The sequence below is a fragment of the Prionailurus bengalensis genome, chromosome X (genome assembly GCF_016509475.1).
Source record: "Prionailurus bengalensis isolate Pbe53 chromosome X, Fcat_Pben_1.1_paternal_pri, whole genome shotgun sequence".
In the NCBI taxonomy this organism is placed as follows: Eukaryota; Metazoa; Chordata; class Mammalia; order Carnivora; family Felidae; genus Prionailurus; species Prionailurus bengalensis.
Genome location: NC_057361.1, coordinates 81,802,218 through 81,874,306, shown reverse-complemented (window position 1 = coordinate 81,874,306; position 72,089 = coordinate 81,802,218). Strand labels below are relative to the sequence as shown.

Genomic DNA, 72,089 nt, shown 5'->3' with positions numbered 1-72,089 from the left:
TTCTTGGTTAACAGATTTTTATTTTAGCACTTTAAATACATCATTTCACTGACTTCCAGCCTGCAAGGTTTCCAATGAGAAATTAGCTATTAATCTTACTGGGGAATCCCTTGTATGTGTTGTGTCACTTCTTTCTTGCTGCTTTTAAGAGTCTCTCTTTGCCTTTGACTTTCAATAGTTTGACACATTATGGGACTCATTATGTCTCAGTGTGGATCTCTTTGAGTATCATATTTGGAGCTCACTGGGCTTCTTGAGTGTGTAGGTTCATGTCTTTTCATCAAATGTTGGAAATTTTTAGCAATTATTTCTGCAAATATTCTATCTGCACCTATCTCTCTCTCTTCTCCTTCTGGGACTTCTGTAATGCTCATATTAGTCCATTTTATGGTGTCCCATGGATCTCCTAGGCTCTGTTCACCATTCTTCATTCTTTTTTTCTTTCTACTCCTCACACTTGATAACTTTGATGGTCCTATTTTCAAGTTAATTAATTCTTCTGCCTCCTCAAATTTGCTATTGAACCCCTCAAGTAATTTTTTTATTTCAGCTATTGTACTTTTCAGCTCTAGAATTTCTACTTGATTCTATTTATTATTTCTGTATCTTTATTAATATTCTCATCTTTTTCATACATTGTTTTCCAGGTTTTCTTTAGTTCTTTGTCCATAGTTTCCTTTCTGTCTTTGAGCATATTTAAGATAGTTAATTTAAAATATTTGTCTAATGAGTCTCATGTCTGGGCTTTCTCAGGGATGGTTTCTATCAGTTTATTTTTTTTCCTGTGAATTAACTATACCTTCCTGTTTCTTTGTATGCCTCGTGTTTTTTTCACTGAAAACTAGATATTTAAATATAATGTGGTAATGTGGTAACTCTGGAAATCATATTCCCTCTTTCACAGATTTCTCTGTTGTTTTATTGTTGAGGGCTGTGGTCATCTGTTTGTTTAGTGATGTTTTCAAACTATTTTTACAAAAACTATATTCAGTGTTATATGTTGTCACTGAAGTCCTGGTTTTTAGCTTGTATTCAACTAGTTTTGAAGAGATTTCTTTGAACACAAGGAACTAAAAGAAACAAAAGAAAAAACTCGCTTCTTCCAGTCTTTGCACACTGGCTCTGTATTGGGGGACTACTTCAATTCTTATCTGGGCTGTTTACACCTCTGCCTTAGCCTTCCCTTCCTGCTTGCACTGAACCTAGAGATGAGCCAGACGACCAAGGCTGGGGTCTTCTCAGGTCTTTTCTGAGCATACATTTTACCCTGGATCTGCATGTAGCTTTCTAAATCCCCCAGAATACAGAGAGACTTTTGAATGCTTGAATTTCTCAAAGGAACTTTCTTCCTGGCTTTTTCTCGCAGGCTTTAGGAGGTATATTGGTGGTATAGCTCAATGATAATCTTCGCCTCAGGCAGCTGCAGGATTTTGTTTACCTTACAATATTCTTGAGAAATGCCCATCACTTTTCTGCCCTGAAGGAATTCTGATTTAGGGGAAACAAAGACTAGAACCTGTATCAGTGCTTCAGGTAGCCCCCAGATGGGTTAGAACAGATACACACAATCATTTGTAAGGTCTGCTCTGCCATCTCTGGAATCAGGGACCAGAGTCCCACACTGGGAATGCAGGCTGCCATCTTCAAGACCACCACTGAGCTGGGAAAGGGGTGAGGCAAGGGTGGGTAAATATACCACAAAGCTTTATTGCCATTTTTAAATTTCCTTTTTTTTTTTAAGTCAGTGTTAACTTTGTTACTTGTAAACCTTTGATTTTTTTTCCAGTGTTTTGACAAAATTGATTCTGACAGTTAATGCTTGTTTTTCAGTGTTTCTGTGGTCGGATGGGAGTTTGGAGCTCTCTATTCTGCCATTAGCTGATGTCATTCCCTTACATACTGTAGTATTGCCCATTTGAGAAAACTTGATATGTTAGTATCTCTTTTAATTTACAAGTTGACCCTTCATTCCTTTCTTTTGTCATTTGTTTTCTTTTTAAAAATTTTCATATTTTAAAAAAGACTTTTTATTTTTTATTTAAAAATTTTTTTAATGTTTATTTAATTTTTGAAGGAGAGACAGAGCATGAGTGGTGGAGAGGCAGAGAGAGAGCGAGACACAGAATCCGAAGCAGGCTCCAGGCTCTGAGCTGTCAGCACAGAGCCCGACTCGGGGCTCGAACTCACAGACCATGAGATCATGACCTGAGCTTAAGTTGGACACTTAACTGACTGAGCCACCCAGGCACCCCTAAAATAGGGTTTTAAAAACACATCTATCCATACAGTTTTGACACAAATAGATTCATGTATCCACCACCATAATCTATATATAAAACAGTTGCATCATCCCCCAAAAACTCCCTCTTGCTATTTCTTTATAGTTAACCCTCAACTCTCCGACCTATACACTCTTAACTTCTGGCAGTTTATCATTATAATTTCATCATCTTGAGAATGTTATATAAATTGAATCATACAGTATATAACCTTTTGTAAAGTTGTGGTTGTTTGTTTTGTTTTTTAGGGAGTAAGAGAACATGAATATGGGAGAGGGACAGGAGGAGAGAGAGAAAGAGAGAGAGAGAGAGAGAGAGAGAGAGAGAGGGAGGGAGGGAGAGAATATCCCAAGGAAGCTCTACATTCAGTGCTGAGCCCAATACAGGGCTTGATACCACGACCCTAAGGTCATGGTGTGGGCCAAAATCAAAAGTTGGACACCCAACCAACTGAGTCACCAGGTGCCCCAGTATATAACCTTTTGAAACTGGCTTTTTAGCCTCAGTCTAATGGCTTTGAAATTCATCCAAGTTGTTGTGTGTATAAATAGTTGGTTTATTTTTACTGCTGAGTAATATTCCATCGTATGGATGTACTACAGTGTATTTCTTTGGTCCTTGGAAGGACATTTGGATTCTTTCCAATTTTTGACAGTTATGAATGGAGCTAGAATAAGCATCCATATTCAGGATTTTTTGTTTTTGCCTTTTCTACTTTTTATTTTGAAATAATTATAGATTTACAGAAAGTTGTAAAAATAGTACAAGGAAGTTCTGTGTACTTTTCACCTGGTGTTCCCTATTAATGGTAATACCTTATATAGCTATCGTACAATATTAGAACCATGAAACCAACATTAATAAAATGTACAAACTGTACTCAGGTTTCACCAGTTTTACATGCACTCATTTGTGTACAGGTCTATGAATTTTTTTCAAATAACAGCTTTATTGAGACATGATGCACAAACCAGACAATTATCCCACTTAAAATCTGCAATTCAGTGGTTATTATGTTCAAAGAGTTGTGCATCCATTACTGCAATCAATTTTAGAACATTTTTGCTTCAGCCTGTAAGTTTTGGCATGTTGTATTTCCATTTTCATTTGTCTCAAGGTATCTTTTGATTTCTTCTTTGACCCACTTGTTCAGTAGTATGATGTTTAATCTCCACCTATTTGTGAATTTTCCAGTTTTTTTTTTTCTGGTAGTTGATTTCTAGTTTTATACCATTGTGTTTGGAAAAGATGGTTGATATGATTTCAGTTTTCTTAAATTTATTAAGACTTGTTTTGTAGCCTAACATATGATACATCCTGGAGAATGTTCCATGTGCACTTGAGAAGAATGTGTATTCTGTTGCTTTTGGATGGAATGTTCTCTATGTCTGTTGAGTCCATCTGGTTTAACATGTCCTTTAAAGCCAGTGTTTCCTGTATGGATGATCTATCCATTAGTGAAACTGAGATACTAAAGTCCCCTACTGTTATTGTGTTGTCTGTTTCTCACTTCAGGTCTGTTAATATTTGCTTTATATATTTAGATGTTCTTATGTTGGTTGCATAAGTAATTTACAAATGTTATACCCTCTTGTTGGACTGATGCCTTTATCATTATTTAATGACCTTCTTTGTCTCTTATTACAGTGTTTGTCTTAAAGTCTATATTGTCTAAGTATATCTACCCCAGCTTTCTTTTGGTTGCCATTTGTATGGAACATCTTTTTCAATCCCTTTACTTTCAGTCTCTGCATGTCCTCACATCTAAAGTGAGTCTCTTTTGCCAGCATATAGACTTTTTTTCCCCATTCAGCCTCTCTGTCTTTTGAGCATTTTGTCTTTTTACATTTAAAGAAATTATTGATAGATATATACTTATTGCCACTGTGTTCATTGTTTTCTGGTTCATTTGTAGTTCCTCTGTTCCTTTCTTCTCTTGCTCTCTTCCTTTGTGATTTAGATGGCTCTCTGTAGTGGTATGCTTAGATTTCCTTCACTTTATCTTTTGTGTATCTTCTATACGTTTTTACTTTGTGGTTATCATGAAGCTTACATAAAACAACATATTATCATAACAGTCTGTTTTAAGTTGATAACAACTTAACTTTGAACACATTTTAAAGCCCTACATTTTTACTCCCCTTCAATATGTTTTTGATATCACAATTTACATATTTTTATCTTGTGTATCCATTAACAAATTATTTTTTCTACTTAGTTATTTTTATACTTCTTTTAACCTTCATATTAGCTTTATAAGTGATTAACCCACCAATTTTACATTAGATTACTCTAAATTTCACTATGTATTTACCATTACCAGTGAGATTTGTACTTCCTTTTTAAAAAAAATATTTATTTTTGAGAGAGAGAGCAAGAGAGGGGAAGAGAGAAAGGGGGACAGAGGAAATGATGTGGGCTCTGTGCTGAGAGCAGAGAGCCCAGTGTGGGGCCCAAACTCACAAACCATGAGGTCATAACCTGAGCCAAAATGGGATGCTTAACCAACTGAGCCACCCAGATACCCCAAGATTTGTACTTTCATATGTTTTCGTTTCAGCTTAAAGAAATCCCTTTAATATTTCTTGTAAGACTCATCTAGTGGTGATGAACTCCTTTAGCTCTTGCTTCACTGGAAATCTCTCCTTTAATTCTGAATAATAACTTTGCTGGGTAGGGTATTCTTGGATGAAAGTCACTTGCCTTTTCTTCCAAACCCAACCTTAGGTAACCACTAGTTTACTCTAGTAATTTCCTAATCTAGACATTTCATATAAGTGAAATCACATAATACACAATCTTTAGTGTTAGGCTTCTTTTTGTTTTTCGGTTTTTTTTATATGAAATTTATTGTCAAATTGGTTTCCATACAACACCCAGTGCTCAACCCAAAAGGTGCCCTCCTCAAACCCATCACCCACCCTCCCCTCCCTCCCACCCCCCACCAACCCTCAGTTTGTTCTCAGTTTTTAAGAGTCTCTTATGCTTTGGCTCTCTCCCACTCTAACCTCTTTTTTTATTCCTTCCCCTCCCCCATGGGTTTCTGTTAAGTTTCTCAGGATCCACATAAGAGTGAAAACATATGGTATCTGTCTTTCTCTGGATGGCTTATTTCACTTAGCATCACACTCTCCAGTTCCATCCACGTTGCTACAAAGGGCCATATTTCGTTCTTTCTCATTGCCATGTAGTACTCCATTGTGTATATAAACCACAATTTCTGTATCCATTTATCAGTTGATGCACATTTAGGCTCTTTCCATAATTTGGCTATTGTTGAAAGTGCTGCTATAAACATTGGGGTACAAGTGGCCCTATGCATCAGTACTCCTGTATCCCTTGGGTAAATTCCTAGCAGTGCTATTGCTGGGTCATAGGGTAGGTCTATTTTTAATTTTCTGAGGAACCTCCACTCTGTTTTCCAGACTGGCTGTACCAGTCTGCATTCCCACCAACAGTGCAAGAGGGTTCCCGTTTCTCCACATCCTCTCCAGCATCTATAGTCTCCTGACTTGTTCATTTTGGCCACTCTGGCTTTAGGTGATATCTGAGTGTGGTTTTGATTTGTATCTCCCTGATAAGGAGCGACGTTGAGCATCTTTTCATGTGCCTGTTGGCCATCCGGATGTCTTCTTTAGAGAAGTGTCTATTCATGTTTTCTGCCCATTTCTTCACTGGGTTATTTGTTTTTCGGGTGTGGAGTTTGGTGAGCTCTTTATAGATTTTGGATACTAGCCCTTTGTCTGATATGTCATTTGCAAATATCTTTTCCCATTCCGTTGGTTGCCTTTTAGTTTTGTTGGTTGTTTCCTTTGCTGTGCAGAAGCTTTTTATCTTCATAAGGTCCCAGTAATTCATTTTTGCTTTTAATTCCCTTGCCTTTGGGGATGTGTCGAGTAAGAGATTGCTATGGCTGAGGTCATAGAGGTCTTTTCCTGCTTTCTCCTCTAGGGTTTTGATGGTTTCCTGTCTCACATTCAGGTCCTTTATCCATTTTGAGTTTATTTTTGTGAATGGTGTGAGAAAGTGGTCTAGTTTCAACCTTCTGCATGTTGCTGTCCAGTTCTCCCAGCACCATTTGTTAAAGAGACTGTCTTTTTTCCATTGGATGTTCTTTCCTGCTTTGTCAAAGATGAGTTGGCCATACGTTTGTGGGTCTAGTTCTGGGGTTGCTATTCTATTCCATTGGTCTATGTGTCTGTTTTTGTGCCAATACCATGCTGTCTTGATGATGACAGCTTTGTAGTAGAGGCTAAAGTCTGGGATTGTGATGCCTCCTGCTTTGGTCTTCTTCTTCAAAATTACTTTGGCTATTCCGGGCCTTTTGTGTTTCCATATGAATTTTAGGATTGCTTGTTATAGTTTCGAGAAGAATGCTGGTGCAATTTTGATTGGGATTGCATTGAATGTGTAGATAGCTTTGGGTAGTATTGACATTTTGACAATATTTATTCTTCCAATCCATGAGCAGGGAATGTCTTTCCATTTCTTTATATCTTCTTCAATTACCTTCATAAGCTTTCTATAGTTTTCAGCATACAGATCTTTTACATCTTTGGTTAGATTTATTCCTAGGTATTTTATGCTTCTTGGTGCAATTGTGAATGGGATCAGTTTCTTTATTTGTCTTTCTGTTGCTTCATTGTTAGTGTATAAGAATGCAACTGATTTCTGTACATTGATTTTGTATCCTGCAACTTTGCTGAATTCATGTATCAGTTCTAGCAGACTTTTGGTGGAGTCTATCGGATTTTCCATGTATAATATCATGTCATCTGCAAAAAGCGAAAGCTTGACTTCATCTTTGCCAATTTGGATGCCTTTGATTTCCTTTTGTTGTCTGATTGCTGATGCTAGAACTTCTAACACTATGTTAAACAACAGCGGTGAGAGTGGGCATCCCTGTCGTGTTCCTGATCTCAGGGAGAAAGCTTTCAGTTTTTCCCCATTGAGGATGATGTTAGCTGCGGGCTTTTCATACATGGCTTTTATGATGTTTAAGTATGTTCCTTCTATCCCGACTTTCTCAAGGGTTTTTTTCAAGAAAAGGTGCTGGATTTTGTCAAAGGCCTTTTCTGCATCGATTGACAGGATCATATGGTTCTTCTCTTTTCTTTTATTAATGTGATGTATCACGTTGATTGATTTGCGAATGTTGAACCAGCCCTGCATCCCAGGAATGAATCCCACTTGATCATGCTTGATCTTTTTATATGCTGTTGAATTCGATTTGCTAGTATCTTATTGAGAATTTTTGCATCCATATTCATCAGGGATATTGGCCTGTAGTTCTCTTTTTTTACTGGGTCTCTGTCTGGTTTAGGAATCAAAGTAATACTGGCTTCATAGAATGAGTCTGGAAGTTTTCCTTCCCTTTCTATTTCTTGGAATAGCTTGAGAAGGATAGGTATTATCTCTGCTTTAAACATCTGGTAGAACTCCCCTGGGAAGCCATCTGGTCCTGGACTCTTATTTGTTGGGAGATTTTTGATAACCGATTCCATTTCTTCGCTGGTTATGGGTCTGTTCAAGATTTCTATTTCCTCCTGATTGAGTTTTGGAAGCGTGTGGGTGTTTAGGAATTTGTCCATTTCTTCCAGGTTGTCCAATTTGTTGGCATGTAATTTTTCATAGTATTCCCTGATAATTGTTTGTATCTCTGAGGGATTGGTTGTAATAATTCCATTTTCATTCATGATTTTATCTATTTGGGTCATCTCCCTTTTCTTTTTGAGAAGCCTGGCTAGAGGTTTGTCAATTTTGTTTATTTTTTCAAATAACCAACTCTTGGTTTCGTTGATCTGCTCTACATTTTTTTTAGATTCTATATTGTTTATTTCTGCTCTGATCTTTATTATTTCTCTTCTTCTGCTGGGTTTAGGCTGCCTTTGCTGTTCTGCTTCTATTTCCTTTAGGTGTGCTGTTAGATTTTGTATTTGGGATTTTTCTTGTTTCTTGAGATAGGCCTGGATTGCAATGTATTTTCCTCTCAGGACTGCCTTTGCTGCGTCCCAAAGCGTTTGGATTGTTGTATTTTCATTTTCGTTTGTTTCCATATATTTTTAAATTTCTTCTCTAATTGCCTGGTTGACCCACTCATTCGTTAGTAGGGTGTTCTTTAACCTCCATGCTTTTGGAGGTTTTCCAGACTTTTTCCTGTGGTTGATTTCAAGCTTCATAGCATTGTGGTCTGAAAGTATGCATGGTATAATTTCAATTCTTGTATACTTATGAAGGGCTGTTTTGTGACCCAGTATATGATCTATCTTGGATCTATGTTCCATGTGCTCGAGAAGAAAGTATATTCTGTTGCTTTGGGATGCAGAGTTGTAAATATATCTGTCAAGTCCATCTGATCCAATGTCTCATTCAGGGCCCTTGTTTCTTTATTGACCGTGTGTCTAGATGATCTATCCATTTCTGTAAGTGGGGTGTTAAAGTCCCCTGCAATGACCACATTCTTATCAATAAGGTTGCTTATGTTTGTGAGTAATTGTTTTATATATTTGTGGGCTCTGGTATTCGGCGCATAGACATTTATAATTGTTAGCTCTTCCTGATGGATAGACCCTGTAATTATTATATAATGCCCTTCTTCATCTCTTGTTCCAGCCTTTAATTTAAAGTCAGTTTGTCTGATATAAGTATGGCTACTCCAGCTTTCTTTTGGCTTCCAGTAGCATGATAAATAGTTCTCCATCCCCTCACTCTCAATCTAAAGGTGTCCTCAGGTCTAAAATGAGTCTCTTGTAGACAGCAAATAGATGGGTCTTGTTTTTTTTATCCATTCTGATACCCTATGTCTTTTGGTAGGCGCATTTAATCCATTTACATTCAGTGTTATTATAGAAAGATACAGGTTTAGAGTCATTGTGATGTCTGTATGTTTTATGCTTGTAGTGATGTCTCTGGGACTTTGTCTCACAGGGTCCCCCTTAGGATCTCTTGTAGGGCTGGTTTAGTGGTGACAAATTCCTTCAGTTTTTGTTTGTTTGGGAAGACCTTTATCTCTCCTTCTATTCTAAATGACAGACTTGCTGGATAAAGGATTCTTGGCTGCATATTTTTTCTGTTCAACACATTGAAGATCTCGTGCCAATCCTTTCTGGCCTGCCAAGTTTCAAAAGAGAGATCAGTCAAGAGTCTTATAGGTCTCCCTTTATACGTTAGGGCACGTTTATCCCTTGCTGCTTTCAGAATTTTCTCTTTATCCTTGTATTTTGCCAGTTTCACTATGATATGTCATGCAGAAGATCGATTCAAGTTACGTCTGAAGGGAGTTCTCTGTGCCTCTTGGATTTCAATGCCTTTTTCCTTCCCCAGTTCAGGGAAGTTCTCAGCTATTATTTCTTCAAGTACCCCTTCAGCACCTTTCCCTCTCTGTTCCTCCTCTGCAATACCAATTATGCATATATTATTTCTTTTTAGTGTATCACTTAGTTCTCTAATTTTCCCCTCATACTCCTGGATTTTTTTATCTCTCTTTTTCTCAGCTTCCTCTTTTTCCATAACTTTATCTTCTAGTTCACCTATTCTCTCCTCTGCCTCTTCAATCCGAGCCGTCGTCGTTTCCATTTTATTTTGCATTTCGTTTAAAGCGTTTTTCAGCTCCTCCTGACTGTTCCTTAGTCCCTTGATCTCTGTAGCAAGAGTTTCTCTGCTGTCCTCTATACTGTTTTCAAGCCCAGCGATTAATTTTATGACTATTATTCTAAATTCACTTTCTGTTATATTATTTAAATCCTTTTTGATCAGTTCATTGGCTGTTGTTATTTCCTGGAGATTCTTTTGAGGGGAATTCTTCCGTTTGGTCATTTTGGATAGTCCCTGGGGTGGTGCAGACCTGCAGGGCACTTCCCCTGTGCTGTGGTGTATAACTGGAGTTGGTGGGCCGAGTCGCAGTCAGACCTGACGTCTGCCCCCAGCCCACCGCTGGGGTCACAGTCAGACTGGTGTGTGCCTTCTCTTCCCCTCTCCTAGGGGCAGGATTCACTGTGGGGTGTGGCCGGTCTGGGCTACTTGCACACTGCCAGGCTTGTGGTGCTGGGGATGTGGCTATTAGCTGGAGTGGGTAGGCAAGGTGCACGGGGGGCAGGAGGGGCAGGCTTAGCTCATTTCTCCTTAGGTGATACACTTCAGGAGGGGCCCTGTGGCAGCGGGAGGGAGTCAGACCCGATGCTGGAGGGGTGGCTCCGCAGAAGCACAGCCTTGGGTGTTTGCGCCGAGCAAGCAAGTTCCCTGGCAGGAACTGGTTCCCTTTGGGATTTTGCCTGGGGGATGGGTGAGGGAGATGGCGCTGGTGAGCGCCTTTGTTCCCTGCCAAACTGAGCTCTGTCTTCCCGGGGCTCAGCAACTCTCCCTCCCTTTGTCCTCCAGCCTTCCCGCTTTCCGAGCAGAGCTGTTAACTTATGACCTCCCGGGTGCTATGTTGCGCTTGCTGTCAGAACACACTCCCTCCAGCCCCTCCGCTTTTGCCAGCCAGACTTGGGGGATCTGCTTGGCCGGCGGGCTGCCCCTCCACCCCGGCTCCCTCCTGCCAGTCCGTGCAGCGCGCACCGCCTCTCCGCCCTTCCTACCCTCTTCCGTGGGCCTCTCGTCTGTGCTTGGTCTGGAGACTCCATTATGCTAATCCTCTGGTGGTTTTCTGGGTTATTTAGGCAGGTGTAGGTGGAATCCAAGTGATCAGCAGGATGCGCAGTGAGCCCAGCATCCTCCTAAGCCACCGTCTTCCTAATGTTTCCTGTGTTAGGCTTCTTTAACTTAGCATAATATTTTGAAGATTCATTCATGTTGTAACATGTATCAGTACTTTATTATATTTTTTGTATGTAATTTATTGTCAAATTGGTTTCCATGCAACACCCAATGCTCATTCCATCAGGTGCCCTCCTCAATGCCCACCACCCACTTTCCCCTTTCCATACTTTATTTTTTAGTGCTAAATAGTATTTCAATTTTTGGATACACCACATTTTGTTTATCCTTTCACCAGTTGATGGACATTTGGATGGTTTTTATTTTTTGGATATTAAGAATAATGCTGTGATGGACATTATGTACAAATTTGTGGGGGGGGCATATCTTTTTATTTCTCTTGATTATGTACCTAGGTTTGGATAATATGGTAACTCCTATGGTAACTGAGTCATATGGAACTCCAATGCTCAACTTTTTGAGGAACTTCCAGATTGTTTTTTAAGCAGCCACACTTTCCAATCCTACCATCCTACCATCAGTGGAGGGAGGTTCCAATTTTGCCACATCCTTGCCAACCGTTTTTTATGTCCTTCTGATTATAGCCATTCTAGTAGGTGTGAAAAGGTATCTCATTGTGATTTTGATTTGCATTTCCCTGATGTCTAATGATGTTGGGGATATTTTCATGTGCTTTTTGGCCATTTGTGTATCTTCTTTGGAGAGTATCTATTCACATCTTTTGTTCATTAAAGAAAATTGGTTATTGGTCTTTTTATTATTTGGTTTTAAGAGTTACTTATATATTCTGGATTCAAGTCTTTTATTAGATATATGATTTACAAAAAATTTCTCCTGTCATATGGGTTGCATTTTCACTTTTTTTAAATCTTTATTTAAATTCCGGTTAGTTAACATGCATGTAATATTAGTTTCAGGTGTACAACACAGCAACCCAAAACTTCCATATATCACCCAGTGCTCATCACAGCAAGTGCACTCCTTAATCCCCATCACATTTTGAACCTATTTTTCCACCCACCTTGCCTCTGGTAACCATCAGTTTATTATTCTATAGCTAAGAGTCAGTTTCTTGGCTTGTCTCTCTGTCTCTCTCTTTTTCCACTATTCATTTGTTTTGTTTCTTAAATTCCACATATGAGTGAAGTCATATGGTATCTGTCTTTCTCTGCCTGATTTATTTTGCTTAGCAGAATACTCTCTAGTTCCATCCATGTCCTTGCAAATGGCAAGATTTCATTCTTTTTTATGGCTGAGTAATAACCTCTTCACTTTCTTAATGGCGTTCTTTATAGCACAAATTTTAAATGTGATGAAGTCACACGGATCCTGAGAAACTTAGCAGAAGACCATGAGGGAGGGGAAGGGGAAAAAAAAGTTACAGAGAGGGAGGGAGGCAAACCATAAGAGACTCTTAAATACTGAGAACAAACTGAGAGTGGATGGGGGGTGGGGGAGAGGGGAAAGTGGGTGATGGGCCTTGAGGAGGGCACCTGTTGGGATGAGCACTGGGTGTTGTATGGAAACTAATTTGACAATAAATTATATTTAATAAAAAATGAAAAAAAAATGTAATGAAGTCCAATTTATCTGTTTTTCCTTTTGTTGCTTGGGCTTTTGATATCACATCTAAGAAACCACTGCCTAATCTAAGTTCATAAATATTTATGCCTGTTTTCTTCTAAGAATTTTAAACTTTTTCCCTTATATTTAGGTCTTTCATCCATTTTAAATTATTTTTTGTTTTGTTTTTATTTAAGTAAATTCTATACCCAACATGGGGCTTGAACTTATGACCCCAAGATCAAGAGTTGCATGCTCTACCAACTGGGCCAGACACCCCTAAATTAATTTTTACATTATGGTATGAGATAGGGTTCCAACTGTATTTGTTTTCAGGTGGATATGCAGTTGTCCCAAAATTCTGTGCAATTTTAACATATGCATAGATTCACATAACTACCATCATAATAAAGACTTAGAACTGTTCTGTAACCAAGGTGCCTGGTTGGCTCAAGCATCCAACTCTTGACCCCTCTCCTTGATGTTTTTCTAATAGTTCTAGCAATTGTTGAGAAAGGGATGTTGAAGTTTCTAAGTATAATTGTGGATTTATTTGTCTTTTCATTTCTATTAGTTTTAGCTTAATGTATTTTGCAGCTGTGTTGTTTGGTGCCTACACATTTAGATTTGCTATGTCTTCTTGTGGAATTGACTCTTTAATCACCATGTCATGTCTTCCTCTGTCTCTGATAATTTTCTTTAGATAAGTCTACCTTATCCTTTCACTCTTTTTATATGATACATCTTTTTACATTCTCTTATTTTCAATCTATCTATATCATTATGTTTCAAGTGGATATCTCATAGAAACTATATTTGGGTCATGTTTTTTAAAGCATTCTGCCAGTCAGGGCACCTGGGTGGCTCATTCGGTTAAGCATCCGACTCTTGGTTTCAGCTTGGGTCATGATCTCGTGGTTCATGAGTTTGAACCCTGCATTGAGCTCTGTGTTGGCAGTATGGAGCCTGTTTGGTATTCTCTCTCTCCCTCTCTCTGCCCCTCCCCCACCCACACTGTGTCAGTCTCTCTCAAAATAAAGAAATAAGTGTAAAAAAATCATTCTGCCAATCTTGTTTTTTAACTGGTTTTCTTAGGCCATTTATATTTCATGTAATTGTTGATACGTTAAAGCTTAAGTTTGCTGTTTTATTTTTTGTTTTCTGTTTGTTCTCTCTGTTTTGTGTTCCCTCTCTTCATTTTTCCTGCCTTGCTTTGTGGTACTTGAACCTTTTTTAAGAATTCCATTTTGGTTAATCTATATATTTTTGTGTAGATTATTTTAGTGGTTGTTCTAATTATTACATTATATATAAGTAACTTATCACAGTCCACTATTGCCAACATTTTAGCCTTTGGAAGGCTTTCAGCCATTATTTCTTCAAATACTTTTTCAGCCCCATAGTCTTTCTTCTCTTTTTCTAAGATTCCCATAATATGAATGTTCTGTCCTTTTTTCCATTTTCTCACAAGTCCTCATGCTTGGTTCATTTCTTTCTAGTTACTGCTGGGAGGGGTTAGGAGTTCAGCACCCTGCTAGGTCCCTCCAACATCAGGTGGGAAAATGGGCGATGGAGGTTCGACTCTTATCAACTCATTGCTGCCAGGTGGGGGTGACTCTATTTGCTACCATGGACACTACAGGGAAGGGGCAGTTTTTCCTCTGGTGTTTGGCTAGAGTAGGGTGGTTATTATCAAAAAGGTTTTCTGTTCTGCTAGGTCTCCCTTTCCCTGATTATTTAACTGAGGGAAGCAAACTTGTCTTAGGGCCTTTTTATTGGCCCCCAATAAAAAGGTTTATTGGCAGTTTCAGGTTGAAGGCTTCTCCAGTGCCCCATCTGCAATATATAGGAGGCAAAAAGAGCCCCCCCAGACAACTTACTATTGTAGTGTTCCTTACATCCTAAATTCCCTAGAAAGTCCACTTTCTCCTTTCTACTTTTCAGGTTCTTCCTGTGCTTGATTGTTATTTTATCCAGGATTTGTCGTTGTTGTTGTTGTTGTTGTTGTAGGAGGGAGGACTGTTGAAAAATGGACCATTAATTTTGAAAAAAAATATTTATTCTTTCCTTCTGCCCTCCTTGGGTATATTTAGTTGTTATTTATCTGTATTCTTTTTTTTTTTATAATTTTTTTTTTTTTAGCGTTTATTTATTTTTGAGACAGAGAGAGACAAAGCATGAACGGGGGAGGGTCAGAGAGAGGGAGACACAGAATCTGAAACAGGCTCCAGGCTCTGAGCTGTCAGCACAGAGCCCGACGCGGGGCTCAAACTCACGGACCGCGAGATCATGACCTGGGCCGAAGTCGGCCACTTAACCGACTGAGCCACCCAGGCGCCCCTATTTATCTGTATTCTTGAGTTGACTATTTAGTTCATTTATTGTCAGCTGAAATAGTTCATATTATCAGTTGAAATATATTTGACTATATTGGAATAAAAAAATGAATTTAATGCTACCACTTTCTTATAAGTACCACTTTAGCTGCATATCATGGGTTATGATGGGTGTTGATTTTCCTGTAATCATTTATGAACAGTTTATAATTTCTGTTTTGGTTCTCTGTTTAACCCAAGGGTTACTTAGAAGAGTGTTTTTATTTTATCTTATTTTTTATTATTAAAAAAAAATTATGTTTATTTATTTTTGAGAGAGAGAGAGAGAGACAGAGTGTGAATGGGGAAGGGCAGAGAGAGAGGGAGGCACAGAATCTGAAGCAGGCTCCAGGCTCTGAGCTGTCAGCACAGAGCCCAAGGCAAGGCTTGAACTCACAGACCATGAGATCATGACCTGAGCCGAAGTCAGACCCTTAACCGACTGAGCCACCCAGGCTCCCCTAGAAGAGTGGTTTTAAAATGCCAAGTGGATAGATGGGAGGCAGAGCTGTCCTTTATGCCTGCATATGTCTACACAAGGCCAGGCAAGTCCTCAGAGAGTCAGACTTTTTCTGAGACACTCTAATGGAAAAATGAGATTTGAAATTTGGTCCCCCGCTGTTCTTTCCTAGTTCTTCATTCTTTACATGTTTATTCTGTACTTATATTCAATAAATCTCAATATGCTTGGTCTTGACAAATAGAAGAAAATAAAGTTAAGATGTAGTTCCTGACTTCAAGAAGTATAGTATCTAGTGGGGGTGTTGGTATGTATACCCAGATCAGTTAAATACAGTGCCTCACAGTAGTGATTAATTTACTGGTAATGGGGGTTCAGAGGAAAGGGAAATCAGTGTAGGCTAAAGTAGTTGAGGGAAGACCTTTTAGAGGAGGGGGTATTTGAGTTAGACCTTAAAGGAGAGGGACAATTTAAGTATGCAGAGAGGAAATGGAAACATGTTTCATGCTGAGAGATTGACATATCACAGGCTACAATTCATGGAAATGAGAAAGTTGAGTTGTGGTGGTAGAGGAAGATGAATTCACTTTTAGATATGTTGAGTTTTGGATGATTATAGGATATCCAAGAGGGAAATATCCTGGAAGTTATTGATCCTCATTCAGTTATAAACTAATTGAGTTTAGCTTTGTCTAAAACAGTAGTCTATTCTCTTGGCTTGGTCAGAGGAATACAGTGTTCTGGTTTGGATAGAATTTTGGTTGAGTATATGTGTTATAGATAGTATACCAGTTATGTTCTGCTTATCCCTCCAGATCCACTCTGCACCTGCTCTTTGCCCTGCGAGACTAACCTATATGGATTATATTAATGAGTTTCCATCCCTGCTTGGCTTCTGGTAGGGTTTAGGCAGTGGAGATCCCTGGCCTGACATCAAAGGGAGGGAAGAAACTAAGGTTAGGGTGTTTATTTCTGGCTTCTGCCTTGTAGGATTGCTGTAGGCTGGCTGCTGTCTCTTAACTAAAGCTCACAGCTTCTCTAAAGGGGACCCTTTCTGTGCAACATTCTCCTTTTTTCTGGTATCTGTTCCCTCCCCTAATCCTTTTGGGCATATGGGTGGTAACAGCCCCAAGGCTGTATCCCTCTTGGTTTTTCTATACCCTGCCCATACCTTTGTAGATAGTCTTTTTGTTAAAATTTCCATAATTATGCTAATTTAGAGTGTGCCATCTGTTTCCTGCTGGGACCCTGACTGATACAGATGAAGTCTCAATTTTCAAAGACTTAGAATACAATAAAATAAGCCTAACGTAAAATATGACTAAATATGATTCAATCTGTCTTTCTCTGATTAATCTAGGCTCTTGCAGTGCTTCCAGATAATCATTATAAACCCATAGTCTGCAGAGTATCATTGGTGTGTAAAAATACCAGTTCATGGAATATTAACAATAGCTAGCATTTTTTAATTTTTTCCATTCTTTCTTATTCTTTCCATACATTGTGGCTAAACATGTTTTACATGCATTATTTCATTTAACCTCCTCAGCAACCCTGTGAAGTAGATAATGCTTTTTAAAAAATGTTTTCATAGGCGAAGAAACAAAAGCACAGAGAGATTGAATAGCTTGTCAGAGATTTCACAGCTAAGAAAGCAGATCTGGGCTATAACATCAGGTCTGTGTGACTTCATAGTTCATGTTCTAAACTCAAAGTGTGGTCCTCAGATCAGCAGCATCTGAGAGCTTGTTAGAAATGCAGAATCTCAGGCTTCACCTCATGACTCTTGAATCATAATTTGCATTTTAACAAAACCTCCAGAGGATTCACATGCACATGAAAGTTTGAGAAATGGCCTTCTAAACCATGTCACTCTGCAGTCTGACTACCGTAGAAAGTTGTATTTGACTGGTGCCAGGTAAAAAGAACATTTACCCCAAAAAAGTAACTATATGCAGTGATAGATATGTTAATTATCTTAGTTGTAGTGATCATTTCACAATATATATGTATATCAAAACATCAGGATATACACCTTAAATACATATAATTTAATTTTGTCAAACATGCTTCAATAAAGATGGAGAAAAAAGAATGTTTACCATTCTGTCCTCTTTAACATTGGCATCATATGACCTTCTGGCTGGAATCTGCAAAGCCAGTGCTATCATTTCTGAGACAAGAGCACTGAGAGTCAATTAGGAACCTAACCTACTGAGAGATGCCAGGAAGCCACTGGAACTGTTGCTGTTATAGAAAGGAGAGCTTGGACACAGGTTGCTGCCAGGATTTTTTTTAATGTTTATTTATTTTTGAAAGAGAGAGAAAAAGAGACAGCGCAAGCAGGGGAGGGCCAGAGAGAGAGGGAGGCACAGAATCCAAAGCAGGCTCCAGGTTCTGAGCTGTCAGCACAGAGCCCAACTCAGGGCTCAAAGTCACGAACTGTGAGATCATAACCTGAGCTAAAGTCAGTCACTTAACCAACTGAGCCACCCAGGCATCCCTGCCAGGATTTTTAAAATATTTATTTATTTATTTTGAGAGCGGGTGGGGGGAGAGGCAGAGAGAGAGAGAGAGAGAGAGAGAGAGAGAGAGAGAGAGAGAGAATCCCAAGCAGGCTTTGAGATGTCAGCACAGAGCCTGACTTGGGGCTCAATCTCATGACTGTGAGATCGGGACCTGAGCCGAAATCAAGAGTTGGACACTTAACTGAGCCACTCCGGTGCCCCACTGCCAGGATTTTTTAATGGTTAGATTTCAAACATGTTGTATGTACATTTTTACGTGCACCTTTACAGCACCTGTAGCTGCTGCTCTTAAGACACTCTCAAATTTGTGTATACCGGCTAGTCCTCAGAAAAACAGGTCCGCTCAGAAAGTTTGATTTAATGCCCTTAGGGCCTCCTTTCCACAGTGTTTGCTTCCCACCCCCATCCCTTAGGTACTCTATGTCCTTCTTCTTATCCCTTTCTTGTCCCTGTCAATATCTGCTTTAAGAAAGTATATCAGGGGGCACCTTGGTGACTCAGTCAGTTAAGCATCCAACTCTTGGTTTCGTCCAGGGTCATGATTTCATGGTTCATGGGTTTGAGCCCTGCATTGGGCTGTGTACTGGCAGTGCGGAGCCTGTTTAGGATTCTCTCTCTTTCCCACTCTGTCTGCTCCTTCCCTGCTTTCTCTTTCTCCCAAAATAAATAAGTAAACTTATGAAAGATTATTAAATGTTTTTCAAATATTTTATTTTAAAAATCTTTACCATCATTTAAAAAAATCTAGATACATTTCAAAACATTTTCTAATGTTTATTTATTTGGAGAGAAAGAGAGAAAGAACATGCACCTGAGTTGGGGAGGGGCAGGGAGAGATGGAGAAAGAGAATCCCAAGCAGTCTCCATGCTCAGCGTGAAGCCCAAAGTGGGGCTTAATCCCATGACCCTGGGATTATGACTTGAGCCAAAATCAAGAGTCTGATGCTCAACCAACTGAGCCACCCAGGCACCCTTCAAAACTTTTTTTAATTGCAGTAACTAAAGAAAGGATTTTACCATTTGTCTTAGTACTGATACAGACTGTCAGCAACAAAAGTCCTGTGGTTCACACATGGATTTTTAATCACAAGAAACTCTCCCACGTGTGCACATGCATATACAGATGTCCCTTGAAGAATTTTATTTGTGATAGTAAAAAATGGAAAACTAAGTGACCATCAACAGAATGAATATATAAATTATGGTGCATTCATCTAATGGAATTCCATAAAGCAGTTAAAATGAATTATAAATATAGGTAGCAACATAGAACTTGAGCAAAATGTATTGAAAACATACTGTTGAGGAAAAATTTGCATAAAATTCCACATAATTATATTTATATACAATATAAGAACACAAAACAATATCCTATAGTGTTTATGGTACATACAGAGATAATAAAAGGAAAAAAAGTTTTCACTGAATATTTGCATGTGTACCCCCCCCCCCCCACACACACACACTCACATAGAGCCAGTTAGTTGTAGAAGCCAGGACCAGAAGCCAGTATTCCTTCTTGTTTTTTTTTTTTATTAAGACTTTATTTTTTAGAGTAGTTTAAAGTTCACAGTAAAATAAAGGGAAGATACAGAGATATACCATATTCCTTATTCTTTCTTCACCTAAGTAATGGAGGCCTCAAACTCCAAAGGATCTGTACAATCATTAACCAAGCTCCCTGTCTCCAGTAGCTAAGCTTTGTGTACCTGAGAATACATTATGGGAGCCTGGTGAGTTTGGGAGATCAACAGGGTTGATGGTCTCTTAACCATGAAGTCAGGTGGCTAGGTTTCTATAAGCTTTTTCTTCTACATCTTCACCCTGTGTCTACTGGCCAGGAATGCTGCTTAAGTGTATCAGTAAACAATGTAATGTGAAACACTAATAAGCAGGTGACTGTTCCAACCTCAAGCCAAACTCCTCCAGCACTTCACTGTCTTATTTGACTAGTTCTGGCAGCAGCTACTGTACACAAAGCCCAGCCTAGAGAACAGAAAAGCTATAAATGCTCTCCAGTATAATTAAAATAGACTATTGGCAGAATACTCAAAACAAAATTGTAAGTCCTGAACAACACAGATTTTAATGTTAAGGGCCTACAGGGTATTTAGGAGAAAACAGAATTTTTGAAAGCAAAAGGCAGTACCTGGTCCCTGCTCTCCCTGACCTACTATGGTTACTTTTTTCTCGATTACTTAGTAACTGGCTTTAAATTCCCCAGGCTGTTAAGACCTCGACAATCTACCAGAGTGGCATGTGACACAGAATAAAATAAAGCTTTAGAAAGGCAGGCAAAAAAGAAAAGAGGAGACTCTTGAATGGGTTACTTCTGTTTTTCGATGTTGGAATTGATGGTCTTCCTCTTTGATCTTTGATTTAATAATGACTTTTTTTTTAAAAAAATGTTTATTTATTTTGAGAGAGAGAGAGAGAGAGAAAGAGAGAGAGAGCAGGGGAGGGGCAGAGAGAGGCAGAGAGAATCCCAAGCAGGGATCCATCTCACAAATTGTGAGATCATTACCTGAGCCAAAATCAAGAGGTGGACACTTAATCGACTGAGCCACCCAGGGACCCCTACTGATGATCCTTAAGAAGAGCCTTAAAAGAGATGTTTGGGTTCTGTTCTGAGCACCACCACTTACTAGCTTTGTGTCCTTGAGCAAATTAATATTCTTCAAACTTCAGATACCTCATCTATAAAATGGCAATTTTAATACTATTTACTTAATGTGGTTGTTGAAGTATATAAAGTACTTAGTATGGCAAATGGTAAGAGCTCAATAAATTAATGATGATCATTCCTGTTATTACAATGTCATGGAAGCAAAGGAGGAGAGCATTTCTAGTAGGAGAGGGAAATCTGCTCTATGTAATGCCAAATGTAGCAGAGAGGTCAACGAGAAAGAGAATTGAGAAAAGCCAAGAATTTTGAAACTCGATTAGAAATACAGAATGATATTTACATTTGAGACTTAACTCCTGAGCTCCATTTACTGGAAATGGGAATCAGTTTAAAGGGAAAAATCTATCACTTTTTGTGGTCAGGATACATACTTACTTTAGCTTTAGAGTATGTAAAAAGGCAGCCATGACAGCAATAAACTGACTCTTGCCATGCTGTCCATTAGAACTTTCTGTGATGTGGAAATGTTTTCTGTGGCTATTGAGCACTTGAAATGTGGCAAGTATGACTGAGGAACCAAAATTTTAATTTTATTTAATCTTAATTAGTTTAAATAGGCACATGTAGGTAGTGGCAGCCATCAGTCTAGTTGAGGAAGCAAGGCATATACTCTTGAAACCAGTTAAATGCCAAAAGGATTGGGGTCAGACAGTAGAGACTTAATTGTTCAGAAAAAGAATGATGCCTTTATGGGATGGATAATTTAAGGAGAGACGTGTAGAGCAGGTGAAACTTGGGCTTCACCTTGAAGGATATAGAGTGTTTGAATAGTAGGATAGAAGGCAGAAGGTCATTGCAGATGGGTTGGAGGTGGTAGGCAAAGATTTAGAATTAGAAATACCTCCTATATGAGAAGTTTGAGGACAATAGGCATTCTAGAATAGAGCATTTATATTAGCATTTAGGTGGTTTTGGGTCAGGTCATGGACAACCTTGAATGCTAGAACAAAATATTTGGGCTTTGTCCACATAAGCCAGTGTTTTTGCAAGGCTTGCTTAAAACACAGATTCCCAGGACCCACCCTGACCTACTAAATCAAATTTTGGGGGTTGCAGCTTAGGAAATCAGTATTTTAAGCAAACTCCTCAGGTGTGTATGATGCACATTCAGGTCTGAGATATATTAGATAGGCAGAAGGGAGCCCTTGGAAGCTTTAGGTCAAAGGAGTGACATGATGATAGAGGTATCACAGGAAGCTAGATAATGTGGGAAAGTGTAGCATATAGAAACTAGGTGAAGAAACCAGCCAGGTGACTGTTAAAACAGTTCAGATATGAATTTCACAAATGCAGGTCTTATTTCTGGCTGGTGTCCTTCAAATTGTCAAAATGATTCCTAATATTTCCTATATTTCAATTTATCACACAATTTTTTCTGCTGTTTGAAATGACTAGGGCCCAGGCACTAGAGTCTGCTTCCTGGGTTCAAACCCTAGCCCGACGATCTAAACTGTTTTAGCTTAGAGAAGCCACTTAACTTTTCTGTGCTCCAGTGTCCTTATTCATAAGCTGGAGATGATCCTAGCTCCTATCTCCTAAGGACATTGTGAGTATTAAATGAGATCATAAGCAGCTTACAACTGTACTTGGCATATAGTAGACACTCAGTGTTGTTGTTAATATTATTTAAACTAAAAAGCTCTTTTAGTTTATTCTAACTTGTATAATAAAGTTGAGCAGTTGCATTTCAAAAAAAGTGTTAAAATTTCCCACTTACAATATTAAAACCAGGCCCTAGACTTTTTGCTTATTGAGTTATATTTCAAAGCTTAATTCTTCACTTAATTTAACGTATGGGTATCCTTCATAAATTAAATCTCGATAGAGGACAGATTGTTCTTCTCACTGAATGTATTAACCTATGGTTAAGTTACTGGCTATGAATTTCATCTTTTTAAACTTTGTATTTTTTATACTGTTACTAACTTTCAATGAATGCTGTTTATGATATTTATTTGAGAAACAAGAATGACTTCTTTTTGTTCTTCTAGGGGACTGATAATTAAAATTGAATTCAGTTTCTCGTCTGGGTATTGGTATGGTATATGTCCTGCTATTAGTGACTCCATGATATACCATGGCATCAGCCACAGCTTTTTCAAGGAATGAGAAACTCCTGTGTACCTCACTTGGGAGTTTGTGAACTCCTGGTCACTGTGAACTTCTGTCTTCACTCTTCTTTCCAGGCCTCACCCAAACAGAACCTTCTCCTAGCCTCTCCAGTTTCCTTTGTCAGTTAGCTGCCTGAAGCAACTCTCAAGATACACCTTCAAGCCTTGAGGGCAGAGAACGAGGGAAATAGCTAGAGACCTGGGATGGCCACATACATACTTCTGAGATAGGCTGAGCAAGAACATTGCCTTAGACTCTTCTTTCAACTTCCAAAAACAAAATCACTCCTAACTTTGTTCACTTAAATTCTATTAGATAGTTGAAAAAGATGGATCTGTTACATGGTTGGTTAAAGTTCTTCTTAAATTTTCTTTTAATGTTTACTTATTTTTGAGAGAGAGAGAGCGAGCATGAGCAGGGGCGGGTGCGGGGGTCAAAGAGAGGGAGATACAGAATCTGAAGCAGGCTCCAGGCTCTGAGCTGTCAGCACAGAGCCCGATATAGGTCTCCAACTCACGAACTGTGAGATCATGACCTGAGCCAAAGTCAGATGCTTAACCAGCAGAGCCACCCAGGCACCCCAGGTTAAGGTTCTGTTTTGAACAGATGAATACCTATTTTCCCTGCTGTCTCTCTAGTTGTCCATTTCCCTTCCCTGGAGTCAGTCACTGTTAACCAGTTTTTGTGCGTGTGTGTATCCTCCCAGAGATACTGTCTGTATATTTGTATATATACACCCTTTTTATACAAATTGTGGCATACCATAAATACTATTCTGCACCTTGCTTTTTTTTCACTTAATCTATAGACTACTGTTTCATATCAGTACTTAAAGATACTTGGCGTATCTTTATGGCTGCATGGCTGCACAGTATTGCATTCTTCTTGTAGATGAGCAGAATGTATTTAAGCAGTCCTTTGTTGGTGGATATTTAGCTTTCATCCAGTCTTTGGCTATTATAAACATGTTTATATATATTATATTTCACATGTGACAATATATCTCTAGGACTCTAGGAGAAATTGGTAAGGGCTCTTTGGTCATTGGCTTGTTTTTGGTTGCTTGATGGCTATAAAACCACAGTATTATGCATGAAATCAGAGATTCTAGGATGTCTAGCCATACCTAACTACACAGATGTCACAGGATATTAGGCTAGAAGGCATCTTAGAGATTCCAGAGAGGGCCAAGGACACACAGAGGTTTAGAAGCAGATCCAGATTTAAAACCCGCAGTTTTTTACTCCAGTCCATAATGCGACTCTTTTTACTACACACTGCTACGTCAGAGAGATTTGGCACAGCCTGATTTCTGTCCTGATAGGCATGACTGTGTATTATCTGGCCCACTGTGATCTCACTAGCCTGTGTTTACCTGATTTCTCTTTCCAGGGTCTGACGTTTCCAACCTAATTTACCCTACTTTTCCTGCTGCTCTGACTTCTCCCAGTAATAAAAACTCCATCTTTAATTTTTTTTTAATTAGAGCTGAAGTTTTTTTATGGTTTGGGGACCCTTTAGTAGTGAAGACAAGTAGGAGAGGCAGGAGTACCAGGCAGATAATTTGGTAATGGCACAAGATTCATGATCTTAACTGTTGCTTTCTACTCTTAACTCATTGATTGACTCATCATGTACTCTAGGGGGAGTCTCTTTCTCCTCTTGGCCCTGCTGGAATATCTCCTTTCCTTGGCAATAAGGTTGAATACCTCAAGGTCCAATGAGTGCATAATGTGCCCAATAAGAAAGAATATGAAAGTGTATGCATACAGTTTAATTCTTACTGAATTATACTAGGGAGCAAAATACAGGTGACTTTTTGTTTACATGTAGTTATCATATGATCCAGCATTTTATCTGTAGATATGTACCTATGTGAATTGAAAACATGTTTATGCAAAAAGGTGTATATGAATATTCCTAAGTGTACTATTCATACTAGCCAAAAAAGTGAAAATGACCCTATGATGGTTAATTTTATGTGTCAACTTGGCTAGGTCTTGGTGCCCAGTTGTTTGGTCAAACAGCAGTCTAGATGTACTGTGAAAGAATTTTTTTTGGATGTGATCAACATCTAAATCAGTAGACCTTGAGTAAAATCTCTTATCCTCCATAATGTGCCTGGACCTCATCCAATCAGTTGAAGATCTTAGGAGTCTGTCTTCAGACTGCAACACAGAAATTCTGCCTGTTTCTTTGAATGACACACTGGACCTGATGTATTGAAGAGATATATTCAGAACATTCTATCTTAATACAGCAGAATACATATTCTTTTCAAATGCACATGGAACATTTTCCAGAACATACCACGTTAGCCATAAAACAAACCTCAATAAATATTGTATATATGTATTATATGTACAATGGAATATTATACAGCCATAAAAAATAATGGAATCTTACCATTTGCAACAACATGGATGGAGCTAGAGAGTATAATGCTAAGCAAAATAAATTAGAGAAAGACAAATACCATATGATTTCACTCATATGTGGAACTTAAGAAACAAAACAAATGAACATAGGGAGAAAAAAAAAAGAGAGGCAAACCAAGAAACAGACCCTTTTTTATCTAAATTTTAGTTAGTGTACAGTGCAATATTGGTTTCAGGAGTAGAATTCAGTGATTCATCACTTAACATACAATACCCAGTGCCCATCACACGTGCCCTTAATACTCATCACCCATCTAGCCCATCTTCCACCCACCTCCTTCCATCAACCCTCACTTTGTTCTCTATCTTTAAGAGTCTCTGTGGTTTGTTTCCCTCTCTTCTTATTTTCCTCCCCTTCCCATATGTTCACATCTGTTTACGAAACAGACTCTTAACAATAGAGAACAAACTGATAGTTACCAGAGGGCAGGTGGGTGGGGCAGAATGGGTGAAATAGGTGAAGGGAATTAAGGAGTGTACATTTGTCCTGATGAGTGCTGAGTAATGTATGGAATTGTTGAATCACTATATCATACACCTGAAACTAATATAACACTGTATGTTAATAATACTGGAATTTAAATTAAAAGCTTAATTAAAAAAAGTTCTGTTTGCAGCCTTTGTACTCAAGACTGCAACATCAACTCTTTCCTGAATTTGCATCCTGCTTGCCTGCCCTGCAAAGCAGCCCTCATAATGGTGTGAGCCAATTCTTTAAACTATCTCCCTGCCCTGCCCTACCCTCCTGTTCTGTTTCTCTGGAAAACCCTAATACAAACCCTGATGTCCATAAACTTATAAATGGATAAACAAAATGTGATATATTCATACAATGGAATATTATTCACCATAAAAAGAAATGAAATGCTAACACATTCTACAACGTGGATGAATTTTGATAACATTATGCTAAGTGAAAGAAGCCAGACACACAAAAGGCCGTATATTGTATGACTCAATTTATTTGAAATGTCCAGAATAGATAAATCCATAGAGATGGAAAGTAGATTACTGGTTGTCTAGGGCTGGGTGGGGGAGTGGAATGGGTAGCAAGGGCTTAATGGGTATGGGGTTTCTTTTGGGGGTAATGAAAATGTTCTGGAATTAGGTAATGGTAATGGCTGCACAACTTCGTACTAAATCCATTGAATATTACCCTTTAAATGGGTGAATTGTATGGTATGTGAATTAGATCTCAGTATACCCATTATTAAAAAAAAAAAAACAGGGGCGCCTGGGTGGCGCAGTCGGTTAAGCGTCCGACTTCAGCCAGGTCACGATCTTGCAGTCTGTGAGTTCTAGCCCCGCGTCGGGCTCTGGGCTGATGGCTCAGAGCCTGGAGCCTGCTTCCGATTCTGTGTCTCCCTCTCTCTCTGCCCCTCCCCTGTTCATGCTCTGTCTCTCTCTGTCCCAAAAATAAATAAAAAACGTTGAAAAAAAAATTAAAAAAAAAAAAAAAACAAGACTTAAAAAATAAATACTATCTATCACACTCCTCTGTCCTGTCCTTCCCATCTACTAGGCAATGTATGTAGAGCTTGCCATCTGCCTGGCAACACCCATTGTCCCCAAATTCCATGCTACATTTTGCAATAGCAGTTCTTTCCTGACAATGCTAATTTAGATGGTAATTTTAACCAGATTTTTATTAAAAATTTTAAAGTTTATTTATTTATTTTGTGAAAGAGCAAGTGGGGTATGGGCAGAGACAGAAGGGAGAGAGAATCTCCCTCAGGCTCCGCACTAACAGTGCGGAGCCTGATGCAGGGCTCGAACCCACAAACTGTGAGATCATGACCTGAGATGAAATCAAGAGTCATGCTTAACTTAGCCACCCAGATGCCCTTTTTTTAAAAAAATTTTTTTAACGTTTATTTATTTTTTGAGAGACAGAGCCAGAGCATGAGCTGGGAAGGGTACAGAGAGCGGGGGGGGGGGGGGGGGGGGGGAATCACAGATTCTGAAGCAGGCTCCAGGCTCCAGGCTCCAAGCTGTCAGCACAGAGCCTGATGCGGGGCTCAAACCCATGAACCGTGAGATCATGACCTGAGCCGAAGTTGGCCGACTAACCAACTGAGCAACCCAGGCACCCCCACCCAGATGCCCTTTAACCAGATTTTAAAAAACAAAAATGCTAGGGAGAAGGGCTTCAGGGAACTCCCTTGTGTTTTAACTCCAGGCCCAGATCTCACCTATGGATGATACTGATGAAGGAGTGGCTCTGAAAAGGATAGGAATATTCTCTGTCCTTAAGGAGCTTACAGTGAAAAGAGAAGGTCCAGAGGCTATGTAACTGATTTTGCATTATATATCTTTTAAATATTCTAACAGTTCTGGCGCCTGGGTGGCTCAGTCAGTTAAGCGTCCAACTTCAGCTCAGGTCATGATCTCACAGTCCGTGTGTTTGAGCCCCGTGTCTGGCTCTATGCTGACAGCTCAGAGCCTGGAGCCTGCTTCAGATTCTGTGTCTCCCTCTCTCTGCTCCTCCTCTGCTCGCACTCTGTCTCTCTCTCTCAGAAAAAAATAAACATTAAAAAATTATTATGATTCTAACAGTTCAAACTGAGCTTTCTATAGAAGGAAACCATTGTTCCATCCTAGCTACCAGATTCTCTGGGCCTTGCACATCATCTCCCACCAGCTAGTATTCTATGACAACTATCAGCCACTTGTACATTTCACTCCTTCCTCTCCTCTTTAAATTTTTTGCAGTGTTTATTTACTTTTGAGAAAGAGTGAGAGAGACAGAGTGTGAACGGGGAAGGGGCAGAGAGAGAGAGGGAGACACAGAATCTGAAGCAGGCTCCAGGCTTTGAACTGTCAGCACAGAGCCTGACGCGGGGCCCAAACTCACGAACCAGGAGATTATGACCTAAGCTGAAGTCAGACGCTTAACTGACTGAGCCACCCGGGCACCTGTCCTTTCCTCTTCTTTCCTGCATGCCAGCTACCTCTTACAAGTCAGCCCTGCCCTCAGTGGCTTTGAAAGCTTAAACCTATCCCAGAGTCTTGTATGGTTCAGAGGGGTTCTGAATGCTAATAAAGATGCCAAGAGCTTTTAGACTCTTCCTGCTGAGTTGGGGTTGGAAGTGTTTCAAGGGAAAGTAAAATCTTGGGTCTCCCTTGCCTGCAGAACTTTGGTTCTGCAAGAAGAGGAAATTGACCATGAACACTAGCAATTATTCAGGGGGCTGCCTAGGGATATCACCTCAGATGACCAGTTTTTGGGAGATGAGTGGTCTTAATTTTGATGGTGTTCCCAGGGCCTCAGTAGTCTCATGACTGTCAACATTTCCAGTGTCTCTACTCCTAAGAAGAATAAAGGACTGGAGAGATTGCCTATAAGGAAAGAGAGTTGGACAGAAAGAGGGCAAATTCTCAGTTTCTCCCAGCAAGGCAAAAGGAACAAAGAAATGAGACCAGAGGATTTAGTGACCTAAAGAGAGTCCTAGAGCTGAAAATAGAGTAGCTGGTGAGTGAGGAGTATCAGATGGCAGGAAACTTACAGGTCTATATCACCCATGGGGGAATCCAAAAAAAAGTGTAACAGTAGAGGCTCTGCCTTTAAGGAGCTTATGGCAAAATGTAGTTGTGGAATAAAAATTAATATACTTGAAATAATTTGTAATTTGGTAGTAAACCATGGTGTTGACAAAAAAAAAGTGCTGTAGGAACTCGAAGAAGGGACATATCATGTGGGCTGGCATCCTCTTGTGAGCTGAATGGCTGAGGCAGTAGGTGTCCCAAAGGACTTTATGCCCCAGCTACAGTGGCTACAGCTTTTAGAAAGGAGTGTGCCTGAGTCTTGCATGGTTTCCTGGAGGAAGTGTGGGAGAGGAAGATTCATCATCATCACCATTTTTTAAAATTCTTTAAAAAATTTTTTAAACAATTTTTTAAAAAATTGTTTATTGTTGAGAGAGAGAGAGAGAGAGAGAGAGAGAGAGAGAGAGAGACTGAGCAGGGGAGGGGCAGAGAGAGAGGGAGACACAGAATCTGAAGCAGGCTTCAGGTTCTGAGCTGTCAGCACAGAGCACAATGCAGGGCTCGAGCACACAAACCAGGAGATCATGACCTGAGCAGAATTCAGACACTTAACTGACTGAGCCACCCAGGCCCCCCTCATCATCACCATTTTTAAAGTATTATTGTCATCAACAAGAACCATAATAAACATTAATTGAGCATCCCCCCCTCCGTCTAAACTTCTGTTGGGTAGGCAGGGCAAACACAGAAACAGTTGAAGGCCTAGTGCAAGAAAGCTTGTGCCAGGAGCACAAAAAGAGAAAAGTGAGGGTTGGGGAGGAGAAAGGTTTCCTGGAGGAGGTAGTCGTTGAGCTGGCCCTTGAAAGAAGTTTAGGGTTTGGATAAATGGAGAAAAGAGTGAAGGAGCCTGTAAATGACCTCAAGACACAGAGGTGGGAGTGAGCAAGACAAGTATAATTAAATGAGAAAATTTGCTGGACTGGAGCAAAGAATGTGTGGTAGGGTAATGTGGACAATGAAGTTGGAGAGGTAAGCAGCATGGTGATAACAGAAAGCCTTTAATATCATACAAAAGGAGTTGTTTAGGAACAAAGTAGGAAGGCCTTTTAGATTTGTGTATTTGGGGAGTGGTGAGGGCACAGGGAAGGAAGAAAGGCTAAAAGAAAAACTTTGGTCTCCCGTGCTAGCTTAACCAATTTATCCCATCTCAGCAAATTGAGATGAGATTGTCACCCTACTTGAGATCCATCTGAGGAATAGGTTCCTAAGAAGCCCCCCAGAAGCTCTTCCCCCTGTACTGTTGGTGGAGAACCCAGTTGGAAAGGTCAAGCCAATTAACACCCTATGTGAAGTGTTCTGCATGTTGGCCTGCCTTGTGAAAAGGAAAGGAGGAAGGATCGCTGTTAACCCAGCTGCTAGCACAGGTGCAGACCAAGATAGTGTGCCTGCTTCAAAGGCAACAACATTTAGACATTGATTTGTCCCCGAATCAGCCCTGGGGAAAGGGAACAGCAATTGCAGAAATCTTCAAATTCAACACCACGCCAAGAATAAATCTTTCTCGAGGCCATCATTTTGGTGGCTGCTAGTTGGCCACTCCTCACATAGATTCTTTTTAATGACTTCCTGCAGCAAAAGGAGATTGGCACAGGAGGCTACATTTATATTATTACCAGGAGGCAGATGTTTTCTCTTTTTCTCTGGGATTTAGAATTATGCAAATGAAGGCATGAAAACAAAGGCTCAGTGAGGTGGGGGAGGGGTGATCTTAAGAATCCTGGCAATATTCTGAGCTCTGTAAGACATCCCTCTCAGTTTTTACTAGCAGTTCCTTTGGCTCATCTCCAGTCTATTTAGAATTTGGCACGTCTTCAGAACCTTCCAGCCAAAAACCTGAAAGTTCATTTTAAAGTTCCTATCCTGGCCTCATCTTGCAAATGGGGAAATCAAGGCATGTGAGTTTTCAGGTGTCTGTAGGCTGACCTTGAGTCCTGACACCCCACTAGCCGTTTCTATCTTACCTTTGCTGCACACAGTCTTGCCCAGAAAGGAAACTATGGCCCAATTGCCTCTCAGGTCTCCTCCGCCCCACCCCACCATGATATTATCTGGAGGGCAATAGGACCTAGGGAAGTTCAACCCTGAGTCAGACAGAGACGCACCTGCCTAACAGCGTGGGTTGAGCAAGTGTGCAAGCGAGCTAGTTCGGGAGGGCGGGGTAGAAGTGAGCGTCTGCTGCTTTTGGGGAAGAGGAAAGCTGTGGCTCCCTCTGGGATCCGGGGTTCGTGGTGGAAAGCGATTCCGAAGACTGGCCCAAGCCCTTTTTTGCCACGCCTCTTCGCCCGGCGCATCCTTGGGCTGCCTGCCCTGGAACTCGCAGGCTGGTTTTTTGCTCGGCTCCAGCTGTCCCTCCCACTTCGCCCGTACCCGCCATAATTGCCTGAGTTCCTGAAGCCGCCGACCTCCCGCAGCTAGAACTGCAGACCAGGGATGACCCCAGCGGCAGGCGGCACCCAAGAGTTTGGTGACATCTGCCTTTGCCCTCCGGGGCTGGCGTCCCGCACGTCGTGCTTCTAGCTAGCAAAGTTTCTCTGTAGAAAAGAAGTACGTTTAGCCTTGTGTTGATCCTACCGCGCGCGCCCTGCTTCTCTCCTGGGAGATTGGAGATTGCGCTCTGGGCCCGGCCTGCTATCTGCCTTGGGGGCGGGGCTTGGGGAATCCGTGGAGTCCCCCGAGTACCCTCGACTCTTCGCACGTCCTGGAGAGAGCGCCGGCGAGCAGGCAAGCTAATAGCCAGAGCCTAGCGATGGCTAGGATACCTGGGCACTGAAATGAACCCCCGAAGGGACGCTCAGGCTGCACCCGCTCTTCCGCCCTGGTTCAGTTCTCGGCCGGTTTGAGAGGGCATACTGGTCAGGACTCGTCCGGAGTAGCTGCCGAGTGTTGGTGCCGGGACAGAGTGGCTACCCCCCTCCCTGGGGGGGCTGCGCCAAGAAGCGGCACAGGAACCAGCAGTCCCCATGGCCTTTCACGTGCCTGGAATTGGACTTCGGACTGGGCGCTAAAATGCTTGCTTTTGCCTTGCCCAGGTTTCACAGCACGTATGTGGACGACTGGAATCCTGGGCCAATGAAGAGTCAAGTTCAAAGTGGTACTTCTGGACTCACCATCCCAGACTCCAAGTGTAACTTGAGACTAGGAAGAGGGGTCTTCTGCTCTAACAGATCTCCGTTCTGGAATTGTACTTGACAGCTCTCTTCACCGATACTTGAACTGCAGTGGCTACAGGGTTCCCTTGGGTGGGGTGGGGGTTGCTCTGAAGACCAGACTGCAACACTCAGAACCTCGACAATGGACCGAGTTTTTGAAATTCCTGAGGAGCCTAACATGGATCCAATTTCATCTCTGGAGGAAGATGTCATCCGTGGGGCCAACCCCCGATTTACCTTTCCATTTGGCATCCTCTTCTCTACCTTTTTGTACTGTGGGGAGGCTGCATCTGCCTTGTACATGGTTAGAATCTATCGTAAGAATAGTGAAACCTACTGGATGACATACACCTTATCCTTCTTTATGTTTTCATCCATTATGGTCCAGTTGACCCTCATTTTTGTCCACAGAGATCTGGCCAAAGACAAGCCGCTATCATTGTTTATGCATCTAATCCTCTTGGGGCCTATTGTCAGGTGAGCAACTTTTACTTTTAAAAAAAATTTTAATTGTTTATTTTTGAGAGAGAGAGCGTGCACGAGTGGGGGAGGGGCAGAAAGAGAGGGAGAAACGGAATCTGAAGCAGGCTCCAGGCTCTGAGCTGTCAGCACAGAGCCGGATGCAGGCTCAAACTCAGGAACTGGGAGATCATGACTTGAGCCAAAGTAGGACACTTAACCGACTGAATTATCTAGGCACCCCGGTGAGCAACTTTTGAATTTCTCCCCCATCTGATTTATGCAGAGAAAGATGAAGCTAATATTTACAAGACTGAAACTGTGTCTCTGATCTAATAATTTCTCCCATTCCGTTCCACTCTTGGCTTCCCTGCCTACCATCTAAAAAAAACTTTATCTGAAACCTTAAATGCCACTGCAATGAACATGTGCCATGTACCTATGTTGTAAAACCAGGTACGGTACCACTGATAAGACTTCATTAGACAGTGTTTGCTATTTGGATTTGAATTGTGAAAATTGGTATCGGGAGGACCAGCTGATGAGGTCAACCTGTGCACACGGGCCGTAACTTCAGAGTGTGTTAGTTTGACTCTGCCTTTTAAAACACTCTATAAATTGGATCTCACATTCAATTTCTTTACCCTGAGCTGCTTGGGCTGGTGCTGCTGCCATTTCCAAATTTTCCAGAGTTATTTGGCATCCAGGAAATATTTTAAGCTATCTGTGGTTGTCTAGTACCCCAACCCATTGTAGTTCATTTTTTAAATGTTTATTTTTGAAAGAGAGCATGAGTGGGGAGGGGCAGAGAGAGAGAGGGAGACACAGAATCCAAAGCAGGCTCCAGGCTCTGAGCTGTCAGCACAGAGCCTGATGTGGGGCTTGAACTCATGAACCACAAGATCATGACCTGAGCCTGAGCCAAAGGAAGTCAGAAACTTAACCAACTGAGCCACCCAGGCACCCTATAGTTCATTTTCTGTATTGGTTCATCAGTCTCCTGTTTATCACTTTGTATCTTTCTGCAATAAAGGTACATGGTTAGAGGGGGCAAAGAAAGATAGTCCATCTCTCCATCTGGATACTGTAGCGCAATATAATAGTATCAAGTCTTTCCATTAAGATTGCCTTGAAGGGATGAGAATGTGCCTTATCTTAGGGAGACAGGCATCTGTGTCAGCAGTCTCATCTGGATGCTATGAGATTTTCAAGGTAGGGACACATTGCAAAACTTATGAAGTCAGGAGGAAGGAATGGACCAGGTTTGTCTTGATTGCAAGAGAGGCAGAAACCTGCAATCAGCTGAAGAATGTGTCAGAGTGTTGATGTAATTGCAGTGGGAAGATATTTCATCATTACAGAACTAAACACAGTGTGAAACTGTTTAAGGATGGAACTCCCCTACTTAAAAAAAAATTTAAATCAATTTATGTTCAAGGAGGGATTGATCAGGCTCCATTAGAGAAAATATTGGATATCAACAGAAATAGTAGTCTGGAATTCCAGTGGCTTGGAGTCTAGTCCTGTGTCATTGACTAGTTGCATGGCTTTGGTGAAATTTCTGAAAATGCCTTAGGCCCCAGTTTCTTCATCTGTACAATAAATGGGTTGGGCTAGATCATGGGTCTCAAAGACAAATGCTTACAAGGGCCAGGCAGGTCTCATAAATGAGTGAAGCAGGCCAAGTATAGGAAAACCAGTAGCTTCAATGTGTGATGATAAAGGAAAACAAAATCTCAGTGTTAGCGAAATAGTATGGAGCGGTGAATAGCAGTGGCAAGATGGAGTCTGCATGATTTGCCTAAAGGAGGCAGCTGCACTACATTTCCAACCCATTGTTACACTGTTAGAATTTAGACACAATGTTGCCAGATTCCCCAACTTTACAGGAGGAGATTCCAAGACAGGATATTATATGAAACATCATTTTAAATTTTGGTAATTTGACTCATTACATAAAAACACAGTATGGGCCAAACCATAGCTGTTGGTGAGATGTGACTCAGCTGGCCTATATGCACCCTTCTGACTAAGGAATCCAAAGGTCCTTTCCAATTCTAAATCTTTGAAGGTAAGCTGCAACAGACCTCATCTTGGACTTGGCAAAGAAATTTATAGATGTCACTAGAGGAGCAAGGAAACCATTCTTCTCTCCCTTTTCAAATGCAGTATATTGAATTAACAGATCAAGCACTGTCAAGATACAAATTTCAGCAAGTCCTGCCCCAGTCCATAGTTTAGACTTCCCTCCTTTGCTTTGTGGGCTCCCAAGCCATCTTTGATGTGGATGCTCCATTTGGAGTGTTGTGTACTGTATTTCATTTTTGTTATTTAGCTTTCACTAGAAATGATTGGAAAGCATTTATAATCTCAGCTAACCTGACAGCAGGGAAGAAATATTAAAAGCTCGTAAATAGGGGCGCCTGGGTGGCGCAGACGGTTAAGCGTCCGACTTCAGCCAGGTCACGATCTCGTGGTCCGTGAGTTCGCGCCCCGTGTCAGGCTCTGGGCTGATGGCTCGGAGCCTGGAGCCTGTTTCCGATTCTGTGTCTCCCTCTCTCTCTGCCCCTCCCCCGTTCATGCTCTGTCTCTCTCTGTCCCAAAAATAAATAAAAATAAATAAATAAAATAAAAGCTCGTAAATTGTATCCTTGATATGCTTATTTTCAAGGCAAATTACTTTTTGGTAGAGAGGAACTTGATTAGTGCTATTAGGCACATGGAGGGAGGTATTTAGAGGGCCTGGCTCCGTTATCTGAAAAGCAAAGCTACTTCTGAAAATGAAAATGTACTCTAATTTACTGAAGCTTAGAAGCAAGGCAAACACCCTTACTTAAACTAGTAAACAGCCTTTAGAAGCATAAACAGAATCCTTTGTGTCACTACCTCCCCCAATATTTTATTCAGGAATAGCACTGATGAGCCTTGGTTAAAAATCTAAAATCTTTTGTTGGAAACGCATTTAGCTTTTTTCTACTCTGTTCTCCCTTCCTTCCATCTTTTCCTCTCCCAGATTTTAGAGTTTGAAACATCATGCTTCAGAATAACACATATGCCCCAGTCTCAAAGGATCCTGTGGAGAATGGCAGCCAGCACATATTCCAAACCTTCCTATTGGGAGCCAAAGGCCTAGAAAGCATATAAATCTCTGAGCTCATCTTTAGCCTATTTTTTCCATTAAATTACATTGCCATTATGATCATCCTCTCCTCCCATCACTTCTCACCCTGCATTCTTTTCTTCCTTCTTACTCTTTCATTTGCTCAGAAAATGTTGATCAGATACTCAGCATGTGGTAAGTGTGGTGGGTAAGATAAATACAACCCATGCCCTTAATCAGGAAAGATGGCTTAATTTTCACCATAGCTGTTCTTATCATAATGGTCCACAGTTTCCATTCCTGTCAGGGTGAGTGGAGGAAGTGATAACTAAGGTGTTCTGAAACAAAATGTTCTAGTTGCTTTTCTTCTATTCACCACATCAGAATTGCTTACAGATTTCTGATTTACATGGGGGAGATGGGAGGGATACAGCAGGAAATATTGTCTTATTGCTATCACACTTATCACTAAGGTTGGTAGGCTCTCATAAGGATGTTTTCCTCTTGTAAATAAAGAAGTTTAAAAGGTTTTTGGCACCAGATAGGTCAAGAGGCCCCTCTGAAGCAACTTTTAGAGCTTTTGATGTTCCCTAGGTATGGAGCACATTCAGTTCTGAGTTGTCAAGTCTTTTAAGTACCTTTGTTTTTGAGTGGCATCACTGTATAGCTGATGTGTTTTCTAGATGTAAGACGTTTTGGCAAGACAGTTATAGTTGTCAGCTTTGTCTTGAAAAAAGCAGAACTCAAAAGCCCCAAGTATGGAGGTAAATGCTTTGCATAAACAAAACTTTACCTCAGGAACTTGAGGTGTTATGAAAACCAGGGCCTTTAAGAACCTTCATCATTGTGCTCACTTTGGCAGCACATATACTAAAATTGGAATGATACAACGAAGATTAGCATGGTCTCTGCACAAGGATGACCTGCAAATTCATGAAGCATTCCATATTTTTTGTATGTAATTGATGAATTACTTAATTGTACTGAAATCTATTGCACTGTATGTTAACTGACTAGAATTTAAAAGTTTGGAAGGAAAAAAAATCACCCACAGAGTCTTAAAAAAAAAAACTTTATCATTTTCTCTCACCACATTATTTACATAATATCTTTGTGTTCAAGGCACTTTTCTACCATAGTCCTATTTTTTTATTTAAAAATTTTTAATGTTTATTTTTGATAGAGACAGAGCATGAGTTGGGGAAGGGGCAGAGAGAGAGGGAGACACAGAATCTGAAGCAGACTTCAGGCTCTGGGCTGTCAGCACAGAGCCCGCTGTGGGGCTCAAACCCACAAACTGTGAGATCAGAACCTGAGCTGAAGTCGGATGCTTAACCAACTGAGCCACCCAGGTTCCCCTACCATATACCTGTTCTTGAGACAAAGCAATTCCTTAAATCTTCAAAAAAAAAAAAAAACCCACTCTGAAATGGTGTTCTTAAGTCAGTAGATGACCAACTGGACAAAAAAAAAAAAAAGATTTAGACTCAAGTAACTTGTAGAAGGCATGACCAACTCTTTGATTCATGACAAATGAGTAGAATGGGAAAAAAGGAATGGTAAAAAGTAGTACAAACTCCCCAAGTTTATGTATTATTCTTCTCTCACCCCCACTACAGCCTTCCTTCCCAGGACAGCTTTAGTTAAGTGCCTGTGATGCTTTACTTCCACAGATGTTTGGAGGCCATAATTAAGTACCTCACACTGTGGAAGAAAGAGGGGCAGGAGGAGCCCTATGTCAGCCTCACCCGAAAGAAGATGCTAATAAATGGCGAGGAGGTGCTGATAGAATGGGAGGTGGGCCACTCCATCCGGACCCTGGCTATGCACCGCAATGCCTACAAACGTATGTCACAGATCCAAGCCTTCCTGGGCTCAGTGCCCCAGCTGACCTATCAGCTCTATGTGACTCTGATCTCTGCAGAGGTCCCCCTGGGTAGAGGTGAGTAGGGTCAGGAGAGGGGAGGGCTCCATTTAAATCAGGGGTCGTAGAACTTTAGACCTGACATGATCTCACAGTCTGTGAGTTCAAGCCCCATGTAGGGCTCTGGCTCAGCTCAGAGCCTGGATCCTGTTTCAGATTCTGTGTCTCCCTCTTTCTCTCTCCTCCCCTGCTCATGCTGTCTCTCTCTTCTCAAAAATAAATAAACGGTAAAAAAAATTTTAATAAAAAAAGGAACTTCAGACCTGAGCTATCTAATATACTGGCCTCATGTAGTTATTTAAGTTAAAATGAAAAATAAAAAAATTACTTCCTCAGTCATACTAGCCACATTTTAAATGTTCACTAGCTGTCTGTGATTAGTGGTTACTGTATTGGACAGCACAGGTATTACACAACATTTCGACCATTGCACAAAGTTCTGGTGGACAGCACTGTTAGAGAACTTCAGGAGCCAGACATTTAGGCCTCCCACATTTCTTAAACTGGGGTAATCCATTTAGACTAACAATAAACTCTCTCTGGGCCCAGAAGAAGCTGATAATACCAGAACTCAGTAGGACATTTTCCCTAGCCCAGGGTGTTTAAATTATACTAAGGTTTTTTTTTGTTTGATTTGCTTTAGGGATGGTCATCTTTTAATAAGAGTTTCCCAAATATTACTGATCATGAGAAAACATATTGCTGAATGAAAGCCCCTTTAAAAAAATATATATATCTCCTACTCAGACCTGATTCACTCTCTGTGGGGAGGCCAGGAATCTGTATCTTTTTTAAATACCCCAGTTGATTCTGAGCAGCTGCATTTGGGAACCACTGATGTCATCACTCCAGTGGGGAGAAGGAAAAGGGGTGTGGAATGAATCCTGATGAGAATGAGGCTTGCTCCCAGTTCTGACCTTCTGTGTGATTTGGGGAGTAAGTTACCCAAGAGGTCACAGTCTTAATTTTCCACTTGTAAAAGAGGGCTCCTGAGATGAGTAAGACCTCTAGGAGAGGAGGAAATGTGAGTCAGTGTTTTCAAAGTCAAGATAAAGTACTGTTAATGAGTTTTAACAGTCCAAGATTAGCTTCATCTGCTTGGGTTGGAGCTTGTACAGCTGTGGGTACAGCTTTGAACCATTTCCTCATTATTAGATACTGATCCTGTGTGGCAAAGCCCCATGCCGCAAATAAATGTAAAGAGGGAATTTGTTCCCTTTTCTCCACTACAAATTGATCATGATGTTCTGTTGGTCTTGATGCTTTTTACATACCTAGAATTGACAGTAGTGTGAAGAGAAAAGGATATGATGATGTTTTTCCTCCTGAGAATTTTGAAGGTCATCAAATCATCTAATTAAAATATGTATACATTACAAAAGTAATACATGCACAAACCAATTGACCTACAAGTATTCCTATATGCATAGAAAATTTCTGGAAAGATATGCAAGAAACCATTTACCTCTGGGCAGTGAAAATGAGAAGTCCGTTGACTTTTACCTTTTACTTTATATCCTTCTATATGGTTTGAAATGTATATGGTTTAAAATTTTTACTATGACCATGTGTTACTGTTTTTAGTCCTTATTTTTTAATTATAAAAATCAGGCATGATTATAGTAAAAATTCAAAACCACACAGAATATATATATGAAATAAGAGATGTAATTTTGCTCCCCAAAGGTAATCTCTGTTAACTATTCAGTATACATCCTTCCAGACTTATTTTTTTACTATATAAACATACATACAATATATACATCTATGTACTTTTGTCAAAAAGGACTGTATTAATCATTTTGTTCAGCAACATGACTTTTTCAAAAGTATGCCAATCTATTTTTCTTCGTTGGTTATTTATATATGTATATATAATGTACATTTTCCTTATATGAATTGGACCATTCTTTCTTGTTCCCTAATCTATTGGTAGGATTAAAGTTTGTTTCTAATTTTTCCATTCAAAAAAGTTTTTTCTAATTCTAAACTGCTCCAGTGAAGATCTTTCTAAGTATCTGTGTACTGGAATGAGACATCATAGGCTAAATTCTTAGCAATAGAAGTACTGGGTGAAAGGATATGCATGTTTGGAATTTTATCAGAGAGCCCTCCCAAAAGGTTGTATGAATTTATATTCCCACATGTAGTGTATGAATATGCTTTTTCTTTATATGTTAAACTTAATATTATTTAGTTGTATAATTATAAAATTAAAAAACTGACTAGTTAAATCACTTGCTTTAAATTGTGAGGGAAGCTGAACATCTTTTCACGGTTGGTTCTTGTGTTCTTTAAATTGTTTATGTTCTTACTGACACTTTTTAGTGGGTTGTCTTTTTCTTATTAATTTGTAGGAGTTATTTTCTTATTCTGGTATTAATCCTTTCTCTGCTGTAGATAAATGTGTATGTATACATTTGTGTAATGTTTTATATGTGTGTACATATATACATTTTAAAAGTGCATTGGGGTGTCTGAGTGGCTCAGTCCATTAAATGTTGGACTTTGGCTCAGGTCATGATCTCACAGTTCGTGGGTTCGAGCCCCACATCGGGGTCTGTGCTGACAGCTCAGAGCCTGGAGCCTGCTTCAGATTCTGTGTCTCCCTCTTTCTCTCTCTGCTCCTCCCTCACTCCCATTCTTTCTCTCTCTCTCAAAAATAAATATTAAATTAATTTTTGTATTAAAATTTTTTTCATTAATGTTTTTTTATTTATTTTTGAAGGAGAGAGAGAGACAGAGCATGAGTGGGGGAGGAACAGAGAGAGAGGGAGACACAGAATTCGAAGCAGGCTCCAGGCTCTAAGCTGTCAGCACAGAGCCTGATGTGGGGCTCGAACCCACGAACTGTGAGATCATGACCTGAACCGATGTCAGACGCTTAATCGACTGAGCCACCCAGGGGCCCCAACATTAAAAAAATGATTTAAAAGTACATGTACATGTTATACATGTAAAAGGTGTGACATACATGTGCAACACACCATATAAGATACACAATATAATTATATATTCTGGCTTTCTGAAGTATTAAATTTTTATGTATTTAAGTTCCTTGTTGCTTTTAGATTGTGTGTACTTCTTACAAAGGCCTTTAACAGCTCCTGTTAGGTCAATTTAGCCTAATCTTCCAAATAGATGAATTTCCACAATCAATTTGTCACTTCTCCCACCAAAACACAAAACAATAACACCAACAAAAGAAAAAAACAACATTTCATTGAGACTGTATATTGGGATTGCGCTTAATTATTTAGGTTATTTTGGAGGGAATTTACATCTTTACAGGATCAATTGGTTTCATATTAGAAGATGATATATCTCTCCATTTTGTTAAATATTTTTAAGTCACTGTATTGAGGTATTATTGACAAAAGTCTCTACCTATTTAAACTTATCCACTTGGATGAATCTGGAGATAAGTATACATCCGTGAAATATCACCACAATCTATACCATAAGTGTGCAAGGCCTATAGCAAGAAAACTATACAAGTTTACTGAAGTACGTTAAAAAATATGTAATGAAATGTACTTTAGTGAAGTTGTATAATTTTCTTCCTGTAGGTTTTACACATTTTTGTAAGGCTTATTTCTATGTATTCCATTAATTTTTAAATCACCTGACTTCCTAAGTGTCAGGGTAGTGCCTAAGTAGGGGAAATGCATGTATTACACATTTTGGAAACAGGGAATGATGATAATGATAGGAGCTAGCAGATAGCATTTACTGTGTTCTGAACATTGCTCTAAACCCTTTATAAGTGATTATTTTAATTTTTACAACGACCCTGTGGTATAATTATTGTCATCCCCATTTTAACAAATGGGGAAAGAGAGTCCCTGAGAGGTTAAGCAAATTCCCCATGGTTTCATAAGTAATAGTTGGAAAAGATTGGACTGGACTCCAGGATGTCTGCCTGCAGAACCCATGTTTCTAGTCGTGTATCACTATACAAAGAATATAAGGGAAACTTTCTCCAAGGCCTTGTTTTAGATTCTTTGGTGATTTCTCCTATTAAAAACTTTCTGACAGTACCATCTCTTAAGGTTTTGCAACCAGTTTTTTGGTTTCGTTTTCCTCATTTTCATCCACTCTTCTGTCTTCTCCTTGCTATCCCTTTTCTAATCTCTTTTTCTGTTGGGAGGCCATCTGGATCAGTGTAGATGAGCAAATTCACTAACAGCATTATGATATCTTATGGCATGAGTCTATTTGTAGGGAGACAGATGGAAGGTGTTTTTACATTTATGGGAAGCATCAGGCTTTCTTCCTTGTATTACATTACTATCAATAAATGAGTTTTAATTTAAGGGAAAGCATCACCACACTTAGCTACATGTATATACACTCTGATGTTCCCAAGTCCACAAGGAGCTTCAATTCTTTTTTTTTTTTTCAACGTTTATTTATTTTTGGGACAGAGAGAGACAGAGCATGAACGGGGGAGGGGCAGAGAGAGAGGGAGACACAGAATCGGAAACAGGCTCCAGGCTCTGAGCCATCAGCCCAGAGCCCGACGCGGGGCTCGAACTCACGGACCGTGAGATCGTGACCTGGCTGAAGTCGGACGCTTAACCGACTGTGCCACCCAGGCGCCCCTAGGAGCTTCAATTCTTAAGGCTGGGACTAAGAGTGGTGTATAATGCTGAATATATCAAATCATTATGTTGTACACCTTAAACTAATACAATATTATATGTCAATTATATCTCAAACATGGAAAAATAATAAAAATAAGGCTAAGGGTAGACACTTCAAGAGAGTCTCTCATTCCAGTCTTTGAGATTCCAACACTCTACTTAGAGCTGAAAAGGATCTTGGAAACAAAGCTGTGCTGCTTTTTGGGTTTCCATGGGGGAAGTCTTCACTTTTCTTGCAGATTAAGTTGACATCTCCATGCCTCCAGTTCCCTGGATCCAGTATTTTTATGGGAACAGAAAGTTCCAGCTTTTTTTTTTTTTTTCGGATGAGTTACCCCTCAGGCCTCTCACTCTCCTTGAGAGCACTAGATTTTTCTTAGTGATTGGTATTCTTTGATAGAAAGGAGTAAAAAGAAAGGGCCATTGTGTGACTTATAGTTGAGACTTCATGTAGCAAGTTATGGAGCACCCTGACCCTTGAGGGCCAACTCTATATAGTCGTATGGATGTTATGGGCTATGATTTTTTTTTTAATTTTTAAACCACTCTGGTAGAATTTTGGAGATTCCTAAAATATACCAAAGCACCTGGGTGATAAATTGATATTGCTGATGATTAATGCAAATAATTCTAGAGTAACTCAGTAAATTGGGGAATTAAGGCACATAGATATTCAGTGACTTTCACACAGCTTTCACAGAGCTGAACCAAAGGCTTCTAATTGTAGATATGTTATGCTGCCTTTCTAAACTCAGAATTCCTCATTAATTCCACAAACAGTGAGCACCTACTATGTTCCAGGCAGTATGTTAGACTCTGGGGATACAGGCAGTGAACAAAATAGACATGATCTTTTCTGCCTTCATGGAATTTACAGTATACATTCTGACACATTCTACAAGCACATACAAAATTAGTTCCTTAAAGAGGATGTATGCCAAAGAAGGGACATCTATAATCAAAGGCACTCCCATGAATTTCCTAGGACTGGATTTTTTCAGAACTCCTTCTGCCTTCATTGTTTGCTCAAAAGCCTGTTTCATCAAGTGGATGCTGCCCTATCCCCTTTATGTATGCTCTTCTTTTGTTAGTGACCTCTCAATGCTAGTTTTGGGATCCACTGTTTTTAAAAAGTTCATTTTGTGGGGTGCCACAGTCAAACCTCTGACTCTTGATTTCCACTCAGGTTATGATCTCACAGTTTTGTGAGTTTGAGCCCCATGTTGGGCTCTGTGCTGACAGTACAGAGCCTGCTTGGGATTCTCTCTCCCTCTTTCTCTGCCCCTTCCCCACTCAGGCTCTCTTTGTCTCTCTGAAGTAAATAAACTTTACAAAGTTCATTTTGTATGTTTAGATTATTATTAAAGTATTACAGTGTGTGTTAATTGTGGGAAATTTAGAAAATAGAAAAAAGGTTTTTAAAAGTGGTATAATACCTATCACAAAAAAATATATTTCAGTTTATTCCCATTTTTTTCTGTGCATGCTGTTTTCTTTTTAAAAAAAATTTTGTTTAATATTTGAGAGAGAGAGCTTGCACACCTGAGCATAAGAAGGACCAGAGGGAGAGGAGAGAGAGACTCCCAAGCAGGCTCTAAACTGTCAGCATGAAGCCTAATGCAGGGCTCTATCTCACGAACTGTGAGATGACCTGAGCCAAAACCAAGAGTCAGACACTTAACTGACTGAGCCACCCAGGCACCCCTGTGCATGCTGTTTTCTGTGCTAACATAGCTGTGTTCTTACGTGAGTTTGCTCTTAACTGGGCCCTCAAGTCTCGCCTATGACCTCTCTGGACCTCTGGGTCAGAGTCTATGCTTCACGAACATAGTCTGATTGTCAATTTTTTCTGTTTTTTTTTGTTTGTTTGTTTTTTACAGCTGTGCTAATGGTCTTTTCCCTGATATCTGTCACCTATGGGGCTACCCTCTGCAATATGTTGGCTATCCAGATCAAGTATGATGAATACAAGATTCGCCTTGGGCCATTAGAAGTCCTCTGCATCACCATCTGGCGGACATTGGAGATCACTTCCCGCCTCGTGATTCTGGTGCTCTTCTCAGCCACATTGAAATTGAAAGCTGTGCCCTTCTTATTGCTTGACTTCCTGATCATCCTCTTTGAGCCTTGGGTGAAGTTCTGGAGGAGTGGTGCCCAGATGCCCAATAACATTGAGAAAAATTTCAGCCGGGTTGGCACCCTGGTGGTGCTGATTTCTATTACCGTCCTCTATGCTGGCATCAACTTCTCTTGCTGGTCAGCTTTGCAGTTGAAATTGGCAGATAGGGACCTTGTTGACAAAGGTCAGAACTGGGGACATATGGGCCTGCACTATATTGTGAGATTGGTAGAAAATGTGATCATGGTTTTGGTTTTCAAGTTATTTGGAGTGAAAGTGTTGCTGAATTACTGTCATTCCTTGATTGCTTTGCAGCTCATCATTGCTTATCTAATTTCCATTGGCTTCATGCTCCTTTTCTTCCAGTACTTGCACCCATTGCGATCACTCTTTACCCACAATGTAGTAGACTACCTCCATTGTGTCTGCTGCCACCAGCACCCCCGGGGCAGGGTTGAGAACTCGGAACCATCCTGTGATGCTGAAGCAAGGCAAAGCATTGTCTGATTCTATCTTCTGGGTATTTGGGGATAGGTTAGATTTTGCCAAGAGCAACTGTGAAATTGAAGGAGAGGATGAGGCTCATAGGTGAGTACCCACTGGGACATTTTCTTAAATTTTCTGGTAAACCTATAAGAAGAAAGAGCAGCTCCCAGATAGGTTTTATTTCCTTAAGATTGACTGCTATGTTTGGAAACCAGGGTAGCTGTTATATACCTAGAAGGGCCGAGGATACGGTAAACACCCCTCCCACCCAGGTCAGTTGTCTGGCTGCCCTTGGGGATAATTTATCTCCAAGCACTTTAGGCTTTCTGTGTGTGATATTGTAGCTCTGTTCATTTGCTTGAGGCATTACTGAGCTTTCCTATGGTTGAAAGCCCAGAATCCCACTAGAATATATCCTGACTGATAAGAGGTTGTGACAACTTGCTAGCTATCAGTACCTCCCAGGAAACTGGCTGATTAATGTGGAACCTGTAACTGTAAGCCTGGCTGGCTTTTTAAAAATCCAAGGAGAACTCTGGTTTAAAAAGAAAACCCCCACTATTAAAAGAGCCGCTCCTCAAACAAGTTATTTCTCCATCAGGATTTTACTAGTGATCATTCATCAAAAACTTCTCTTTTCTAGCGGCTCTTCATAGGCACACTCTGAGGAGGGAGTGCCTAGTAGGATCCTTCAGGGCATAAGCCAGAATGACTCTTTTTCATGGATCTGCATAGGCCTCCCTCCAGCTTATGGAATGGAGTGGTTGAGTAAAATCTCTCACTTGGAGCCTCATTTTCAGGAATTCCCTCCAAACTGGCCTTTCTGTGCGCTTGGTGTTTTACTAGTTGATGTGGATCTCAGAAAAGGTGAACTGTAATTGAAAATGTTTCTAACGTATGGGAGAAACAAAGATTGCTTTGTGTCTCCTACTGTTCTGAGTATTTTGTTGTTATTTTATTTTTAGGAGAGAGAGAAGGGGACGTTACCTTCATGTTGTTTGGGGTTTGGATGGTGGCTAATACTCCAAGGTAGAGTAAAGGCAGAGGAGGGAAAACAGATCACATTAAATCATCATTGGTACTGGTTTTTGCCCACAGGATTTTATTTTCTAGTAAGTAAATGTTTATCAACCCTCTGCTCATTCCCACACCCCTGGTGGATGAATGCATCCACCTTTCTTGGGTGTCTCGGTGTTTACATCTCCTATCAGTTGGGCATGTTAATGGGAATGCCAGCCAGATGCCTCTAAAGTAACCAAGGAATTGAGGTTAGTATGACCACTGCCTATTGGGACATGGTATCCCAGCATTTACCTAACTAATGCTTACCCCTCACAGACCAGGAAAGTGAGAATTCCTAGTAGCACGTCCCAATTATTGCTACCACAGTGCGGTGAGAAACCACAAACAATCTGACCTAAAGCTTCTCATCCCCATCCAGTTTTACTCTTGGGATCATGTTAAGAATTTATCTTTAGCCATTTCCCTTCCTTTTACCCAATGTCAAGACATGATGGTGGGGGAGCTCCCTCTTTTAAGTAACAGGGCTATTAGCCAGAATTGTCCTATTTCCTGGCATGTCTAGTGTGGTTTTCCCATCTTCAACCATTGTTTGGGGATAAAAGGATTGGATAATTAATTTGGGGGAGAGTAAATTGACTTGCTTTGGAGCAGTGAATATTTTCTTTTTCAATCCAATTTCTCATTTTATCTCTGATGAAGGGACTTAGCAGTGTGAGCTTTTTATGACAACAACCTATTTCTGACTTTGTTGTTTAAGGTGATTTTGAAAGAATCTATTAGGCCTCCAGACAAACCCACTGTCTGTTTGGAATTCAAGCAAAAATTTCTTCCCAGTGGTTAATATACCCTTACATTAAAATCAGAAGTGGTATAGAACTATAATTTGGCCCATAAAAGTCATGTGAATCAGTTTCTTAAGGTACAGGTGCTATGGGAACACAGCAACACACACTGAGCCAGGCAGGCCAATTAGAGCTAGAGTAGAGATACATGGGGCAGAAAAATGTGCCTTTCTACTAGACCAGACATATTTTTTTCCAGTTATCCTCCCCAGCCTCAGTAACCTAATATCTCTGGAATGCTGGGAGTTCAGGGTGAGGGGTGTGAATCAGCTTCCAACCTGAAAAACCTGCTGTCCTTACCCAAAGAGAAGAGATTGTAATAATACATTATGCAAATGAACTCTCAGAACCTCCTATAGGTGCTGGCCTTTCTGTTTCATAGCAATCTTCTAGATACACAGGAAAAGGAGGAGTTTCAGAATATGGTGTTGGGGCAAGGGAAATGCTTACATCTGCAAACACCTCTTTTTAAGTTTATTTATTTTGAGGTATAGAACATGCACACGTGGAAGGGACAGAGAGAAAGAGAATCTCAATCAGGTTGCACACTGTCAGTGCAGAGCCTGATGTGGGGCTTGATCCCACAAGCCATGAGATGACCTGAGGCAAAATCAAGAGTTGGACGCTTAACTGACTGAGCCACCCAGGCAGCACCCCCCCCATCTGCAAATGCCTCTTTAATTGACTACTCTATTTTTACCCTTTGAAATCTTAAAGTAACACAGGGTATTTGTGTAGGGGCAAGTCTTCCTGGGTGGGAGAAGAGGCAGAGATGGGACCAGCAAAAGGGTCGTGGAAGAGGAAGGCAAAACCATGAAGTTTAGGGGAAAAAAGAGTCTATTGTAGCAACAGCTTTTTCATATTATTGGAAATTCGGTAGGCTAAGTATGGGCAAATGAACATGTTAAGGAAATGTATTAAATAAACTAATAGTTGTCTATTTGCTCTGCAAATTCTTTAAAGACTATGGGCATAGAATTGTGGGAACTGTAGGTCAATTAAATAATAGCTAATACTTTATAAGCATTTACTATATGTCTGGCATGGTGCTTTATTGAATTCAATCCTCAAAACAACCCTTATGAGGTAAGTACTATTTCCCTCCATTTTACAGATGAAGATTCCAAAGCATACAAAAGTGAAGTTACTTGCAAAAGTCACAGCTAGTATAAGAGCCAGGTTTCAGTCTTAAGCATTCAGGCTCCAGAGCTTATACTCTTTTTTTTTCCCTAAATATAATTTATTGTCATGTTAGCTAACACACAGTGTATAGACTGTGCTCTTGGTTTTGGAAGTAGATTCCCATGACTCATCACTTAGATACAACACCCAGTGCTCCTCCCAACACGTGCCCTCCTCAATTCCCATCACCCATTTTGAGAGAGAAAAAGAGAGTGCATGTGAGCTGTGGGGAGGAGCAGAGAGAGGAGGAGAGAGAGAGAATCCCAAGCAGGCTCTGCACTGATAGCACAGGGCTTGAACTCAGAAAACTGTAAGATCATGACCTGAGCCAAAATCAAGTCAGGCCCTCAACTGACTGAGCTACCTGGGTACCCCCAGAGCTTATACTCTTAATCATGACACAAGCCTCTAAATTGTTAGGTCATTTGTGGAATTATTTTAATATGTTAGTGATTTGAGGAATATTTTCTGGGATATGGCTGGGTTCATATCAAGGATTCTTTCTTACAAACACTCCTGATCAAGGGGAACTACTCAATTTACTCTAGAGAGAAAAAGGTCAAGTCCTAAAAAGCCTGAAATGAAAATTGAGTATGTGTTCATATTTACTTGTAGATTGGTATTGGGAGTGGGGGAATAGCATTGGGGAGAGTGGTAGATGGACCCATTTCCTTTCTAGTTTCAGGATTTTGTCTCTTGTATATTCTTAAACACACACCTTCCAGATCCAGGTCGTGGGAATAAAGCTGGAGGGAGCAATTACTACTCAGGTTCATATGAATTCTTCCCCTCAAAACAACCAGTCATAGCAGGGGAATGCTAAAGCCTATTCTCTTATACTTCCTCTTATCAACACTGCCCTTACTTCTACTGAGAAGCTGAGTCCTAGTTCTAAAGCAGGCCATGGGATATGGATGTTGAATAATAATGTCCCTCCCCCAGCTGTCACAGTCCTGAGAGCCTAGGTCAACATTTGGTGCTCTTTCAGCCAGCCTGCTCACACCTGCACCTCACAAGGTCATGATTCTTGGCATTACAGAGTTGATGGCTCCTTCCAGGGAAAGAGTGGTATGTGCAGCTGAAGAAGAATGTTCACCAGGACATTCCATCTAAACCTATGGAGTTCTGTTTCTGAAAAGTCCCTTAGTATAAAAGCAGATGACTCTACACCCTCCAAAATATTTACCTACCCAAGAGTGGGGATCTTCATTCTCTGAAAGTTTTGTCATTGGGCTTTATTACTGTCATCAGGGGACACACATGCCCGTAACCTTAGGCCTTTCCTCTTGAAGGACCAGCACACACTTTAGACCTTAGAGGCTCCGGGATGCACAGTGAAAGTATATGAGCCTTGGCAACAAAGCACACACCATGTGAAACTGGGAAGTAGCAAGGCCAACCTGTGTGAGATATGGGAACCAAGTGTGAAAACAATACATTTTCATGTATAGAGATAACATCTGAATAACACTATATTATATTCAAGGCACATTTACACATATTAGCTCTGTTACCATTGTATTGTTGCTAGGACAAGCCCTCTGAGTTGTACGTGTGAATTTGTGTTCTAACCTTTAATTTATCAAACAATTATTAAACTCATTTTGTGCCAGGAAAACGTATGTGGATATTTCAAAGTGCTTTATAGATGCTGAAAGACTCAAAAGTGAATACAAAATATTGAGTTTAAGTGATGTTGGAGGTAACAGTCACTGGTTCTCATCACTGGTATCAGACTAAAGTATTAGTGCAAATTTTTGGAAGGCAATTTGTCAGAATTAAATGGGCATACTTTTGTCTCAGAATTTTAACCTCTAGGAATGTTTTCCTATGGCAATATAGCCACAGTTGTGCAAAGAGATATGTGCAGGAAAGTTCATGACAGCACTGTTTGTAACAGTGAAAAATTGGTAACAATTTAAATTTACATCTATAAGTAAATGATTAAATTCTAGCAGTTCTATAGTTGGAATGCTTTCCAGTCATTAAGAAGATATGTGCACCCCTATGTTTATTGCAGCATTATTTTAAAAAAAAATTTTTTTTTAATGTTTATTTATTTTTGGGACAGAGAGAGACAGAGCATGAACGGGGGAGGGGCAGAGAGAGAGGGAGACACAGAAACGGAAACAGGCTCCAGGCTCTGAGCCATCAGCCCAGAGCCCGACGCGGGGCTCGAACTCACGGACCACGAGATCGTGACCTGGCTGAAGTCGGACGCTTAACCGACTGCGCCACCCAGGCGCCCCTGCAGCATTATTTACAATAGCCAAGATGTGGAAGCAACCTAAGTGTCTATCAATAGATGAATATATAAGGAAGTTATCTATTCGCCCACACACACACACACACACACACACACACACACACACACACTGGAATATCATGCAGCCATAAAAGGATGAGATTGTGCCATTTGAGACAACATGGATGGACATAGAGTGTATTCTGCTAAGTGAAATAAGTCAGATTAAGAAAAACAAATACCATATGGTTTCATTCATAAGTGGAATCTTAAAAAATGAATAAACAAAAAGAATCAGACCTATAAATATGTAGAACAAACTGATGGTTGTCAGAAGGGAAGGGAGTGGGGGATTGGGCCAAATGGGTGAAGGAGAGAGGGAGACACAGGCTTCCAGTTATGGAATGAATAAGTCATGGGAATAAAAGGCACAGTATAAGGAATAAGTCAATAATATTGTAATAGCATTATATGGTGACAGATGGTAGCTACACTGGTGGTGGTGAACCCACCAGTGGTGTGGTGTGTCTACTAAAAAAATGAGGTAGATGTATACAGTATGTGCTATGTGAAAAGATTGGTGAAAAAAATTGAAAAATAAAATGTACAGGCTGAGATGAAAAATTATTCAAAATGTGGAAACAAGAGGATCATAGGAAGAATAGTGCCCCTGCCACTCCAAGATCTCTATGTCCTAATCCTCACAACTTTTGAATATGTTTTGTTACATGGTAAGGGTGATTTAAGTGTGGAATTGAGTTTGCTAATCTTGACCTTGAAATGGAGAGATTACCCTGAATTATGTGGGTGTGCTAGAAGTAATCATAAAGGTCCTCATAAGAGAGAAGGTGTGAAAATGGAGTCAGGGTTATTGAGGATGTTACACTGTTGGCTTTATTTGTTTTTGAGAAAGAGAGAGGGTGCAAGTGAGCAAGGGGCAGAGAGAGAGAAATGGGGCTCGAACTCACCTGAAGTGGGACTTGAGACCATGAACCATGAGATCATGGCCTAAGCCAAAGTTGGATGCTTAAATGACTGAACAACCAAGGCACCTACACTGTTGACTTTAAAGATGGAGGAAGGAGGCCACATACTGAGAATGCATCTCTAGAAGTTGTAAAACACAAGGAAACAGATTTCTTCTATAGAGTCTCCAGAAGGAGCAGGGCCTGCCAACACCTTGATTTCAGCCCAGTGAAACGGATATTGGACTTCTGACCATAAGAAAGAACTGTAAGAAAATAAATGTATTCTTTAAGCCAGGACAATTTGTGGTCATTTATTATAACAGCACTAGGAAACTAATACAAAGGGAAAAGATGATTATTTGATGCTTTAATGTCATGTTAAGAGCATTTTCTAACAGGCCTGAGGGTCATCTGACTCTCTAGGTCTAGAAAATTACAATTTAGCACAAAATTAGTCATTTTAAAAATCTGTAAAACCAATAAAATGCAACAATATATATCCACCTAAAGAAGACAGCATGATTTTGGTTTGTACTTCCCTGTAGGATATTAATCAGCTTTAATTCTAACTTAGCAATATTATTTTAGCATTTTTTAATTTTTTAACTGACTATAAAATACCAGTTCTCAAATTCTCCTTTGAGTTAACTTTGCCATCCTGCTGGTTTCCTCCTTTGTGAGTTAAAATTAAACTTTGACACATGCTCACTCTCTATTTGTATGAAACGTTAAAAAAATTTTGAAAATCATATTTTAACAGTGATCCTGTTTTTGTAAAAACAAAACAAACAATATGGTAGTTGGGGAAATTGGAAAAAATGCTCCAGCAGGTCTCTGGTTGGGGAGTGGGGTTAGGGGGATTTCTTCTGTGTAAAATAGTTTGTAAAATTTAAATTTTTTATAAGTATATGCAAAAAATGACTCATACACACCATCTGCCTTCAAGTTTAAGATCTGATTGGAGAGAGAGACATGTATTGTATACAACTAACTAGAAATATGAGGCAAAATATGGCAGGTGCCCTTGAAGAAAGTGGGCTATCATGTTGAGTGCTTATTAGATACCGAGGTACATGTTGGGTCATTTACATAATTTGATTTCATCATCATAATGATCCTCTGAGGTAGGTGCTATCTGTCTCCATTTTTCAGATGAAAAAGCTGAAGTTGAGTGATGAACCAAAGTCACATGACTAATAAGGGGAAGAGCCAGAATTTGAACTCTGGTCTTTCTGATTTCAAAGCTTATATTCTTTCCAGTCTACCACACTGCATCCCATAGATGTTGGGTCACATGGTCTGGACTGGGTAGGACTGAAGAAGGTGAGTATTTTATACTTATCTTTGGCTCTTTGAATGGGGCAGGTGCATTTACATATAACACACAAGGGAACAGGCAAAGGTCCCCTATCTGTACTACCCAAACTAGCCTATGGCTTAGCCTGCTCTATATGGTTCCTGGCCATCCATATGTGTTCATGTTCTTGGCTTTGGGCTCCGGTCATTCCTTGCTTTCTTGATGTAATTTGGCTCTGCTTCTCTGGTTTGCCAACCTCTGCTTGCCTCACTTGACTCTCCAGTTTGCTCTTCCTCATTGGATTGGCTCACTTGCCAATGAGACATTCCTCCCACCGGCTTCAGCCCCAGGTACCCACACCTGCTAGGCAAGCTCCCTTGTCTTCAAACCAGGAGAGTAGGATTGAACAGGCATAGGTCAGAAATCTAGACCATCCCTGGGAGTGGCATGAAAGAATCATGTGCTTAGGGGGCCAAGCCAGGAATTCAGCACCAGGGCAGTAAAGCAGGAATGTATTTGAGAATGAAGTTGAAGTTGAGCTTTGAAGGATGGGGAGGTAAATAATAGGGTAAATCTAAAGCCTATGGGTGTAACCTGGCCTGGAAACCAGTGGGGCATTGGGCACTGAGGAAAGAAGGAATGCAAATGCTTGATGTTAAGTGAATACTTCTGAGTGAGGTTTGGAGTTTTATTGCCTAATCATTGGAGCCTGCTTCTGCTTGGGCTTTCCCTGTAATACGTGGTGGTGTCAGGCAATGAGATCTAAGCAAAGTCCTGTGGGAACCTTGAGGAAAGAGAGATTCAGTTCTGACTGAGGAGCTGAGGAAAGGTCCACAGAGGATGTGGGATTTGAAGTAGGCCTTGAAGGATAAGTATGGTTGCCAGTGGTGGTGGGTGGGGGTGCATTTTAGCAGAGGAAACATTATAAGCAAAGACATAGAGGTATCAAGGTTCATATATGACATATATTTTCACTGAACACCAAGCAGTTGTAGTGTGGCTGGAATATAGTGTGTATTGGGGTGGTGAGGCTCAGTAAAAGATGAGGTTATAGAGGTTGACTGGGAGGTGGGAGAACCACAGAGGGCCTTACATATGTGGGCTTAGAATGTTGAACTTGAATCTAAGCAATGGAGAATCATTGAAGGCTTTAAAAAATACACAGAAATATTGACATCCTGGAGTAATGTACATACAGCTCGATGAATGTTAACACATGTAGAAATGTATGTAACCACCACTACAAGCAGGACACAGAACAATTCCAGTATCCCTGAAAAATTCCCTCATACTGCCCCTTTGTAATCACACTCTCCCCAGCACCCCTAACCTCTGGCAACTACTGATCTGTTCTCTGTCCCTATACTTTGTCTTTCTGAGAATGTCATATGAATGGAATCATTCAGTACATAACCTCTTGAAGGTTTTTGAGCAGAGTTGTGACATAGGGGTATTTCAGGAAGATCATTTTGGTGTTTGTGTGAAGGATGGATTAGAGTAGGGCAAAACTAGGAGCCAAGAGACCAGCTGCAGGAGTTCAAACCAGAGATGACCATTCCTTTGGCACATGTGGTACATATTCATTAAAAGGCTGATTGAAGTTAATGAAATCGCTGTGGGAAGAAAGGGCACTAAACTAGGTCATGTTTGTATATCTACAATGTTTTGATATACTTTAGTATGATTACCCAAAGGATATAATAGTACACACACACAAACAAGAGAAAATCAGGCCATGAAAGAACACATACAATATAGTCCAAATGTCTTTTTTTTAAAGACATGCATATGTATTCATAGAAAAATGTCTGGAAGAAAAAAAAATGTCTGGAAGGTGTAAAATGTACACTAAGACCTTAATTTGTTATTTCTCCATGGTGGAATTAGAGGTGAGAATTTTATTTATAATATTCATTTATATATATTTATATACAGTTTATATATTATAAAGTTTAAAATATAACATTTCCAAAATCCATCTCCTCCTGCTCCTCCACCCCCCTGATGACTTGAGAATAGGTAGAAGAATAGGTAGGGTTAAACTTTCTATTATGAAAATGTTCAAACATACATAAGAGGAAATAATATAATGTATTACTATGTACCATCACCCAGCTTCAACAATTATCATTTTACCATTATTATTTCATCTAGCCTCCAATCATTTTTTCAACTGGCTGGAGGATTTTATTTTGTTATTATTTTTATTGAAGTATAATTAATATACAGTGTTCTATTAGTTTCAACATTTCTATACATTACTCAGTGCTCATCACAATCAGTGAGCTCTAAATCACCTTTATTTCACCCCTTCTCCCACCAAGCTCCCTTCTGGCAATCACCAGTTTGTTCTCTGTATTTAAGTCTGGGTGTTTTTTTTTTTTTTGTCTTTTTTCTTTGTCTTTTTGTTTTCTTAAATTTCACATATGAGTGAAACCATATGGTATTTGTCTTTCTCTAATATTTCACTTAGCATTATAGCCTTTAGATCTATCCATGTTGTTAACAAATGACAAGATGTCATCTTCTTTTGTAGCTGAGTAATATTCCATTGCATATATAAACCACATCTTCTTTATCCATTCATCTGTGGATAGACACTTGGGTTACTTCCATATCTTGGCTATTGTAAATAACACTGCAATAAACATAGGAATGAATATATATTTTCAAATTACTTTTTTTGTTTTCTTTGGGTAAATACCTGTAGTGGGATTACTGGATCATATGGTAATTCTATTTTTTAGTTTTTGAGGAATCTTCGTACTCTTTTTCACAGTGGATGCACCAATTTGGCTGGAGGATTTTAAAGAAAATTTTACAGTAATTACTTTGGAATGCAATCTAAAACAGATAAGGACATCAAAAAATACACATAATCACTATGCCATCATCATATTCAACAAACTTAACAATAATTCATTAATTCTCAGTTCATATTCAAATTTTCTCAATTGTTTTCAAGATATCTTTCTGCCTTTGATTTGTTCAGCTCAGGATCCAAACAAGATCCACTTGGTTAATAGATTTCTTAAGCCTCTCTTATTTTATAATAGTCTATCTTCCCTTCTTTTATGTCACTGAGTTTTTGAAGAAACTGGGTCATTTTTTCTGTAGACTGTCCTTCACTCTAGATTTGGCCAGTTGCTCCCGTATGATATTGTATAACTTGCTCTTCTGCCCCCTGTATTTCCTATGACCCAATAGTTAGATCTAGAGGTTTGAATAGATTCAGTGTCAATTTTTAGGCAAGGATACCTGATGGATGGTGTTATTTACTTCCTACTGCCTTACATGGCATTATGTCTACATAATCTCATTTTGATTGACGCTAAAAATTGGTGGGTAGGGTTCAGACAATGCCAGCTTATCTCCCCATTCTAAAGATCTCCATCAACCCTTTACCTAATAGTCATTACCTAGATCCATTATTTTATTATGGAATTGCAAAATGGTGATTTTTCTAATGCTAACATTTCTTCTGCATTTATTAGCTGGAATTTTTCTATAAATAAGAGTTTCCTCTCATCAGCTATTGCTTACTTTGAGACACAATTTATACAGGAAAGATAGGATAAATGCTGCATTTTCCCCTCTTTATCAGCTTTCTGAGTAATGAGTTGATGCCTTAATAACCTCCAATAGTGATCAACAATGGTTTTTTGCTTTTAGCATCATTATGATTTCATATATTTTATATTTTGATGTGCTTCAATCCAATGCAGTCATTTTTTGTTTAAGAAATTTTTTATTTTAGACTAATTTTATGTTTACAGAAAATTGCAAAGATAATACAGCGTTCTCATATACTCCTGACTCATTTTCCCCTATTGTTAACATCTTACATTGCTGTTGTTACAGAACCAGGCTGGAACACTGGCGGAAAAACCAAGTGGCACTCGGATATCTTGGTGGATTGGAGATTTATTTTACACCAGCGGGCTCAGAGGAGACAGATTTGAGGTTTCTGAACGGTCTGAGACCGGAATGCAACCGGGGAGGGTAATTTACAGCCGACAACCTCCATATCTGTGGGGGTTTTCGCGCACAGCAAACAAAGGAAGAAGAAACTGGAAGAGGGGTCTCTAAGCTAGAGACCAGAGTTTGTTTTAGTCCAATCAGCCATCTTTGGTGTACTTTATCCACTTCTCCAACACTATATTTGTCACAACTAGGAAACCAATATTGGTACATTGTTATTAATTAAACTCCATAGTTTATTCAGATTTCACTAGCTTTTCCCTAATGCCCTTTTTCTGTCCCAGGATCCTATCCAGGATACCTCATCATATTTAACTGTCCCACCTCCTTAGCCTTCCTGGGTTTATGATAGTTTAGCCCTGGGCTTTTCTTTGTTGGGAGGATTTAGATTACTGACTCAATAACTTGTTATAGGTATGTTCATATTTCTTATAGCATTTTGAGTCAGTTTTGGTAGTTTGTGTATTTCTAGGACCTTGTCAATTTCAAATATGTTATCTAATTTTTTGCATACAATTGCTCATTGAATTCTCTTATAATTCAATTTTCTGCACAGTTGGTTATAATGTCCCCACTTTAATTTGTGATTTTAGTGATTTTAATCCTCTTTCTTTGTTTTTTGTCAGTCTAGCCTGAGGGTTTGGCAATTTTGTTGTTGTTTTCAAGGAACAAAGTTTTTATCTTGTTCCCCTTTATTGTTGTTCTGTTCTCTATTTTGCTTGTTTTCACTCTAATCATTTCCTTCCTTCTACTAACTTGAGTTTAGCTTGCTCTTATTTTTCTAGTTCATAAAGGGATAAAGTTAGGGTATTGATTTAGGGTTTTCTTTTTTATGTAATTATTTACAGCTATAATTCTACCTCTTGGCATTGCTTTTGATGCATTCCATAAGTTTGGGTATATTACACTTTTATTTTCATTTGTCTCAAAGTATTTTATAATTTCACTTGTAATTTCTCTTTGACCCACTGGTTGTTTAAGAGTGTGTTGTTTAGAGGTACCTGGGTGTCTCAGTTAAGCATCTGACTCTTGATTTCAGCTCAGGTCATGATCTTACAGTTGCCCTGAATTCTGTAAGATTCTCTCTCCTTCTCTCTGCCCCTACCCAGCTCTCAAGCTCTCTCTCTGTTTCTTTCAAAATAAATAAACTTAAAAAAAGAGTATGTTGTTAAATAAGATGTTTTGTATGATTTCAGTCATTTTAAATATATTAAGACTTGTTTTGTGGCCTACCATGGTCTATTCTGATAAATGTGTACTTTAGAAGAATGTGTATTCTGATACCATTGAGGAGATGTTCTATATATTTCTCATAGATTTAGTTGGTTTATAATATTGTTCTAGTCCTCTATTTCCTTATTGATCTCCGGTCTAGTTGTTGTAGCCTTTATTTATTTATTTATTTATTTATTTATTTATTTATTTATTTTTTCAATATATGAAATTTATTGTCAAATTGGTTTCCATACAACACCCAGTGCTCATCCCAAAAGGTGCCCTCCTCAAAGCCATCACCCACTCTCCCCTCCCTCCCATCCCCCATCAACCCTCAGTTAGTTCTCAGTTTTTAAGAGTCTCTTATGCTTTGACTCTCTCCCACTCTAACCTCTTTTTTTGTTTTTCTTCCCCTCCCCCATGGGTTTCTGTTAAGTTTCTCAGGATCCACATAAGAGTGAAAATATATGGTATCTGTCTTTCTCTGGATGGCTTATTTCACTTAGCATCACACTCTCCAGTTCCATCCACGTTGCTACAAAGGGCCATATTTCGTTCTTTCTCATTGCCATGTAGTACTCCATTGTGTATATAAACCACAATTTCTGTATCCATTCATCAGTTGATGGACATTTAGGCTCTTTCCATAATTTGGCTATTGTTGAAAGTGCTGCTATAAACATTGGGGTACAAGTGGCCCTATGCATCAGTACTCCTGTATCCCTTGGGTAAATTCCTAGCAGTGCTATTGCTGGGTCATAGGGTAGGTCTATTTTTAATTTTCTGAGGAACCTCCACTCTGTTTTCCAGAGTGGCTGTACCAGTTTGCATTCCCACCAACAGTGCAAGAGGGTTCCCGTTTCTCCACATCCTCTCCAGCATCTATAATCTCCTGACTTGTTCATTTTGGCCACTCTGACTGGCGTGAGGTGATACCTGAGTGTGGTTTTGATTTGTATTTCCCTGATAAGGAGCGACGTTGAGCATCTTTTCATGTGCCTGTTGGCCATCTGGATGTCTTCTTTAGAGAAGTGTCTATTCATGTTTTCTGCCCATTTCTTCACTGGGTTATTTGTTTTTCGGGTGTGGAGTTTGGTGAGCTCTTTATAGATTTTGGATACTAGCCCTTTGTCTGATATGTCATTTGCAAATATCTTTTCCCATTCCGTTGGTTGCCTTTTAGTTTTGTTGGTTGTTTCCTTTGCTGTGCAGAAGCTTTTTATCTTCATAAGGTCCCAGTAATTCATTTTTGCTTTTAATTCCCTTGCCTTTGGGGATGTGTCGAGTAAGAGATTGCTACAGCTGAGGTCAGAGAGGTCTTTTCCTGCTTTCTCCTCTAGGGTTTTGATGGTTTCCTGTCTCACAATCAGGTCCTTTATCCATTTTGAGTTTATTTTTGTGAATGGTGTGAGAAAGTGGTCTAGTTTCAAACTTCTGCATGTTGCTGTCCAGTTCTCCCAGCACCATTTGTTAAAGAGACTGTCTTTTTTCCATTGGATGTTCTTTCCTGCTTTGTCAAAGATGAGTTGGCCATACGTTTGTGGGTCTAGTTCTGGGGTTGCTATTCTATTCCATTGGTCTATGTGTCTGTTTTTGTGCCAATACCATGCTGTCTTGATGACGACAGCTTTGTAGTAGAGGCTAAAGTCTGGGATTGTGATGCCTCCTGCTTTGGTCTTCTTCTTCAAAATTACTTTGGCTATTCCGGGCCTTTTGTGTTTCCATATGAATTTTAGGATTGCTTGTTCTAGTTTTGAGAAGAATGCTGGAGTAATTTTGATTGGGATTGCATTGAATGTGTAGATAGCTTTGGGTAGTATTGACATTTTGACAATATTTATTCTTCCAATCCATGAGCAGGGAATGTCTTTCCATTTCTTTAAATCTTCTTCAATTACCTTCATAAGCTTTCTATAGTTTTCAGCATACAGATCTTTTACATCTTTGGTTAGATTTATTCCTAGGTATTTTATGCTTCTTGGTGCAATTGTGAATGGGATCAGTTTTTTATTTGTCTTTCTGTTGCTTCATTGTTAGTGTATAAGAATGCAACTGATTTCTGTACATTGATTTTGTATCCTGCAACTTTGCTGAATTCATGTATCAGTTCTAGCAGACTTTTGGTGGAGTCTATCAGATTTTCCATGTATAATATCATGTCATCTGCAAAAAGTGACAGCTTGACTTCATCTTTGCGAATTTGGATGCCTTTGATTTCCTTTTGTTGTCTGATTGCTGATCCTAGAACTTTCAACACTATGTTAAACAACAGCGGTGAGAGTGGGCATCCCTGTCGTGTTCCTGATCTCAGGGAAGAAGCTCTCAGTTTTTCCCCATTGAGGATGATATTAGCTGCGGGCTTTTCATACATGGCTTTTATGATGTTTAAGTATGTTCCTTCTATCCCGACTTTCTCAAGGGTTTTTTTCAAGAAAAGGTGCTGGATTTTGACAAAGGCCTTTTCTGCATCGATTGACAGGATCCTATGGTTCTTCTCTTTTCTTTTATTAATGTGATGTATCACGTTGATTGATTTGCGAATGTTGAACCAGCCCTGCATCCCAGGAATGAATCCCACTTGATCATGGTGAATAATTCTTTTTATATGCTGTTGAATTCGATTTGCTAGTATCTTATTGAGAATTTTTGCATCCATATTCATCAGGGATATTGGCCTGTAGTTCTCTTTTTTTACTGGGTCTCTGTCTGGTTTAGGAATCAAAGTAATACTGGCTTCATAGAATGAGTCTGGAAGTTTTCCTTCCCTTTCTATTTCTTGGAATAGCTTGAGAAGGATAGGTATTATCTCTGCTTTAAACGTCTGGTAGAACTCCCCTGGGAAGCCATCTGGTCCTGGACTCTTATTTGTTGGGAGATTTTTGATAATCGATTCCATTTCTTCGCTGGTTATGGGTCTGTTCAAGATTTCTATTTCCTCCTGATTGAGTTTTGGAAGAGTGTGGGTGTTCAGGAATTTGTCCATTTCTTCCAGGTTGTCCAATTTGTTGGCATGTAATTTTTCATAGTATTCCCTGATAATTGTTTGTATCTCTGAGGGATTGGTTGTAATAATTCCATTTTCATTCATGATTTTATCTATTTGGGTCATCTCCCTTTTCTTTTTGAGAAGCCTGGCTAGAGGTTTGTCAATTTTGTTTATTTTTTCAAATAACCAACTCTTGGTTTCGTTGATCTGCTCTACAGTTTTTTTAGTTTCTATATTGTTTATTTCTGCTCTGATCTTTATTATTTCTCTTCTTCTGCTGGGCTTAGGCTGCCTTTGCTGTTCTGCTTCTAGTTCCTTTAGGTGTGCTGTTAGATTTTGTATTTGGGATTTTTCTTGTTTCTTGAGATAGGCCTGGATTGCAATGTATTTTCCTCTCAGGACTGCCTTTGCTGCGTCCCAAAGCGTTTGGATTGTTGTATTTTCATTTTCGTTTGTTTCCATATATTTTTAAATTTCTTCTCTAATTGCCTGGTTGACCCACTCATTCGTTAGTAGGGTGTTCTTTAACCTCCATGCTTTTGGAGGTTTTCCAGACTTTTTCCTGTGGTTGATTTCAAGCTTCATAGCATTGTGGTCTGAAAGTATGCATGGTATAATTTCAATTCTTGTATACTTATGAAGGGCTGTTTTGTGACCCAGTATATGATCTATCTTGGATCTATGTTCCATGTGCTCGAGAAGAAAGTATATTCTGTTGCTTTGGGATGCAGAGTTGTAAATATATCTGTCAAGTCCATCTGATCCAATGTGTCATTCAGGGCCCTTGTTTCTTTATTGACCGTGTGTCTAGATGATCTATCCATTTCTGTAAGTGGAGTGTTAAAGTCCCCTGCAATGACCACATTCTTATCAATAAGGTTGCTTATGTTTGTGAGTAATTGTTTCATATATTTGTGGGCTCTGGTATTCGGCGCATAGACATTTATAATTGTTAGCTCTTCCTGATGGATAGACCCTGTAATTATTATATAATGCCCTTCTTCATCTCTTGTTCCAGCCTTTAATTTAAAGTCAGTTTGTCTGATATAAGTATGGCTACTCCAGCTTTCTTTTGGCTTCCAGTCGCATGATAAATAGTTCTCCATCCCCTCACTCTCAATCTAAAGGTGTCCTCAGGTCTAAAATGAGTCTCTTGTAGACAGCAAATAGATGGGTCTTGTTTTTTTATCCATTCTGATACCCTATGTCTTTTGGTAGGCGCATTTAATCCATTTACATTCAGTGTTATTATAGAAAGATACGGGTTTAGAGTCATTGTGATGTCTGTATGTTTTATGCTTGTAGCGATGTCTCTGGGACTTTGTCTCACAGGGTCCCCCTTAGGATCTCTTGTAGGGCTGGTTTAGTGGTGACAAATTCCTTCAGTTTTTGTTTGTTTGGGAAGACCTTTATCTCTCCTTCTATTCTAAATGACAGACTTGCTGGATAAAGGATTCTCGGCTGCATATTTTTTCTGTTCAACACATTGAAGATATCGTGCCCATCCTTTCTGGCCTGCCAAGTTTCAAAAGAGAGATCAGTCAAGAGTCTTATAGGTCTCCCTTTATACGTTAGGGCACGTTTATCCCTTGCTGCTTTCAGAATTTTCTCTTTATCCTTGTATTTTTCCAGTTTCACTATGATGTGTCGTGCAGAAGATCGATTCAAGTTACGTCTGAAGGGAGTTCTCTGTGCCTCTTGGATTTCAATGCCTTTTTCCTTCCTCAGTTCGGGGAAGTTCTCAGCTATTATTTCTTCAAGTACCCCTTCAGCACCTTTCCCTCTCTCTTCCTCCTCTGCAATACCAATTATGCATATATTATTTCTTTTTAGTGTATCACTTAGTTCTCTAATTTTCCCCTCATACTCCTGGATTTTTTTATCTCTCTTTTTCTCAGCTTCCTCTTTTTCCATAACTTTATCTTCTAGTTCACCTATTCTCTCCTCTGCCTCTTCAATCCGAGCCGTCGTCGTTTCCATTTTATTTTGCATTTCGTTTAAAGCGTTTTTCAGCTCCTCGTGACTGTTCCTTAGTCCCTTGATCTCTGTAGCAAGAGATTCTCTGCTGTCCTCTATACTGTTTTCAAGCCCAGCGATTAATTTTATGACTATTATTCTAAATTCACTTTCTGTTATATTATTTAAATCCTTTTTGATCAGTTCATTGGCTGTTGTTATTTCCTGGAGATTCTTTTGAGGGGAATTCTTCCGTTTGGTCATTTTGGATAGTCCCTGGAGTGGTGCAGACCTGCAGGGCACTTCCCCTGTGCTGTGGTGTATAACAGGAGTTGGTGGGCGGAGTGGGAGTCAGACCTGACGTGTGCCCCCAGCCCACCACTGGGGTCACAGTCAGACTGGTGTGTGCCTTCTCTTCCCCTCTCCTAGGGGCAGGATTCACTGTGGGGTGGCGTGGCCGGTCTGGGCTACTTGCACACTGCCAGGCTTGTGGTGCTGGGGATGTGGCTATTAGCTGGAGTGGGTAGGCAAGGTACACAGGGGGCAGGAGGGGCAGGCTTAGCTCGTTTCTCCTTAGGTGATCCACTTCAGGAGGGGCCCTGTGGCAGTGGGAGGGAGTCAGACCCGCTGCCGAGGGGTGGCTCTGCAGAAGCATAGCGTTGGGTATTTGCACTGAGCAAGCAAGTTCCCTGGCAGGGACTGGTTCCCTTTGGGATTTTGGCTGGGGGATGGGCGAGGGAGATGGCGCTGGTGAGCGCCTTTGTTCCCCGACAAACTGAGCTCTGTCATCCCAGTGCTCAGCAACTCTCCCTCCCTTTGTCCTCCAGCCTTCCCGCTTTCCAAGCAGAGCTGTTAACTTATGACCTCCCAGATGCTAAGTCATGCTTGCTGTTGGAACACACTCCGTCTGGCCCCTCCGCTTTTGCAAGCCAGACTCGGGGGTTCTGCTTGGCTGGCAGACTGACCCTCCGCCCCGGCTCCCTCCCGCTAGTCCGTGCAGCGCGCACCGCCTCTCCACCCTTCCTACCCTCTTCCGTGGGCCTCTCGTCTGTGCTTGGCTGTGGAGACTCCGTTCTGCTAGTCTTCTGGCAGTTTTCTGGGTTATTTAGGCAGGTGTAGGTGGAATTTAAGTGATCAGCAGGATGCGTGGTGAGCCCAGCCTCCTACTAATCGTCCATCTTCCCTACCTCCCCTGTTGTAGCCATTATTAAGAGTATTGCAGTTTCCAACTATTATTGTGGAACTGTTTATTTTTCCTTTCTCCATCATGTTAGTTTTTGCTTCACATATTTTGGGGGATCTGTTGTTAGTGCATAGAAGTTTATAATTTTTATATCTTCTATATGGGTTAACCATTTTGTTAATATGTAATATTCTTTGTGTCTTGTAGAAATTGTTGTCTTAAAGTTTTTTTGTCTAATATTCATATAGCCTTCCCAGCTCTCATTTTGTAATTATTGGGGTGGAATACCTTTTTCCACCCATTTTATTTCAACCTATTTGTGTATTCTAGTTTAAAGTGAGTCTCTTGTAAATAACATATAGTTGGAACATGTTTTTTTATCCACTCTGCCAATCCCTACATTTTAATTGGTGAGTGTATTCCGTTTACTTCATGGATATTGTCTTTGATATTTTGTAGTGTACCAATATGATTTTCTTCTCATTTCTTTTTCTGTATTTTGTTTTTTAGGTTTTTTATTAATAGTTATCCTGGAATTACAATTACCTTAACTTTATAACAAACAAGTTTGCATTAATACTGTGGGTTTCAATAGTACACAAAACTCTGCCCCTGTACAGCTCCATCATGCCCTCTTTATGTTGTTGTTGTCACAAATCATATCTCTATACATTATTTTTTACTTAACATAGATTTATAATTATTGTCTTATGCATTTGCATTTTAAATAACATAGGAAAAAAGAAGTCCAATATCTGAATAGTAGGTGTTCTAGTCAGGGGCGCTTGGGTGGCTCAGTCAGTTAAGTGTTCAACTCTTGATATAAGCTCAGTTCGTGATCTCACAATTGTGAGATTGAGCCCAATGTCAGGCTCCACACTGAGCATGGAACCTGCTTAGGAGTCTTTCTCTCCCTCTCTATCTGCTCCTCCCCTGCTCTGTCTCTCAAAATAAATAAATAAACTTAAAAAAAATAGGTGTTCTAATCATAGAAGAAGAGAACATGAAAGGAATGAAGTTTTTAATATATTAATTCAAGAAATTTCCTCAAAACTGAAGGCATAAGTTTTCAGGATGAAAGATCCCATGAGCAATGAAAATGGACCCACACCAAGACACATCTTCATAAAATTTGTGCACGCTGGGTTAAAAAGAAGATCCTACAAGCTCCCAGAGGTAAAAACAGGTCATATATAATGGATCACAAATCAGAATGCCTTTGGATTTCTCAATATTAAAAATGTAAACTAGGAGATAATTTGAAGTGCCTTCAAAATATTGAAGAATAATTATTTTCAACCTAGAGTTCTGTACCAGCCAAGCTGTCAATCAAGTGTGAGGACAGAATAAAGACATTTTCAAACAAGCAAAGTGTCAAAAATTTAATCCTCAAACACCTCTTGGTGAAAACAAGAGTTATTTTTTTTTAATGTTTACATATGTTTGAGACAGAGACAGAGCATGAGCAGGGGAGGGGCAGAGAGAGAGGGAGACACAGAATCTGAAGCAGGCTCCAGGCTTTGAGCTATCAGCACAGAGCCCAATGTGGGGCTCAAACCCACAAACCGCAAGATCATGACCTGAGCCAAAGTCGAATGCTTAACCAACTAAGCCACTCAGGTGCCCCTAAAACAAGAGTTTAAAACCAAGGAAGAGGAAAGTTTTGGTTTACTGTGGAAAGGATCCACTATAAGAAAGAGGCAAAAGGGAAGATGCAGAATGATGGTTCCAGGATGACAGCTGCACACCAGGAAGAAATAGAGGGCAGCATGCTCACACAGGTTAGAAAGCATCATAAGAGATATCTTCAAGATACCTGATACACCTAAACACATGGAGAGGAGATGGAAGCAACTGATGAAGAATTTAAAATTGAACTTCTGCTAAGTAAATAGAAAATTATTTAAAGAAAAAAACACAAAGTATATATTAGCTCCAGGAAAAACAATAAGTTGTATAAGGAAAGTTACTTGTGATATTTCGTAGCTGTGAATAGTGTTTACTTTGTTTATTTGGCCACTATGCTGTAATGACTGAATAGTGGTCCAACCAAAATTATGATACGCCTATCTATATTGGAAGAATGAAGGAATAGGAAGGGTCTTTGGGTGAGATGGGGGGCAGGGTATGGGTAGGTATGTCAATAGACAATGTCAAAAACTTAAAAGAAGTAGCAATAAAATAATGTTATTTAGAGAACCAAGATAAGTACCAAAAGAGTCAGCTAAAAGAGTTGAGAGTTCTTGCCCCCCTTAGAAGTGGGAAATTATGGGGAATTGTTTTCAATAACAAATTGTTATTCATAAATTGTTTTCATAACAAAACTTATAGAAATATTTAACTCTGTGAATTATTATAATGTATCACTTTGATAAAAATAAAAATATGAGAGCAATGCATGCTTATAAAATTTTAGAAAACTCGGAAGTGTAAAAATATAGTCACAAAGAAACTTATCTTTTTTTTTTAATATTAAGGGTTTGGTAGAATCTTGTTTTTTTAATGTTTATTTTTGAGAGAGGGAGACAGAGCATGTTCGGGGGGGGGAGGGGCAGAGAGGGAGAGACACAGAATTCCAAGCAGGCTCCACGCTCTGAGCTATCAGCACAGAGCCCGATGCGGGGCTCAAACTCACGAACTGTGAGATCATGACCTGAGCCACCCAGCTGCCCCAGAAACTCATTTATAAATACCCACACTTAATATGTTGCTATATTTCCTTTCAGGTGTTTTACATGCCAAATTTTACATAATTGTGATTATACTGTATCTTGGTTTTTTTTCTCCTCTAACTTCAAAGCATATACATTCTCCTGTTACATTCTTTTAAATAGCTCTGTAATGTTCCACTGTGTATATATACTAACATTGATTTGACTCTTTTCTACTATTGAGCATTTATACCATTCCCTTTGGTGAGGGGCAGTATAGCTAATGCTTCAATAAACAATGAACATCTCGATTCATAAATTTTTTTCTGTACTTTGGGGCGCCTGGGTGACTCAGTCAGTTGGGTGTCTGACTTCAGCTCAGGTCATGATCTCACAGTCTGTGAGTTCGAGCCCCGTGTCGGGCTCTGTGCTGACAGCTCAGAGCCTGAAGCCTGCTTCAGTTTCTGTATCTCCCTCTCTCTCTGCCCCTCCCCTGCTCATGCTCTGTCTCTGTCTCAAAAATAAATAAAAACATTTAAAAAAAACTTAAAAATTTTTTTCTGTACTTCAAATTGTTTCCCTAGAATATATACTCTGAAAAATGATTACTGTTATTAACTGAATTGTGTGCCCCCCAAATTCATATGTTGAAGCTCTAACATCCCCCCCCCCCCCGCAAGCAACTGTATTTGAGATAGGGCATATAAGTATGTAATAAAAGTTAAGTGAGATTATAAGGATGGCATCTCAATCTTGTAGGGCTCTTGTCCTTATAAAAGGAAGAAGAGACACCAGAGTTATCTCTTTCTCCCTCTCTCCTCTTCTCTTTCTCACTCCCTGTTTCTGTGCACAAAGAGGAAAGTCCCTGTGAAGATACAGCAAGAAGGCAGCTCTCTGCAAGCCAGGAAAAGAGTTCTCACCAGAAACCAATCCTGAGAGCACCTTAATCTTGACTTCTAGCTTCTAGAACTGTGAGAAAAGAAATTTCTGTTGTTTAAGCCAGCCGGTCTGTGCTATTTTGTTAAGGCAGCACATGAAGACTGATACACATACTTACTTTGTATTTTAAAGCACCCATGTCAGATTAAGTAGTGCATTTGTGATGAGCACCAAGTGTTGTATGGAAGTGATGAATCACTATATTGCACACCTGAAACTAATATTACAATGTGTTAAATAATTGGAATTTAAATAAAAACTTAGAAAAAAAAACCAAAGCAGCCATGTCAAAATGTCAATGTTCCTGGGGAAGACTAACATAAGGGGCTGATGTTGTCAGACATACATGCCCAAGTATTACTTAATTTAATATGCTGCTTTCTCCTTTACAATGAAGTGAAATACTGGCACCTGGAGGTAGAACTAGCTGCAGCTAATTAGGGATTGGCAGAGCTTCTGGAAGTCACAGATACTTGGTAGCACTTAGTTAATAAATGCCAAAACAACAATTAATAATGCTGGGAATTATTTAGATATTGTAGCAATGTTTTGTTTTTGCTTAGTGAGTTGTATAAATTTGTTATCAATATGAATAAATATTGCTGGTTCCTTCTCCTGTTCAAAATATACCCTGAATCTAACCTTTCTTCCTACCTCCATTGCCCTGACCCTGAACCAAGCCACTCTGGTCACAGCCCCCTCTCTCATAATTTGTTCTTTGCCTCACTACCACAGTATAGTTATAAAAAAAATGGAAAACACATCCCATCCCTTCCCTGCTCAAAACTGCTTTCTATTACATTTAAATTAAAATCTAAACTCCTTGCTGTGTTGTATATGTGCAATGTTTTATATTGTCTAGAATTTACTTCAAAACACTTCAGTATCAGCTATGCAATATACCTTATTTAATTTGTTTTAAGACGCATTTTTTTCACTTTTTAACACCTCTAAAATTGGGATGAATGTTACCATTAATGGCATGGCATAGTTTAAATGAGAGCAGTGTTTCTTTCTTGGTACACAAAAGAATGATGGGTCTTACAATCTATGATCTCTTGGATTCATAGAATCAATGATTTAATGAAGTATTACATCCATCTACAAAATGATCTTTTGAAATACTAGTCTAATATGGGGTCAGTGGAGGTAGGAAGAAGGGGTGGATTTAATATATATTTTGATTTTTTCTTTACACACTATTATAGTCAACATAACTATATTTGTTACAATAATTAAGAGCATTACAGTTTATGACAAAAGTATTACAAAATTCAGATCACAGCACTACTTCTATAAACAGTTAAAAGCTAATTTTAATTAAAAGAATGGTCATTTTTAAATTGAATGATTGATATAACCAACATTTCTAGGTCAGCACAACCAAATGATGGAAAATAACTGGATCACACTACATATGTCCCACAAAAAAAGCACAGTGTACAAAATGTGTATGTTTTAGTTTATATAAAAATAGTTAAAATACATTCCAGGTAAACACGTTAATACATATTTTGAAGTGGAGAAGAAACAGGCAATGTTATTCATATTGATAAACAATTTATACAACTCATTGTAAATTAGTTTTAATCCACACTCTGGGGATGGTTAATTAACATTTGAATTATCCTAGTTGAGGATATACACTCAGGAGTGGTTAGCACTTGAAAGATCCTACTCAGGTGTCCTTGACCCAAGGTAGCTACACCCCAGATGTTCACATTTTGCTATCTGAACCTGTACTAAAGCAGCACTTAGTGCCATGGACCCCTTTGGCCAACTGGTGAACCCTTTTCAGAGTCATGTTTTTAATGCACAAAACACAAAAGATTATAATTAAAACTAAAAAGAAAACCAACACTGGAGGTATCACAATTCTGGACTTCAAGCCGTATTACAAAGCTGTAGTCATTAAGACAGTACGGTATTGGCAAAAAAACAGACACATAGACCAATGAAAGAGAATAGAGAACCCATAAATTGACCCACAAATGTATGGCCAACTAATCTTCAACAAATCAGGAAAGTATCAATGGAAAAAAGACAGTCTCTTAAAAAATGGTGCTGGGAAAACTGCACATGCAACATGCAGAAGAATGAACCTAGACCACTTTCTTACACCATACACAAAAATAAATTCAAAATGGATTACATACCTAAATGTAAGATAGGAAACCATCAAAAATTTTAGAGGAGAAAACAAGCAGCAACCTTTTTGACCTCAGCCACAGCAACTTCTTACTGGACATGTCTCCAGAGGCAAAGGAAATAAAAGCAAAAATGAACTTTTGGGACCTCATCAAGATGAAAAGCTTCTGCACAGCAAAGGAAACAATAAAAACAAAACAAAACAAAACAAAAACCCTAAAAGGCAACCTAAGGAATGGGAGAAGATAATTGCAAATGACATATCTGATAAAGGGTTAGTATCCAAAATCTATAAGAACTTATCAAACTCAAAACCCAAAAAACAATCTAGTGAAGAAATGGTCAGAAGACATGAATAGACACTTTTCCAAAGAAGACATCCAGATGGCTAACAGACACATGAAAAGATGCTCAAGATCACTCTTCAGCAGGGAAATACAAATCAAGACCACAATGGGATACCACCTCACACCTGTCAGAATGGCTAACATTAACAACTCAGGCAACAACAGATGTTGGGGAGGATGTGGAGAAAGGGGAACACTTTTGCACTGCTGGTAAGAATGCAGACTGGTGCAGCCACTCAGGAGAAGAGTATGGAGGTTCCTCGAAAAATTAAAAATACAACCCAGCAATTGCACTATTAGGTATTTATCCAAAGGATACAAAAATGCTGAGTCAAAGGGGGCACATGCACCCCAATTTTTATAGCAGTGCTATCAACAATGGCCAAATTATGGAAAGAGCGCAGATGTCCATTGATTGATGAATTGATAAAGAAGAAGTAGTATATATATACAATGGAATATTACTCGACCAAAAAGAATGAAACCTTGCCATTTGCAACTGTGTAGATGGTACTAGAATGTATTATGCTAAGAGAAATAAGTCAGTCAGAGAAAGACTAATATCATATGATTTCACTCATATGTGGAATTTAGGAAACAAAACAGGTGAACATAGGGAAGGGAAGGAAAAATAAGATAAAACCAGAGACGGAGGCAAACCATAAGAGACTCTTAAATACAGAGAACAAACTTAAAGTTGCTGGAAGGGAGTTAAGTGGGGGGATGGGCTAAATGGGTGATGGGCATTAAGGAGGGCACTTGTTGGGATGAGCACTGGGTGTTATATGTAAGTGATGAATCACTAACTTCTCCTGAAACCAACACTATACTATATGTTAACTAACTTGAATTTAAATTAAAAGAAAAAAAACCAATTGTGTTGAAAAGCAATTACCAAAATATTAAAGATACAATTTTGACATATTATTATGTATGCTTCTTTATTAACCCAGAAATAACAAGAGCTAGCAGTAGGTCTAATAATCACCATAATTTTGAAATAGTGATGAGCATAAATGATCTTTTGAGATATGGGCAACAGCTGTAATGTGAAAATATTTTTGATATGTATTGGTGACAAAGTCTCAGATACTGCTAATAAGACCGTGGTTTGTTGAGTATATTCAGTTAGATATTGATAAAAATAAAGGTGTAATTTTTTTCCCATCTAAGTCCACAGGCCATCTGCATTCTATCCACAGGATCCAAGGAAACCTTGCACCACAGGCTCAATTAATAAGCATAAGAGATGTAAAAAATATTTCATTGGTGAAATGAATTGTGTTCACGATACATGGCATTGCTAGAAATATTGTCTAGGTGCTACCACCCTTGCATGAATAGAGTGTAAAAATCTGGCAAGCCCACTCCACAGCTCCACACTCTTTGGAGTGGCATTCTACACCTCAGACTCTGTGTAGTCCTACATCCCACTATGTAGTAGCCAGCCTGCCAAATGGTCCCCAGTGATTCTTCCTTGTGGAGTTCCTTCACACATTGAGTAGGGATGACTGTGTAAGCAGTAGGATATTATGGAAATGCCAGAGTGTGACTCCTAAGGCTAGGTCAGAAAAGATATTGTAGCTTTGGTCTTGCCCTTTCTTGGCTCATGGCTCTGAGGTGAGGAACTAAGATCTCCTACTAACACCTAACACTGACTTGTTAGGCATATGAGTGAACCACCTTGTAAGCAGATACCCCAGCCCATTCAGGCTTTCAGAGGACTACAGCCCTGGCCATTATCTTGACTGCAAACCTCATGAGAGACTCTCAGAATCACCCAAGATACTTCCAGATTCATGATACACAGAGACTATGTGGGATAATACATGTTTGTTGATTTAAGGCACTAAATTTTGGGGGTGATTTGTAGAACAGCAATAGATAACTACTATATACCACTTAATAGAAGATTTTCCTGATTCACCCAGAAGGTAGGCAGATCCTGTTACCTTATGATTAGGCTCTGTGTTTCAGGTAAATCTTTCATTCAAGGAACTTGCTGGAATTCCTAAAAGTCAGAAAGTACTGACTGTTTTGGTCCCTATTTGCTAATAACTATAAGTGTCATAGAATTCAATCTGACAGTTACCTTCATTGTAATATTATATTTTAGTAAGGAGGTTGTAGAAGATGTGATTTATAGCCCTCACCTATCTCTAATCTTCAGAGGCTACCTAAATCTACCAAAATCAATAGGTTTAGGTCCATTTACAACACATTTGCAAAGGCCTGCAATGCCCTAGATAATCTTTTATTTACTTCTCTGAACTCAACTCTTACCACCTATTCCCATTTTTTTCAGCAGCACTGGCTGTATTATTTTGCTAGGGCTGCCACAGCCAAGTGCACGAGTGGCTTACACAACAGAAATTTGTTGTCTTACACTTCTATAGTCTACAAGTCTGGGATCAAGATGTTGGCAAGGTTTGTTCCTTCTGAGATCTGTGGAAAATAATCTGTCCCATGCCTGTTCCCTAGCTTCTGATTCTTTGGGGATAATCTTGGGTATTCTTTGGCTTATAGAAACGTTGCCCTGAC

General features: G+C 39.6%; 1 protein-coding gene and 1 non-coding gene across 2 annotated transcripts; both read left to right on the top strand.

Annotated features, from left to right (window-relative positions):
• The first annotated feature begins 30,831 nt into the window (after window positions 1–30,831).
• On the top strand, window positions 30,832–47,480 carry XKRX (XK related X-linked). The gene is made up of 3 exons (XM_043569581.1): window positions 30,832–32,328; window positions 37,084–37,352; window positions 43,861–47,480. The coding sequence occupies exons 1-3, from the start codon at window positions 31,994–31,996 to the stop codon at window positions 44,604–44,606; spliced, it is 1,350 nt and encodes a 449-aa protein (XP_043425516.1). The 5' UTR covers window positions 30,832–31,993; the 3' UTR covers window positions 44,607–47,480.
• Window positions 36,257–36,363, top strand: LOC122478060. Its single transcript, XR_006295827.1, has one exon. It is a non-coding gene; the product is annotated as a U6 spliceosomal RNA (small nuclear RNA).
• Window positions 47,481–72,089: the final 24,609 nt, after the last annotated feature.

Coding starts and splice junctions, on each gene's coding strand:
- XKRX (XM_043569581.1), top strand. CDS start 31,994: ATGGACCGAGTTTTTGAAATTCCTGAGGAGCCTAACATGGATCCAATT. Junction 32,329..37,083: donor CTCTTGGGGCCTATTGTCAG/GTGAGCAACTTT, acceptor TTACTTCCACAG/ATGTTTGGAGGCCATAATTA. Junction 37,353..43,860: donor AGAGGTCCCCCTGGGTAGAG/GTGAGTAGGGTC, acceptor TGTTTTTTACAG/CTGTGCTAATGGTCTTTTCC.